Source organism: Emydura macquarii, unplaced genomic scaffold (genome assembly GCF_026122565.2).
Source record: "Emydura macquarii macquarii isolate MOO-44397 ecotype Brisbane River unplaced genomic scaffold, CSIRO-AGI_Emac_v2 contig_2184, whole genome shotgun sequence".
NCBI classification, from domain to species: Eukaryota; Metazoa; Chordata; order Testudines; family Chelidae; genus Emydura; species Emydura macquarii.
The window spans coordinates 1,945,027-2,017,115 of record NW_027132321.1 but is presented as its reverse complement, the minus strand read 5'-3'; the positions used below and the strand labels follow the sequence as shown (position 1 = coordinate 2,017,115).

General features: G+C 42.6%; 1 protein-coding gene across 4 annotated transcripts; it reads left to right on the top strand.

Annotated features, from left to right (window-relative positions):
• Positions 1-36,208: 36,208 nt before the first annotated feature.
• CTTNBP2NL (CTTNBP2 N-terminal like) lies at positions 36,209-69,914 on the top strand. 4 transcript variants are annotated; one of them, XM_067558802.1, is made up of 5 exons: positions 36,209-36,287; positions 45,392-45,499; positions 61,980-62,210; positions 64,621-64,728; positions 65,673-69,914. In XM_067558802.1, the coding sequence occupies exons 1-5, from the start codon at positions 36,234-36,236 to the stop codon at positions 67,110-67,112; spliced, it is 1,941 nt and encodes a 646-aa protein (XP_067414903.1). In that variant the 5' UTR covers positions 36,209-36,233; the 3' UTR covers positions 67,113-69,914. The 4 variants fall into 4 exon arrangements, with proteins under 4 accessions (XP_067414903.1, XP_067414904.1, XP_067414906.1 ...); XM_067558803.1 differs by lacking the exon at positions 36,209-36,287 and adding an exon at positions 36,970-37,036; XM_067558805.1 differs by lacking the exon at positions 36,209-36,287 and adding an exon at positions 37,242-37,327.
• The last annotated feature ends 2,175 nt before the right edge of the window (positions 69,915-72,089 follow it).

The window sequence follows — 72,089 nt, the reverse complement described above, 5'->3', positions numbered from 1 at the left end:
GCCCTCCCACTGCCCTGCGTCAGTGACTATCACACTGCCGACAATCCCACACGGCCATGCAGGGAAGTAGGCTGGAAACAGAGACACAGTGCAGCCATGTGAGCAGAACACTCTTTAACCCTTTCACTACACCTGCTGCTGCTCTTCTACTGACACGGGTGTGGGGTTAGAGCAGACAGCAGGTGAGTTCTCCCTGGGCATCGCTGGAACATTGGGCAGCAAGGAAAGAGTTAACAGTCGTTCCCAAAGTGGGGGCAAAGTTGCAGAGTGATTTTCATAATCAGCCAAATAGCACAACATCTCGTTGATTTGCCTTTTCAAACTCAACAAGGCTTGTGCTTTTAATTTTCCCTACTCTGATTAACATGTCAAAGCTTATGAGCAATTCACTCCCTCTGAATTTGGGTTTAGGTCCGTTTCCCACCCCCAACCCATCTCTGTAGAAACTTTCGCAGTTGTCAAAGCCTTGGCTGTTCCTGTACTGAAATGTACAAATCAAGAGCTGTCACAGCTCTGCTGACGAAAACCCCTAGAATAATTCCCTCCGCAAAATCAGCACAGATGCATTTCATTCTGCACAGAGCAAGTTCCTGTCTCTGCATTCTAAAAACACGGTTCTAAAATTCATTGTTGAGATTTCTTTCATCTTCTTTTAGTTAAATGAATGGAAATGGAAAATCCTTCAACTTATTTTCTAAGTCTCCCTGTAGTTATCACAGCTGGAGAAACAGGGCTACTGTAAAAGCACCTTCTTAGATTTCTCCTAAGACAACAATTGTTATTTTCATAAGCTGCAGGAGAAACTCCTCTACCTGCCACATTGCTGAGCTGTAGGGGAGAGGCCTATAATACAGACCAAGAGTATTCTGTAGTTATTATATTGGGGGCCCCAGGTGCATATAAAGGGGAGAATATATCTCTGACAGAGACCTAAAATGGATTTTGCTCCCATATACCCAATGAAATCACTGAGGTTCCATTGGTTTAAAGCTGGTGTGTGAGCTCAGTTTTGGACTAAATCAGATCTAAAATATTTCCAAGATAATGGGTCTTATTCACATGGATGAATTGTGGGGAAACAGAGAAGGGTTATAATTTATATTTTAGTAGCACCTAAAATCCCCAAACAAGATCACAGCCCTTTGTGCTACACACTGTAGAAACACATAACAAAAGGCAGCCCTGCTTCAAAGAGCTTCCAGTATAAGCAGACAAGGTAGACAAAGGGTGGGAGGGGAAACTGAGGCACAAAGAGGCAATGTGACTTGAGCAAGATCATACAGCCAGTGGCATATCCAGGAATAGAATTCCTAGTCTCTTAATCCCTGTCCTGGGCATGACCAACTGTACACAACTTATATAAGCACTCAGTTGCATGTCCGTCTGGCCGGCCATGGGCAAAGGATGAGAAAACAAACATGCGACAGATATTAGTCTCCTTGCGTAATGAACTGCTGGACGGTGCTCAGATCCTACAGTGATGAATGTGTTACAAGAACCAATAGACGAGAAAAGACAGTGGTAGCAGGGCATGTGCTGCCACGGAGCAACAAGCCCTGGTCTAAGGAGAAGCTCAGCAGCAGGCAGCTGTTGGGAATAAGCAGATCCAGCTAAGCGGCAGCCAATGCTTGTCTGTGATTTCCAGCTGGAGGAGATAAATGAGATCCTAACTCCATGAGGTGGGCAGGTCAGACAGACACTTCCCAGCAGCTGCTGGAGGAGGGGACACTGCAGTATCAGGCCAGGTTAGGATTGTGTCTTGTTACTTTTCCAAGTATTTTGCATTTTTGTGGAAGGAAAACAGAGTTGAGTGTGGCTGCCTGGCTTTTTCCCCCCAACTGGTGGCCAGGCCCGCCAGATGACAATCATGTCATTACTTCGTCCTGCCTTGAGTGTGGAGGACTGGACTAGTTGTCCTATTGTGGTCCTTCCACTCCTGTGATTCTGTGTATTCTGCCCTTCCATCGAAGGATCAAAAGCACTTTACAAACACTGTTCAATTACATCTCAAACCAGTGGGTTGGTATTGTTGTCCTCATTTAACAGGGGGTAAACTGAGGAAAGTGACTCCCCCAAGATCTTACACAGAGTCAGTACCACAGCGCTGGAGTCCTCACTCCCAGTTGCCTGCTGTAACCACCAGGCAACACTTCCTCCCTGCACGAAGCTTTGACGAGGTGTTCCATTCTCATCTCAAGTGGCCAATCCCTCCTGCTTTGCCGTGGCTCTGACCTTGCCTTTAGACAGAAACAATTCATCCTTTTTTCTTCATATGTTAGTCCTCCCTGTGCTAGAAAAGCAGATTACTGCACAAGCCCCCGTTTGTGCCCTTTGCAAAACAAAAGGAAAAACACAGCTGAGGAGAGGAGGAAAAAGCTTCAAATCTTCTTTGCGTTAATCTGAGGGAACAATTTGCTGAGTGATTCTTTAAGCCCTTATCAAATGACCTTGCTCTGAGACTGGAGAGGTGCTGTCAGCTTCTGCCGGCTGGCGGGTGCGGACGCGTCAGCCTCACTTTTCTCATTCGTGCTCTGCGAAGGCACAGGTGGTGTATCACACACAACTTGTCGGGCCACTGTACAGATTCCGCCTCTTCCTTCATAAACGCCTGCTTCCTTAGAGTCCGCCAAAGGCCCCCTTTGTCTTTACACAGCAAGATGAGGGACACTCTTCCTTTGCTAACTGTGAACTAGCAGGGCCCTGCCTATCGCCTGGTGGAGTCGTTGCCCGCCTATCCCAAATCACAGTGGCAGCGTTTTACGTCCGTCTTGCAGTCCCTTTGTGCTGTGGTTAAGATTTTTCGTGTTATGGGGTGTTCTGCAGGCTCCGAGAGCCCATTCTCTTACCTAGCCCCGTGCTCTGGCCAAAGAGATGCTTAGATATCTAAGTGAATCGTTTGGGTCTTATCCAAACCCAAACTCTACAAAAGTTGGATTCTTTTGTCGCTCTTGGATTCCTGCCTCTGCAGCCAAGCATAATCGGTACTCACTTTTAACAGCACTTACGCACTTCCCGTCTCTCCATCAAGCACAGCTTTTTCCGCAGAGCCTCTCCCTGATAATCTACTCAAGTGATATTAATTTTTAAACAACGAAAAAGGAACATCTAATGATTTGATGTATTTTTTGTCAGAGCTATATGGTCTGTCCCGTTTAGATCTAACCTCCCAGGGACAAGTGCCATGACTTCCTCTGCCTTGACTCAGTCCTGGACATGCGGCCGCTATGCAACGAATTATAATCAGAGGTAGAGCACTCCCAGGCATTCATAGATATGATTCTTCACCTGCAGTACAATTTCCAGTAGAGAAATGAGAGGCGCTCTCTCACATATTTTTACTGTGTTTATTTTTAATTAGAAATGAGCCAGAGCTGCGAAATTCAGCCCTTTGAATGAATTTTGCATGGCCTCCAAAACAGGGATGTTTGGATCTGTTATTAAGTATTCGTACAATTGCAGTAAGTAGGGGCCCTGATTACAGATCAGGGCACCATTGTGCTAGACACTGAGCATGCATATAATGAAAAGAGGGTCATTGTTCCCAAGAGCTTGCAATCTGACTGTAAAATGAATGACAACAGGTGGATATGTAAAACAGAGGGGGAGAACCTGAGGTAACAGGCAGGCAATTATAATTCATTAGCAGCGATCACAGCACACCAGCTGCCCAACCATTGTTGAGTGCTCTGCAGGCATCCCAGAATAGGTTGGATTTAAGGGGAGATTTGAAGGAGGATAATGTTATGACCTCATGGATTTTTACAGGAGCTAAGGTTTTGTTAAGCCACTAGAGAAATAAGGACCAGCTGCAAAATTCCAGTCTCAGTCTGGGCTATTTGGCTTTGGAGTTTTTACTATTGCTAAGCAAAATTAATTTTCATTTTGACAACTGGCTTAGTGGCAAATCTAAAGCAGCATTGGATTCATCCCTTCCCTTACCCTTTGCAATGCTTTCACAAACATGGAGCAAGCTGTCAGCCCCTAAAACACTGCTGGCTGTGTCAAGATCAAGGCAATAAGAAATTAAATATGCTCATTGGTACTAAAAATAGCAGTGCAGTTCCTCTTTGGGGATGCATGAAAAAGCCCCTTACACCAGAAAAACACTGAGCCTCTGCCAAGCAACAGATGCAAAACCCCGCTCCTGCATTGCCCTGGGAACTGATGGCTGTTATCTCTCCATGCTGGAGTTTCTATTTTTAGCAACGGATCAATGCAGCCTTTCCGGCCTGTGGAAGAAATGCAGGCTGTCCTGCCGAATGGTAGGTGTGAAGAAGCCTGTATTAAATATTAATTGACGTTAGACAAAGAGCCATTTCATCTTTGTCACTCGGGCAACACAAATGGAAAATCCATGAGGCCCCTTCAATTAGTTGATGCTGACAAGGTTCTAAATGATGGGGTAGCAAGTGGGGACGCACGCTGCGCATTACTGAAGTGTGAGCAATAAACCACAAGCGTCTTTGAGGCGTGTACCTCCTCCCCCTCAGATGAACAATAAACTTCAGGCTGAATGCTTTATCGATTCACATGCAATTGATTGGTAAATGGATTCGGTGACAGAAACAGATGGAGATGACAAATTCTACAGTACTGCTGTGCTCTTCCTTCACTGCCCTTCAACACAGGGTCTCAGTTCAAAGCATTTTACAAGTCAAGGGTAACTAAGCCTCACAATGCAACTTGCTTCCCCCCCTCCTCACGTGAGATAGGTTAGTACTGTAATCCCCATTCCTGAGACGGGGAAACTGAGGCACAGAGGGTTGAAGTGACTTGACCATGGGCTTCTAGTGAATCAGTAACAGGGCTAACAATAGTCTTGGCTTCCAGTCCTTCCACTCATATCACTTAACCGATACAGCTGTTCAATTAATTTTTTTTTATCCTTAAGAATAGCCAGTCATCCAGGGAAGGTGTCCCCTGCCCAATAACAGCAATATTTATTTCCCTTTCAGACATGGCTTTAAATTCCATTTATATCTATGTAGGAGATAATGGCACAGACAAACGGGCCACCCCTGCTTCTCTCCAGCAGTTGTAATGGCATGCCCCTGGGCGCACTGTAGACAGAGGGGATTGGACCTGAGCCCTCTGGCTCTAAACACACACTTTACTATCTGAATGAAAAGACCCAGCCAAGGCTGTAGGAGTCTCATCAACCTCAGCTGAGCCACCATTAGAGGGGGGCAGTGTGCCATACTGAGCGGGCTTGGATTGTGCAAACATCTCATCCCCAAACTCCTGGGAGCGTTGACAGTGTAGTCCTAGGATGCAGTGAGTGGACAGCACTGAAACCTCCCCCGGTTGCAGGGATCCTGAGATTGTATTCCCTAGATAACACGCATACACAGTGTTAGCATTTCCAGCAGGCAGGTTAATCCCCTAAACTTCAAATGTGGTTCATCTGGAGGTAAGTATATTTGATCACTCAGGGGGAAAAAATTAAATAGGAGCCCCATGCAAATAGGAAATTATGCAAATCACCTTATATATTAGACTGATAACGTTTTGTGGTTGCTATTTCAGCTTTCGTTGCCTGAATGCAAATTCTGAAGTGATCTAGTAAATGTGAGAGAGCTTGATATGCATGCTAATATCAGGCTGTTTCCCTTGATACTCCATGCTGTATGTTCTGGATATTTTCCTTCTACGCAAACAATTCCTGGGAGGAGTTGGGGGGGCAGGGAGAGTGGGTTTGCATTTCATGCTGAGGTTTCTCAGAATTGTCTTTTTCCCCCCTTCCTCCTTTTTAAGTGAGTTTTCAGTGCTGGAGAAAGGGGCCATGAAGGCAGGCCTGGAAGGTAACATCTTTGACCCACAGAATAGGAAGAGTAAAGCCAGCAAGCTTCCCATTCCCACTGCCCCTGGCCTGTGGACCTCTGCCCAGAGCTGGAGGGTCCCCCAGGGCCCATTTAGCACTTGTTGTCTCTGCTTAGACTCTCGGCAAGAGGGACACTGGTGATACTGATACTAGCCCTCTCCAGCCCGTGCTGAGACCCACCAGGTCATTGCACACAGGGCTCCACGTGAGGTGTAAGGCTGGGCATCTCCTTTCCAGTCATCGGAGATGATCAGTCTCCTGCTTTCTTCGGAGCAATGCTTTGAAAATCATCTGCTCAGTGTTAGCAATGTGAGGAGCCAGGGTGATTCCCACTTTGTGACACCTGTGCTGGAGCATATTCCAGCCTCCCCACCCACTCTTGCTGGTTTATGAAAAACCTCCATCGGCTACTATGTCTCCAGTTCCCAAGACAAAAATGTCTACCCGTTCAAGACACGTTCCCTGATTCTTTTCCCCTGCCCCAAGCTGGCAAGGCAATGGACTTTTGGGCTGGTGGTGTTCATCTGGAACAACTGAATAGTTTTGCAGGAAGCCTCAGATTTGCTCGAACCAGCTCTGTGGAAACTTGACCTCTGAACTCCAGCTCGCAGTGGTGGTTTTCCAGGCAATCCCTTAACATGGATGCTGCAGAATGGTCCAAGTAATTATATATGCGCACGAGCAAGCCCTAAGACTATAGACACTGAATTAGCAAAGACCCCCAGGTACCAGCGGATTCACCCAGAATTAATAGAGATGGCCACACAAGTGTCCTCTCCTCGTGCTAGGTGGGTCTCGGCACACGTGCGCACACGCGCACACACACACAAATAAGACAATCCCTGCCCCAATCACTATCCTCCCTATAAAATAAGAGACGCCAGATGGAGTCAGACAGATGGGAGCAGGGCAGAGTGCAAGGAAACAATGGGACTGTACTGGTCTCTGCACACCAGCAGTCCCTGTGCCAAAAGGCTTACAGTCTGGAAGGGAACTAGAGGAGACAAGCACATGGGAGAGGCAGCAGGGTCACTTGCATTTCCACTGGTTTGAATCTGAAGTAACTTCAGAGAGGTCAGCGGAATCAAAACGGTGTAACACCAGCGAGAGAGGAGAGTCAGGCATGGACTGAGCAAGTATCCACCCGCCAAACTGAGATGTGGGGTGAAATATCTCCTTCTCCGGCCATCAGTCTCGTACGATACTAAGCCACATAATGCTTCAGGGTTATAGTCCCCATTGAATAGAGGAGAAAAGAGAGGTGAAGTGATCTGCCCAACACTACAAGCAAACCAATGGCAGAAGCAGAAATAGAACCCAGGCGTCCTGAGGTTCAGCCCCACTAGGCCGCACTGCCAGTCATGAGACCTCACTCCTGGCTGCCAACACTAATGTCAGAGCAGAAATGTTGACAGGTCTCGGGCATTTTTAAGGCGACGTCAATAACAAAGGGCAGAGGTTCCAAGCTGGGCGATATTATCGAAGGTCTCTCAGGTATATGAAAACATCCTGCCTGTTCTGGAGAGCAGGGGGTAGCCCAGCAGTCTGTGCTGGGCAGCAGGTGCTCGCTACAGGAGTCAGGAAGAAATGCATCAGTCCCCAAGCCTGCGGTGCAGCACTGCCCAATTGGCTAAGCAGCCCTCCCCCCTCACGTTTTCCCCTGAAACATCCAGCACTGCTGGATACTGGACTTGAAAGACCAATGGTGAGATCACTTTGTAGCCATTTCCGCTTGGCTGGCTCAGCTGGCTGACTAAACTAATTTGCATGTGCACTCCTGTGAGAATAGGGCTTGATTAAATGCACAACAGGGTAAACCAAGTGGTGTGTGCTGCTCTCTGTGCACACAAGTGGGAGGAATCAGTGTGTGTGCGCGTATGCATGCAGGCACGCCGGGCGGCTGAGAGAGAAGCAGCCAGCAGCTCGTCCCTTATTAGCACATAATTTCTAGAACTGGAAACCAGCTGATACAGGGTTGCTGACCATAAAATGGTTACAGGCTGCAATTTTCAAACATAAGTGCTAAGCTGCTATCCTCTGGACTCTGTGTGTTTCTAGCTAAGCTCACCGCTGGGGGAGGCACAGTCTCTGACTACATCGGCAGGAGGCCTGAAGGGAACACAACCGATTTATGACAAGCAGGACAAGAAATAACACTAAAAAGAAGTGGTATTAGTTACCATCTCTGCAGCATGGCATGGCGCCGTACAGCCCAGTCAGTCTATGCTCAGGGAACATGCAGGCTGTGAGGTCCCTGAAAAGGTGTAAGGAAGGCCTTGTGGCAGAGGCACTCAGCTGGGACTCAGGATCTGGACTGAGTTCCTGGCACCGCTACAGATTGATTGCCTGTTTGATCTTGGGCAAATCACTTCATCTCTCTGTGCCTCGGTTCCCCATCTGTGACATGAGGATCATAATCCTTGCTTTGCCTGTTCAGAGTATAAGCTCTTTCCGTGCCTGGACTTGTCTCGAACGATGTGCATGTCCTACGGAGCCCTCGTCGTTGTTCAGGCCTTTAGATGACAGCTTAATTCAAATAATGATGGGGTGCTGCCCGGCCCCTCCAAACTGGGCCTCTGAGTCCAGCAAAAGCGTGTGATGGCTAAGAACCTGGGGAGAAGGGGAAGGAAATGGGAGCACAGCTGTTATGATAACATTGTGCGGCTGCTTGATGCAGGGAGAAATAGCTATGTGGTCAGATTATTTATATACATGGGGAATGATAGAATAAACTGCTGCTGGAATCCCTCCCTCAGAACCAGAGCTGTGACGATTAAAGGTTTCCAAAACTCAATAATTAGAGACAAATTTGCTCTAGGCCGTCCCTGCAGACTAGGAGAAAAAATCAGATGAGCAGCCCTGACCTCGCTTCCCCACATTCATGTCTCTAACCAATCCTTAAATGCCTCTCATCCTTGCCTCTCGCCTGCACCGCCAGACGTTGGGCTGACAGAGGTCTCTGAAAAGGAGGAGCAGATTACAATAGGGTTTTCTTTAATAGCTTATTGATGCACACAGCAAAATCTTTCAGTGCCGGCGGGGAGCAGCAGTAACAATCACCTTAAAACTGTTGATTCTGAATGAGAGTCTCCCTCCAAACGGCAAGTCTGGACTGCAGATGAGGAGGGGCTAGTGGATTGCTCCACTGTGTTGCTCATGGGGTTAAAATCTGAACAGCGTGCAGCCCTGAGAAGGAGGGCTCATCTGGAGTAGACAAGGTGATCTCACCTCATTCCTTCCAGTACCCCAATGGCACAGCATTCACACTATGACAGGCAAGCTTCACAGGGCGCGTCCATTGATCAATTGCCTATAACAGATGAGGAGCTATTATCAGCAGAACCGATCAGGAATTTTTTGATGGAACACTTGTTGGTTGGAAAATGTCAGCTCATTGGAAAGGTTTCTTGGGTCCAGAATGGAATGTGTGTGATCTCTCTCTCACTCACACACCTACCCATAGCCCCCTGGATAGTGCACTCACGAGGACTGTAGGAGCTACTGGTTTAAGTCCATGCTCTGATTTAGTCAGAGATCTCTCTCTCTCTCTTTCACATGTTTTTTTTTTTCCCAAAACATTTTGAAAGGTCCCAATTTCTTTCCCCTGAGGAACAAAAACCAAATTTAAAATTTCAACATTTTTTTGCAAAAGGGAATTCTTGTTTTCCAGCCAGCCCTAGTTACAGATACGGCTAGTGTGTGTTAGGTGGTTATAAACAATCGAGTGACCTGTTAGTTAATCAATCATTTATAGAGTCTATTTATTAAAACATCCATTAATCATGCATTAACCCTTTTAAAATGATGCATAAATTGAACCGTAATACAAAGTGTGGTTGTTATTACTCTCTCTGACTTATTGCATGGCCTGTAACCTTCAAAGTGTTCCCTTCGCATTTTTCTCCCTCTTCTCTTCATTCCCTTTTCACCAGCTCAGGCCATCACAGGAGCAGGGCCTAGCCCTCTGATGACATTTGCTCCTCGCTGTCAGAGCTGTATTAGTGCTGGCTTGTATCTGTCATGTTTCAGAGGGAAATCAGAATTTTCTCGCAAGCCCTTGAGTTGAGACATTCACTAGGGGCGAGAATGGGGAGAGGCACTACTCTGTTAATGTGTGAGCCAGGCAGATCAATAACTCCAAACAGGCTTATAAAATTATAGGCTTGTTTTAACCCCTGAGCAGCTAAAGTGTTGGGAATCTAATTACTTTCCTTTGCGGATGCATGTAGAAATTCTCTGTGCATTCACTTTATTTTCACATACCGTGCTGTGAAACACTCTGGAAATTTCCGGGAGAAATGAAGTACCCCCGTTCTGTCTGTTTCACAAGAGCTCAGATATTGGGACTGTAGGTGCGGTTTTGCGAGCAGACTGCTCTGAGACAAGAAGATAAGATCAGGTGAAATACTCTGCTTTAAAGACGCTGTAATACTTTTCATTAGAGTTTGGATTCTGTAACATGCTGAGACTGTGGATAATTCAGTAAAAGGTTGTAATGCTTTGTTTGGCACTGCTCCCCCTGTGGGATAGGGGCTGAGGATCTGCCTTTAGCTGCACTCTGTAGTGGTCAGAGCAAGGGAGGAGGAGTCTGGATTCCTGGGGTCTGCTACTGGCTTGCTATGTGACCTTGGGCAAGTTACTTCACCACTCTGTCCTTCAGTTTCTTCACCTATAAAGCAGATGAATAACACTTATCATGCCGTGAGAACTAATTGTTCTATAGAAGATCAGGTTCTCAGAGTGTTGGTGCAATAAGAGTGCAATATAGTATTATTATACTATATAAAACCTGCCTAGCTACTTCTGCCATCACATGATAGTTCCAAAGGAACTGCTTTGCTGGGTATTGCACAGAAAAGTGCCTCTCCATAAAGGCAGCAGCCTGCTCCAAGCTGAGGGGCAGATTCTGCTACATTAAGGAAATGATATCGACAGACAGTATTTTCAACTATGCTGTGGAAGTACTGGTGCTCTCACGTCATCTTTACGTATAAATAACGTTTAAGGATGTATTTTTAATGCCGTTCTTCAATCGTCTTATGAATTGGATTAGCAAAGATCAAATCACTTGCCCTGATTATTCTGGTCTGCGCTGTACAACTTTCAGACAGTTCTTCATACACTGAAAGGAGAGAGCTTGATTACAGGACGTACTGTAAATGTTCCTGCGTACCACACAAGGTACAGCAATACACTGGCTTCTCTGCAGAGGGGCAGGGAATTTGCTTTAAAGAGAAATGAAGATGAAAGGTACTACACAACTGTCAAGTGTGATTTATTATTAACTTTCTGCAGATGTCTTTGAGAGGGGGATAGGAGAAGGATGCACGCTTTGAGGTGGAGTAGGAAGCTCTGACATACGTGCATGAGCACCTCTTCCCATTGGTGAACAGTGACTTCCCCAAACCATCAGGGGTATTGCTATTGCTCTTCCTTTCCACCCAGCTATGCTTTAGCTCCAAGCTAGGAGACAAGTCAGCTTTTGTCCAGCTCCTCCCTGGTGTTTGGCAGCAAATGTTGATGCCTTTTTAATTTGCTTTGAGACGGTTCTGTGGGAAGGCAGGAGGCTGACCCAGCAGCATGCTGGCCCTGCCTATGCTGCAGCTACACACCTCCCTCTGCTGGAATCTTCCTCAGCCCAGATCCTCGGATGGGCTCCATGCACTCTGGGCAGTGCCGCTGTGCGCACACTCACGCACTGCAGTGCAAACCCAGCTGAGCGCTCTGCTTGCAGCTGCCTGCAGTGGAAGCACATTGGGTGGGAGTGTTCACAGGGCACGCTGTGCAGCCTTCGGCCCGGAAAGCCAGCCTCGCAGCGGAGATGCTCTGCCCAGGGGGTAGTCTTCCGTCCCAGTCCGGCATGGGGATCTGCCAGTGCAGTCCGTCCAAGTGAACCCGTTTCCTCTGGTTTTCCCTGCCGTGAGAGTTTGCTGAGTCACAAGGTTAAAATGAAATGCTCTGCCAGGAGTTAAGCGTGATGCCCTTCTTGAGTCCAGTTCTCAGTTATACGATGGCCCCTTTCTGCCACGATGGCAGTGTCCAAGAAAGATCCTTGCAGCAGCCCCCTAAGGCTGCCCTCATGCAGCAGGCAACCATGGGGGGCGTACGGCTGGCAGACAGCCTCCGGAGCAGCCTGGCTCTCAGTCCCCGGCACAGGGTGTGGCTCTAGGACATGTCAGGTTACCTGGTACTCTGCACTATGGCTATTCTCTGCTTCCCAGACCGTACGGGGAGCACAGAGGATATTAGAGCAGTCCTGAAGCTGCTGCATGGCTGCAGGATAAAGGATAACAGCCACAGCCACCTCTGTCCCAAGCACAAGAACGGCGTAGCAGGGAATCAGGCCCCACACTCCTCCCGCTACCCCCCAGCATCAGAGCACGTTACTGAGTATTGGATTCCTTTAACTTAAATTGGGACACTCCGTTTCCCATCCTTGATTTGGAGCCAGTTCTTCCAGCAGAGGCTCTTGCAAGGCAGACTGGTGCTCATGTGTGACACAAGGTCAGTCATTAGGTGCTTTTTCGGGTGTGGCCAGGTAAAGAAAATCATTGTCGCTCGATTCTTCTCCCATAGTATGCAGGCCTGTGGCAGACATCAGCTACAGAGGCTGTCTGGAGAGCTCGTGTATTTGCTCCAGCAGAGCGCAGCAGCTTCATTTCAGGGAAAGTGATGGGACTCGCTCCAGCATATAAACTGGACTGAGGGACGCAGCAGCGTCTTGAAAATCAAATGCAAACAACTGAATAGGAAAAGCCAGTTGTTTAGTTTAATAAAACCAACTCTGAACATAGTGTTTCACAGCTCCTAGGGTTCCACTTCAATGCAAACAAGAGACTGTTTCCTGAGATTGAGCGAGCATCACACAATGTTACCCACATGCTACAAACATAAAGTACTCTTTGTAATACAAGTTTTTCACACCTCTATTGCTTGTATCTCATTGCCAGCCCACTGAGCTATCCCATTTCCTTATTTCTCAGTGCTGGAGGTTTATCTGTCTCCCAGTGCTTCATCCATCATTTCTGTTGCACAGTCACCTTCCTTTCTTTTACAGTGCTAGAGGATGCACTATTTTTAACCCTAGCCATCCCAAATAAAAACCATTGTCTGTGACATTACCTCAGGGAGTGTGTGTGTGGGGGGGTCATGTAAACATGGGGCTGGACACAGTAAGTGGGGGGGGCTTCAGGGGTACAGACCAGAACACTTCCATAACCATAGAGCACACTGTAGACATACAAGAGTGTAATCTACATAAAGTGATGTGTTATCCTCAAGAATCACCACAGCTATTCAGCACTGGAAAGCTGAGATTGTCAGCTTCCCAAGGGCACCTAGCATAGGTTTCTAGCCAGGAAGGTTCAAGAGACATTAGAGCATAAAATGCTCACTGATCTCAAGTACTGGGGGGTGGGATGGGGAAACCGGGCCATATATTAGCATCCTAGGGTAGTGCACCTCTGAAGTGTGAGATGAGAAAGATCATCCAGTCCATCCCTTATGAGCTCATGCAGAACTGTTTCCTACAGCACACAATGAATTTGGATAACCGCCAGAAAGACAACTTACTTCGGAACCCATGGGCTCACCAAAGCTGCCCCCCACCCCCCAGTTCCACGGTTCTGCAGAGAGGGGAAGTGACCTACCCTGGGAAATTGTGTATGTTGCTACTGTCATGTGCTTTACGTCTTTAGAGAAGAGACTAGCCATATGACAATGAGCTGCAAATTTTGTCACCAACAAATGAATGGTACCAGAGTTCATTTGGAAATGTGGGAGCACTGCTACCCGGGGTTATTAATGTCACTGAAACATAAGATTAACATTGTGTTTAGCAGTCGAATGTCCTCATATCTGGAGGAGAAGACCAGTGAAGCATTCAGGCTACTGGCCGCTGTGCTGGCAGGAAAGATAAATGACTTCAGTATTTTGCATTGCAATGGTAGCTGTCCCGTTATGTTCATGGCATATGCAGTGAGAGGTTAGATAAAAACATGACTATTCTTGCTGGAAGGTTGCAAAGTAACATTACTTTATTTCTGAGATTTCCGAACACACAAGAACCCAAAATCAGAGAGAGACAAAGCAGGCTGCTCCCTAAAACAGAGAGGCACAAGTCACACACACTTCCCTTACTATAGGCTGGCAGTCTACAGACTGACTACTGCACCCAGATGTTTCACTACAGAGACTCAGGAATTCTCCTTTCACCCTCCTTCTCAAAGTAGTAACTTGCGATTCCAACAGTCCAGAAAACACTGCCGTGAACAATTTTTATGTCTGTGTGGGGTGGGGTGTAGGTATATATCTCTTCTTTAATAGACCTCCAGTCCTTTACAAGGTGCGCGAGCATCCCCGTCTCTGTTTTACAGATGGGGAACTTACAGGCTCAGAAGGGAAGTTTTGCCCAAGGTCACACAGTGAATCAGTGATAAAGCAAGGAATAGAACCTACAAGTAGCAAGCCACAGTCTATACTTTTAAAACAAGAAAACTGTCCCCCAATTTGCATGGCTTTTTTTTTTTTTTAACTTCTCAAAGATGCAGATCTCTTCCTTGAGAGAGAAGCCGTTAAAGGTGACCAGCAACCTATTTTTTCCCCTTTTTTGATATCTGAAAATTCTGTGATGGAAGTCAACAACGCAGAACTGTTCTGTTGTGGAACAATGCAGAACTGACCAGCCTCTTGGAATTTTTCATACCTTGACAATGTTTATTAGTAAGAAAACAGGTGATGTTTCATAGGAGCCATTGCAGAGCCTGAATGGATGACAGTGCCTGAGAAATGGAAAGTTTAGCATCTTAGGGAAAGTCTGCATATTCGCCATAGTCCATCATTCACCTAAGTTTTGTTACATTGATTTTAACCTCGGTGGTGTTGCTTAAACCCTGAAAATATTATACAGAAAGAAGTTACAGCAGAGGAGAGTGTGACTAATTTGAAGCATTCTCCCAGAATTCATTATAAGAGCTTACTTTCCTTGTATAATGACAATATGATTAATGAGCAATGAATTTCAATAGCCTAATGTTCCAGTCTGATGGACTCCCTGTGCCTTCAGATCCCAGTTGGTTCTAGGATGGGTCAAGTGTACAGATGTTCCACACAGTTAAACAAAAGGGTTTTGAATATTAACCTTGAATTTAGTCACAGATTAATTTTTTTCCCCCACTGGAAAGGAAACAGTTGTCCCAGCCAAAAGCGAAAGGGGGAACAAACTTCAGCAAGTTAGCAGAGGTGGAAAACCCCTTGTGGCCAGCTGTGTGAGCACCAGCAGGGTGTAGATGGTGTGTTAGCACCCTGTTCAGTGGGGCACAGACAGAGAAAGAAACACCCAGCTGGCCAGGAAAGGAATGGTTAGATTGGCAGTGGCAGCTCACGGGGAAAGCAACAAGATGTCTCCAGTTCTCCTCTTCACTGGTGATTCCTGTGCAAGGCGAGGGGGTGGAAAGAAGCCCAGCTCAGTGCCAATAATAGCATTACCATGTACCAATGCAAATGAATGGATTATTATTCATTTGTACTGCAGTAGAACCTCCCAGCTCCACTAAAACCAGCACCCCCTTGTGCCGTGCATCTCCAGCGGGCTGCGTTCATCATCCCCAGTGCTGTTTTGCATTAGACTGAGAGAGAATGATAAAGAAGCACATTGCGACATGAAGGTGCATTACAGGACATGCATTTCACTGCCCTCCTCACTCTGCTTTAAAGTTCAGCTATGTGCCGAAGTGCTGCACGCAGAGCCCAGCAGATAGATGAAGGGATGACCGTATAGTAAGTCCTTGGTTCGAAATATCATACAGCTGTAATTTGTGGTGTGTGCTTACTTTGCTAGCAGTTTGGGATCATAGACATGGCTTGTTTAAGCTATGCCTAGGTGTGATGGGGTTGCCCAGGGTCTCTGGCACGTTATTAACTAGTTCATTGGTGCTTTAGGCCACGATCCTGCACGAATGTCTGTGCAGGGCAGAGCCTGGCACTCACCGGGAGCCCTAGTAAAGTTCACTGCAGAATCAGGGCCTCTGATCAGCCCATACGTTGTTTTCTTCCGTTATACCGTAGCAATGGATTTGCATAGTCTGCCTGCTTCATTGGATCAGCTTCACACCACACAACACTTTTCAATTCCTAACGGTTGCATCCTTGATAACCAAACTGCATGTTTCAGTGTGGCCTTCCTTGGCATATTCTATTATCTGAAGGTGCATTCTTGGCTAAGCAACTTCCGTTTTCTCCCCCCCAGATTCAGCTCTTTATTTTGCTGATTCCTCTGGCCATTGCATTCCACCAGCTGAGCTGCACATTTCAGTAATTTAGTTTTCTGAACACTTCCTTGCAATGAGATGCCTGCTTCAGCACCTGAATGTTCATGTGCTTTGCTAAGCATCTGGCACACTTCATCCAAGGTTGCGGCTCACCCCAGAGCTCTCCTTTTACTTGGCTCTCTTCTGACTCAGCCGTTGCAACGTGCCTGGAGCCAGACCCATGAAAGGAGTAAAGGGGAGGCCTGTTTGGTTTCCCGAATGTTGATGAGCATTGCAGAAAGGCAAGGCTGTGTATTGAGGAATTGCAAGGCACCCACTGGACTTTCCCTAACAAAATGCTGTTCTCTGATTTAGTGATGGGACAATCCCGACACCCTGATTCAATTGCACCTGACTTTTGTGATCCAAAATCCAAACCCAGACCTGAGTTTTGCTCTTCTGTAAACTAGCCTGAATTTGGTGTCCTTTGGAGTATGCTGCATAAGCTATTACTTTGACAGGTTTTAAGAGACGGGTGAGAGTATCTTCCAGGAGATGAAGAGAACTACTGTAGCTGGTTTACTAGCTGGCCGAGTTGAGTTAATTAGTTCCTGCTGAATGTCTGTTTTGTAATACTGCTGGGTATATTATGTTGTAGTAAGATTAATAAAGTGTCAGGGAGCTTACAGCTCTTGTAGAGGCATCTTTTATTTACTAGTATTGAAATGAATAGCCCTACTCTTCATAGTGGGTGGAGACCAACCCTCAGATCCCAGAGCAGGGGGAGGTTGCATTTTGCGTCTCTTCTTTTATTTAAACCCCCCCAGGCACAGAAGCCGGACAGGGCAATGTATCAGTGCTAACCGGCTTTGAGGAGGCTGCTCTCGAAAGCAGCTTGTCTCAAGAGCTCTGTCTCCAGCCTCAGGGGGGCATCAAGGGCACTCGGACGTCCACTAACCTCCCTCCCCAAAGCAAAGGCTGAGGATTTGCTGCACGATGATAGCCAGACACTAGTCAGTGGCAACTCTTGTTGCTGTGGCTGTGGGACCTGGCAGTGTCCTGGGGCTCTCTAGGAGAGGGCTGCCCAAAGAGCTGCATGTAGATGAGGACCCCACCCCAGCCCCACTCTCAATCCTGCAGAGATGCTAGCCTAGCTACATAATGAGACAAAAAGCAAGAGAAGTTCCCCGTCCCTTAGAGCTCGTGCACTAATCTGCAAAGCATAACTCAGTCAGTAGCAATCAGCGAAAAGTCTGGAGGGTTCTTTGAACCATTGATCATGGGAAGAGGCATTTATTTGATTGGAATATTTATAAGGAAGAAAAGGTTAATAAATGTTCACACCAGAACAAAGGAGGCTTTTTCTCTGTGTCACAAGCTGGGGCCTTTGCTGCTAATGCTACTGCTCAGTATGAAATGCAGGCCCACAACTCTCTGCACTGTGGTTATTTTCTCATCATATGAGGGCTTGGGGTGGGGGTGGGGGGGCAGTTGATTAAAGGAGAAAAAAATCGGTAATTGTAATGTCCTGTTGTCAAATCTGGTCAGTCTAGAAATCGATCCAATAAAAATGGAAAACAGGGTGGGATTAAAAAAAAGAAAGAAAGAAAGAAAGAAAAGAGTTTGCTTGAAGACTTTAATTAAATGCCACAGGAGGTTTTCAGAATATGCAGGAGCTCTCTCTACTGTGGTGAAGAGATAAAAGTGCCTTGGTAAAGAGTGATGCCCTGGAAATGGTTTACAATTCCCAGGACGGTTGGGAGATGCTCTTGAAAAACCATCCTGCTGAGATGTGTATGGGGTACGGGATTAGATCTGTGTGGGATTCTTGTATTATCTGTTGTTGTTATAGGAATAATGACACATTATGTAATGAGGACAAAACCGCTCCCTCCTTCCCCCCCACAACCCTTCATACTTTGACCCAAAGTCACTGGATGGTCCCAAGCTGATGGAGTCTTCCAGGCAAGCAAGTGTAATGTACCCGCAGGGCATCTTGTAAAACAAACCTACAGTCTATTTTGTAACTAAAAAAATAAAGGCAAAACTCTTGGAGAGACAGAAGTTTCCCTTGATTTTGGACATCACAGAATTTCTGTCTATTGAAGGTATTTATATGGCTCCATTTACAGTAAATTGTGAGCACTTCACAACCTTTTATAGCATTTGTCCTCACAACAACACCCCTGAGAAACAGGGCAGGGCTGTTTATCTCCATTTTATAGAGAGTGAACAGAAACACAGGGACTTGGGATACGTCTACACTGCACGCTGAGCCCGGACCTGTGGGATCTGGACTTGTGGACTCGGTGTCTCCAAGCCCATGCTTGAGCCATCCACGCTGCATTGTAAACCTGGCTCTCACAGCCGTGCTAAAGAGTCCATACTGCACTGTTAGTCTTTAAAGTGCCGCAGAACTCTCGTTGTTCTTGCTGTATACAGACTAACACGGCTGCCCCTCTGGAAAACATACTGCACTATCCAGACCTTCTGACTCGGGTCTGCAGCTTGAGCTGCATCCATAGTACAAAACGACAGGGCCTGGCCCCGAGTCACAGTGGGGCTCAGGCTCTGCCTCCCACCCCAAGGAGGGTTCCTAGGACCCAGGTCCGGAGGACTTGCCAACCCACGTCAGACTGATTTGTGTGTGAACAGAAGGGGGCTTGGGCTCAAACCTGAGTCAGAGCCCGGGCTCAGTGTGCAGAATGGACATAGCTTCCAAGTGACGTGCTAAGGTCACACAGGGCGTCTGGCCGAGCAGGGGATTGAGCCTCTATCATCTGAATCCCAGACTGGGCCACTGCTCCTGTCTCTAAGATCAAGAACTCGAATCTCCATTAGAGAACTAGACCTTGAAGCCTGTGTGATGCCTGCATGCTTGACTATTGTTGATGCTCTTCTTGGGCCGGGGTAAGGAGGTTGGCCTGGCTTCAGAGGGGGCACAAAAGCGACCTTGGGCGCAGTCCAACTCCTACTGGAGTTAAAGGAAAAGGTTTCCATTGGCATCAGTGATAGTTGGATCAGGCCCATTAAGCCCCCAGTGTTAAGCTAAGAGACCTAACAGCTGACGACAAGGAAAAACACAGCCCAAGGGTGGTTTTTTAAGATTACAGGCCTGCTGGGGTATACAGGGTTCAGACAGTGCGGAATGGTGAAGCAAATTGGACAGCAATGGCATTGAATGAGATTTGGCTGGGGAACTCACTAAAATGCAGCATTTTGGGTTACAAGGAGGGGTTAGGGTTCACAGCTCTTTAACAAACAAAGGTCTTGTGAAAGACCCCGGATTGATCGCCCTGGAAACAGAAGTCTTCTGTTCATCCCCAGCAAGCTTCCCCTCCGTTCCTGCACCAGTGTACTTCAGTCCTGACTTGAAAGTACCTCTCTAGGGGTAAGAGGGCAAATTCACCTCCAGGGCTCATTGAGACCCTGGCCCGCCAAAGAGCAAGGGTGCATGGTGGTGTGAAGACCGGCTCACTAGGAACTGGACTAAGACCACTGAGCCCTGGTGATTGTGCACACATCACTGGACAGTTGTGGGATAGCATTGCTTTTCAGTCCCTACTGAAATGGCAAGAAAGAAAGGGAGGGCCCAGTGATAACTGAGCACCAGGAGGATGGCAGTGATGTCAATGTGATGAAGGAGGGACGATGAGAAGTGCAGGTTGTGCCATGTTTAGCTGAAGGAAGCAATGGATGTTGATGAGGGAGTCATCAGTGCAAAGACATGTAAGCCAGGACAAAGGGGGGAAGAGATGTGAGGGCCAGCAGCATGCGCCTCCTGGGAAACTCTGGCTGACATGGGTCATAGGCATGTTTCATGCGCTGTAGGTTTAAATATCTAAAACAAAAAAGAAAAACAAAAAAGCCACAAAGAGAAACTATAGATGACCAGGGCAAAGAAACCAATATTGATATTCTGGGACTGCAGTCAGTTATGTAAAGGGTATTTGACTGAGTACACAGGGAAATAAGAAAGAGAAACTTTTTTTCCAGGTTACTAGGCAAAATAATGAAATACCCATTTCAGTAACCTTCAGGTACGGCATCTGTCCTCCAGGTATTTACTCAAGCTAATAAAATCCTTTATTTTAGGTAATGAGATGGCAATCACTGTTCAAGGAAATGGGACCCACTTGGTTTTGACTCATTCAGACAAAAACAGCAAGCTGGATGAGCAGGAATTCAATGTATTTCAAGCAGAAAATCAAAATGATCAATCCCACTGCATGTGTGCATATAATAATATATGCTGTGTATAATTAACTACCTTAAACTGCAAATCTCAAACTGCCAGTTTTAATCAAGATGTAGAAATCACCTAGCAAAACACAGATAACTTTGAGACTAGTTATTTAATTTAATTTTTTAGGGACCAAAATCACTATAATTTTACCTGTAAAGCACTCGCTAGTAGGGTGCTTGGGACTCTGAGCCTGTGTAATTCTAAACCATGGCATGACTCTTTCCCTCCCTTAAATCCCTTCTGTTTTACCTCTCGTTCCAAGTCCTCACAATGAAATTCATCTGTGTGTCAAGGGTCAGCCTATCGGCCAGGCACCACTAAGTGAGATGTACATGGTGTGTAACTCTTATGCGGGCTATCTGTACAAGGATAAATTACACCCAGTGAGTTCAGTCCTGCTACCGTTGAAGTAAATGGTTGGAGAAACAGAACAGGTTCAGGTGTATGAGATTAGTGTTTTGTTTTTCTATAGTATCTCTTGAGTAATTCAATGAATTTTCCTGATCTTGTTCCCATTGAAATCTGAGTTTTGCCATTGGAGGAGGATTGGGTCCTCCTCACAATCCTGTGGGATAGGCATAAAAATATTAAATTTCAAAGATAAACTGAGAGGGGAGAGAGGTTGAGAGACTTACCCGAGGACACGCAGTGATCTGTGACAGAGCGCAGAATGGAATCCAGGAGTCCTGACTCCCAGTCCCCTATTCTAACCACTGCCTCTCTTGATCTCTTTTCCTAACTGCAATGTCCTTCAAAGAAACAGAGGGGCAGTGCATTTGTTCCTGTCAACAGGCTGGGTCCCCATCCCGACTAAACATAGCAACACACGCTGGGTTAATGTCCAGAATCCATCCCCCTTCCTTTATTCTGAACTGAGAAATAACAAATGTAAAACCATAGCCGGAGCTCACTCGAGTTGACTGCTTGTAGGATTTATCCATCAAGACCTCCTGTTGCATTGAGCTTCTCTCTCCACATTTTATCGGCTAGGTTGGAATTTAGGAGACCCACTCAATCCGGCTGCTGAGGTCAATCAGCAGAATAGTCCTGCATCGCTGGGCAGGGTCCCAGAAGCTGTCAATTATCTGCTGCTGGCTGCGTATATACTGAGTCCGGCTCTGTCCTGGATAATGACCCCAATGAGTTCAAATGCAACTTGGCCATCCCTTTGTAACTCTTGGCATGAGCTTTGCTTTTAACTATCTTGGGTAATTTTGTATCATCTGCAATTTTTGCTGCCAGACTGATTATCCCCTTTTGCATACCATTTATGAATATGTTGAACAGTACTGGGTCCCAGTGCAGATCCTTAGGGGACCTGACTATTTACCTCTCTCCAAGAGGAGGAGAGGTCCTCTTACTGTTTGTTTGTTTTTTCTATTATGTATATGCATATAGTTTGAGCCTCTGTTATGGAGTTTTTAAAAGGTGTCCATGCAATTTACAGGCATTTCACTCTTGTGACTGTTCCTTTTAATTTCTGTTTCACTAGCCTCCTCATTTTTGTGTAGTTTCCCTTTTTGAAGTTAAATCTGCAGTGGTGGGTTTCCTTGGCATTTTCTCCCCTTACAAGGATGTTTACGTTTAATTACATTATGGTCACTATAACCAAGAGGTTCAGCTAAACTCACCTCTTGGACTAGATCCTGTGCACACTTAGGACTAAGTCAAGAATTGTTTCTTCCCTTGTGGGGTCTAGAACTAGCTGCTCCAAGAAGCTGTCATTAATGGCATCTAGAATATTTGTTGAATAATCTCTTCCTCGGTTCCCTCACTGCAGAATGGTGGGTTTCCTTTTGCTCAGTGTAACCTGTTTTTAAAGTATGTGTTAGCTCACCTTCAGGCTAGTTCACATGCCAGATTATGGCCTACTACTACTGCTGGCTAATGGAATTTCTCCTTTAGCTCAAGTGGTTGAAGTCTCTGCTTTGGTGCAAGTTCAAACCTTGCTAGCAACCTGTGGTATGGGTGATTATGTTAGAATCATATTCCCCTTGGAGTTTATCTCATTGTGCCATCCCTCTTACGAAAGTAACAGTCACAGCTATAAGAATTCAGAGACATCTTCAGTTGTACACCAGTTTCTGTAACAAAAACAAGTGGTGATTGGTGAGTTCCAAGAAAGCATTTGTCTTGCTGATATTCGTAATAGCAACAATCGATGTCAGGTGGGAAGGTCCTAGCAGGAGGGCAGAGGTGTAGGCAGCCCAGCGTTGGGGGAAGCTTTCAGAGAGAGAAGGACTAATTTATTTACTGTTTTTGCCCATTGCTGCCAGCTGGGCTATAGTACAATTCCCATGTTTCCTTCTTCTCTACTTAGAGAAATAAATAGAAAACATTTTCAGCAAGCCCACCTTATGAACAGTAGAAAAATGATTTGTTCTCCAGATTCCTTGCCTCCCTGAGTTTTCATGCTTTTCTCTCACTCTTTTTTCTCATCTTCCAACTGTGGAGGAAAGGAAATCAATCAGGGTCCCAGAGCCTTGGCAAGTGATTGCCCAGCAGTGAAATCAATTTCCATCTGTATTGAGCGTAGCGTAATTCAATGGGTCTGAGGCCATAGGCTGTTATTAGATGGGGGTCCTTTCCAAGAATATTACTGTTCTCTAACACTCTTTGTGCCCCCAATCTGGTTTAAAGCATGTCATATTGTTGTAATAAGAGACCAGTATGATGAATAAAGTGGCAAACAAACTCCATGACTTATCAAAGCATTCAATCACAATCTGAAATTTGTCCACCAAACTAAAAGCTTACAGAGTACTTTGTGGATTAAATAACCTGAAAGGACTAGGGAAAGGAAAGAGGCAAAGTGACATTTCTTCTTTCTGCCTGTAATTAATATGGCATTTGTAGCAAGAAGGGGTCTGGCAAGACCAGGGTCTGTCTCTATGCATGTTTTCCAGCAGGCACTCAGCCAGGAAGGGTTGATATGGGAAAGAATTCAATTCCAAATGCTTACAAGTAAAGAAAATGCAATCCAATACTGCAGACACATCCATTCCCTTGCCTGTACCTCAAGACCTTCACATTTTCTCTTCTCCCTCTCTGCTTTGAATAAAACAGTCCTCAATCTGCTTTTTATATCTTCTTAACACAACAGCTCCCAGTCATGGATGTCAGTCGCCAGGCCTTTGTTGTTAATGCATAACTTGAATTAATTGCAGGCTGTTATGTTTTTGTCTGTATCTGCACAATGTTTATTTAGACATTAATTCTGAGATAGATGCTTTTTTTAAAGTGGAGATAAATTCCAAAGAAAAATTATAGTCCGAGCACGGAAACAGAGACGTGTGTGCAATAAGCTCAGCTATCTCATCTCCTGCCTTTCTGCAGGTATAGACAGAAATATTATGGGTCCCAGATGTATGCCCATGACTGCATCTATCCCATTATTATTACGATAGCATCTAGAAGCCTCAGTTAAGATCAGAGCTGTGTTGTGCTGGATATTGCACAAACAGGTAGCAATAGACAGCCTCCGTCTGAAAGCGCTTGCAGACTAAATAGTCAGAATTAGAGCTTGGTGAAAGATTTCTTTGTTTCATTAGCAAATTGAAAACTTGGAAGAAAAAAATCTGTTTTGAATTGAACAAAATATTTCATTTTGACAAAATAAAATTAAAGGAAATTTATAAACAAAATGTCATGTCAAACTGAAAAATTGAAATGTTTGGAAAATGTCAAAACTGTTCCCGTTGTTTTAGGGTTTTTTTAAAGTTTTTTTCTCCCTAAATTAAAAAGTTGCTGAAACTTACATGTATTTGCAAAACTTCACTGTTGAGAAATCTGCATTTTTCACCCAAAAAAAGAAGTTTTATGCCAAAACTTTGACCCAGTTCTAATGAAGATAGATGAAGGAAGGAAGGAAGGAAGGATTGTATTCCCCATGGTACAAATGGGGAACTGAGTCCACAGAGATGTAGGGTACATTTTCAAGAGAGTTCAGATTCACCAGAATAAATGGTCAGGTTTTCACAAGTGCTCAGTATCCAACAACTTCATCACATTTACAGTTCAAAGAGCTCAGCATCCAGGGTGCTTTGCTCTTTGGAAAGACTGGCCATACGTGACGTGCTTAAGCTTACACAGGGGAGTCTGTGCTGGAGTGATGGATTGAATCCCTATCACCTGAGTGCCAGTCCAGTGCCTTAACTACAAGGCTGTTCTTTCTCTAAAGCTCTTAGAATCTGAGCCAGCTCTGTAATTTATCTATGAATCCTGAAGTGCCACAAAACAGGGGTTTGATATTTCATTCTTTGGCCTCTTCGCTATCAGTCAGTAAGAGCTTGCTACCTCCAGCATGCTGTCATGGATGCTGCACTGCTGAAGGACTTGGGGTTGCCAGTTTTGGTTGGACAAATTCCTGGAGATTTCATCACGTGGCATACTCTTTAATTGAAGGTTAATCTTTAATTCCTGAAGACCCCAGGACAATCCTGGAGGGTTGGTAACCCTAGGAGAAGCTGTCTTGCATGTAATACTACGGTTCTTGCCACTGGCGGCATCTGTAAGAATAAGGTGGTGGTAAACTCTAATGTCCTGGCCAAATTCCAATTTAGATAATCATGTTGTTTACTTGTGAAACTGAGGGAGGAATTAATTGGATGTGGTATTTTTCTTTACTTCCTGGTCCTAAATTCTTGATATGCTCTTTTAAATGGCTTCTATGTTTCACCCCAGATACAGCTGTATTTGAATGATAGGTGAAATAATTCTTCTATAAAGAGAGTGATCCCCTAGGGTTTGCAATATTGGACTGAATCCTCAGCTGGTCTACACTGTCACTAAAGTTAATGAAACTATGTTGATTGACACCATATGAGGACCTAGCCCATTATATGAATGTAAAATAATATGTGCTGTGCAAACTTGAGTATATGAGCAATTATTGAACACATATTGGAAACAGCTTCTTTAGCTTCCAGAATCAAACTCATTATTGTAATGCGCTGAGGGATATTTAAGTATGAAGAACAACATAGTCTGGGACATGTAAGTATCCAGATACGGGAAGCAAATTCTGTTTTCTTTTTGTTTCTCATATATGCACTTTAGTTTATACTTTTATTTATCAGAGGTATCAACTTAGTTCTCTATGAGAGCTTTTATTTTTTTCATATGGAAATATTAGTTATGAGATCCAAGCCACATTATGTATATGTCAAAAACAGTCCTATGGTAATAACAGAAAGAATCAATTTCCCAGATGAGAAATGCTCCAATTTTGTGTCATATAAATTACAAATAAAGCATTTTCTATATTACTTCAGAAAATGATGGCTGTTAAATCTTATACAATATAACAAAAGCCCCACTGAAGTGCTGAGAAGCCAATTCAAATATAGCTAGGCTGGAAGAGAGTAAAAGAGGAAGCCTTAGCAATTGGAGTTGAAAATTGCCTGATTAGAAAATAGTTTCTAAGAGCATCCTTGGAATTGTACCATTTTAGCTGCTGTAATACAGCACAGTCCAAGATTATCAAATAATATTGTGTACCGTGCATCCACAGAGCTCAACAAACACGTGGCAAATGTGAGCGTTGTCATCCCTCCACAGATGGGGAAATACAGTTTAAGGGACTCACGTTACTGACAGGTCAAGTGACTTGCTAATGGCCCCAGGTCTCCTAAATTCGAATCCCCTGTTGCAACCCCTAGACCACTGCAGCAGACATTAGGAGAAGCAAGAGGAAGCGGGAGTTGGAAATCACATGTGGCCACCTATGTGCATTATACACTATGAGGCAGGTTTTTGATTAATGACATTTGTGTTGAAGAAAAGTGCCTGTACCCTGGAGGCAGAATTCCTCTATCCACACAGACATAGGGTGGGCGGCAGCAATTTATCTTCCCTCAGCCCGTGTGCTTCAACCCTGTCCTGGAGCAGAATTCACTCCTTTTGTTGTTTCCAACCTTGGCCTAGCTGCTGAGGTAACCTGCTCATGCTAATTAAGGACATCTGTCCATTAGCAACTGGGCTGAGACCTTGTTGTCCTCCTCTCTGTGACAAACCGCACCAACTAATTCACTGTGGGTGCAGAACGGCCATTAGAATCAAGCCAATGATCGCGAATGAAAGGCTCCACATCCCATTTACCCTTCCCACTGAGCTATCCAGTGCCCATCCATAGACTTTTTAATGCAATGTATGAAGGAAGAAGTCACACTGATAATTTTGGTGCTGCAGTGTTCACAGGAGGGGATTTTATTGAAGAGAGAGTGCAGAAAGGATTTTCCCTATTTGTGCACACGGTTTAGAAAACAAAATGAAGGCTGTGTGTGCTTATATCTTCTATATTTTTGTATAATGCTTCATGCCTGTTTCCCTCAGTTGTAAATGGACTCGTCTCCAGAAGCAGCCAAATAAAAAAGGGGTGTATGGCTCTTATTGTTTAAAAACAAACAATCCCAAACATTAACATCACGGTTGAATTTTTCAAAGCAAAGTGAGGTTATAACTGCTGCCTTTAAAAAGCCCTGCAGATTTTAGTAGGCTGTTTTACATGGTTCCACAGGTTGAAGGGAAAGAAAAAATACAGAAGCACCTAAAAAAATGTTTTCACTGTGGCAAAATTTCTGGTGTGAGACTGAAGATCCTGTGCTAATGCAGAGAGCCTTCTGACGCACACACCCACATGCCAGAAGAAACAGCACACGGCTGTAAGGATGAGACAGATCTGGATATCTTCCCAGCTAGTTTCTTGTTCAGTGGTGTCACAGCTATGACAAATCAGCTCCTTTCTAATGGTTTGTATTCATGTTTTATTCCCTTTTGTTTGTGACATCTTCTTAGAAGCGGCTTTTTCTACCTGTTTTGTCCTCTTCTCTTGGCACCTGATGTATTTTGTTGTTAATTTTTTCAATGCAACAAAAGCCTAAACCATTTGTCACCGTTTCAGGACATAATGCAATCTGACCCCCTCTTCTGGTCTCATCTCAGTGCACTGCTTCCACGTCCCATGCCTCAAGCCTTCATATCTTGTGATCCTCCCACTCTGTGTACCAGCTGGACTTACCCAACAAGTCCAACCAGAGTTGGTACTTGTGGTTCTTCCCTCTGGGAGCTGTGACCAGTGGTGAATGCAGTGACCCAAAACAGCTTTCTTTTAAAAAATAAATAAATAAATCTTAACAGTAGGAACAAGGCAAGGCATAAGAGAAGAGTTTTTAAAAGCAATAAGCAGTCTGCATGCATGTCTATCTTATCTAAAGCCATAGATAGGCCCATCTTACTTCCCAGACCTCCAGCCTCTGGTGTCTGGGAGTTGGTCTGTTTCCCAACAGTCTAAACCTCCCATTTAAATCCAGCCCAAATCCTTTGTAGTTTCCGCTGTCTCTAGATCCTGGTTAAACTGGTTGGGCAACTCATCAGGGTGTCCAAGCTGAAATTCAAAGCAAAGGACTCGGCACTTTCTTTTATCCCTTGATGCTGGTCCAGAGATGTGAATATCAGAAGCAATCTCCCTCTGCCCAGCTGGCTGCATTTCCTGACCAATCTGCTGGTGGATTAGTACAACAGACACTTCCCTGTCAAGATACGGTATGCATAAATTATTACAGGCAGCTCCAAAGCAATCATATCATCCTGTCTTCTGACATCACCGGTGAGACCAGCAGAAATGTGCACAGTTCAGTTATTGCAGCGAAGTATATTAATAGAGAGATGGATATGCTTCAAAAATTTTAGAGGCAGGCTTAGGATACTTCTCTGAAATATGTAAATTCCTTAATTAAAAGATATTCCTTTGCACCCCAAGTCATTCTTCCTCTTAGAAGAAACAACGAGAGTTCTGTGGCACTTTAAAGACTAACAAATTTAATATTTGTAGACATATGCTTTTGAGAGATTTCAGCTCTCTTCTTCAGATGCAGAAGAAGATGAAGATGCAGATGAAGAAGAGAGCTGAAATCTCTCAAAAGCTTATGTCTACAAATATTAAATTTGTTAGTCTTTAAAGTGCCACAGAACTCTCGTTGTTTTTGCTGTATACAGACTAACACGGCTACTCCTCTGGAACTATTCCTCTTAGAAGGTTACATTGTAAAATAATAGATGTCTGCATCTAGTGGTTAGAGCTGGGATGTCAGCGAGTCAGGCTGCCTGGATTCTGTTCCTGGTTCTGCCAATGACTCTATGACTTTGAGCAAGTCTCTTAAACACTCTGCATCATTTTAAGCATCTGTAAAATGGAGATGATATTTATCTTCCTAATTGAAAGCACCATGCATTCCCAGGATGAAAAGGACCTTGGAAGTACACAGAATGAATTATCAAAACACAGCACTTCAAGAAAATTGTCTATCCTGACCAATAAGTCTCACTCCAAAACATAACAGTAAACATAACAAGCAGCATCGGAGTCAATCCTGTCTCCTAATATGAACAGTCCAGCATGAGCCCAATTCATCTGAGCCCCAAAAGGAATGCACTTATTTTTTCAATCAGTGTGTCTAGGTTGTTGAACAGTTCACACAGCAACAAAATGAAGGTTACAATGAAATTTGTGAAAATGCCAAAAAAAATCAATTTTTCAAACAAAATAGTGTCAATCTTAACAAGTAAGATCTGAAGTAGTCACACACTGACTCTATTATATTTGATACCCAAAATCAGTGTTCCAATAATATCCACTATTTAGGATCTTTATCTTTTGTAGGGTGTATTTGTAGTATTGATACAGACAGACAGATATAAAGAATAGAATCCCCATGACGTACCCATGTCTGTACTGAGTCATCACACGATCATCTTGCTATAATCCTTGTCCTTCCTTGCCCCTTTTCCTCCCGATTGTTTATCACCTTCACTCATTGGGTCACACCTAAAATCTAAATTGCATGCTCTCTGGGGCAGAGGCCACATCCTTTTAGGTCATCTGTGAAATGCCCAGGACCCAGCTGGGTGATTATACATGCTAAGTAATAATAGTATGGCCAGTGCATCCCCTGGACTGCCCTGGATGGGGGATACTGGAAATCTTCCCTCTCTGGAAATCTCTCTGCAAACTGTACCCCTTCTGAACTGCAGGTTCCTTTCCCTGAGACTGTGGAGAAGAGAGGAGCTGGATGATTTTCTCTCCTTCCTGGAATACTATCCGTTCATGTGGTGTGCATAGCTGCCTTCACAATGGCGCTCATCATTTCACCTGGAAATTATTAATGTCATACTCCCAAGCTTGTGTTACACAGCTCATGTGGGAACTTGTCCTTGAAGAGGTACCTCCAGTGTCACCAGCACAGTTCCATGTTTAGGGATTTCTGCACATTAACAGCCAAACGCAGTAAATCTGTAGCAAAATTGGCCTCGCTGGTAAGACCCATACAAACACAGTTCAGGCTCTGGTTGCTTGGCTGTAATACCGGACGTGTGTACACAGAGGACTCCGCTAGAAAACGTTTTTCTTTCATGAGCATTAGTTTCCTAGGTTTATAGAGTGAAATTATACGGTTATCCCTCTCTGAAGCCACTTAGGACACTTCAGAGTTTAGCCTGCTCTCGATGTTTGCTTTTCAGCTTACTGGCTTCCCCAAACCTTCTTTTCAAGTTCCAGAACAGAGAAGCCTTTGGTGCCAGATGTTGTGTGACATCATTCATGCTGATATGACCTTTTAAGAGCCGAATACATGGCTAGTCCATTATCAGCTCCGCACAAGGCTGTCTGCACAAAAATTGCTTTTCTCATTTTGTTTCTGAGACTGGGATTGGACGGTCAGGAGAAAGTGTTTGCAGCATCAGGAAAAAACAAGTGACTAGCAGTAGTCTCCACCCAGAAAACATCTGCCAGTTTTTGAAAAGCAAAGCAATTCCTCCACGTCAGTTCCAGGTTCAGATATGATCCAGTAAAAGAGCAGGCCGCATTGTGGTAGGCAGCATGCAGATAGGTAACAAGGAATACAATCTGACATTCCCCTGGAATTCCTCTTTGCTTCTCTCACATCTAAACAGGGGGGCCTCAATATGATGTCACCTAGGCACCAGCGCAAGAGTTCACAGCAGCACCATGGAAGATGCATCCTCCCTAATGCTAGCACAGAGCCCAGTAACCCCTTCCTCATCACTAGGAACCCAGGTTGGGATCTGAACTCCAGCCATCATACAGCAGCTCCTGATGCTACTGCACATAAGCGCCTCTGTTGGCCCAAATTGATGGTGTGTAATTAGCACAGGAGAAACAACACACAGTGCATAGTTGCAAAGGGATAGTATTTTATCTGGACACAAAGAACAGGGAGGCTAGCCTGGAAGCAAGCTAATAATCAAATGCTTTGCATCTCTATGGTGCTTTTCATCTGAGGTTCTCACTTCACCCCACTCCACTGCCTGGAGAAATAAGTACCTCTGATTGTGCCCGTTCTGCAGCTAGAGAAACAGACAGAGAGAGGTTAGGTGATTTGCCCTAACTCAACAACAAGGGAGTGACAGAGGTGAGATTAGCACTCAGGAACTGTGGTTCAGTCCCTGCTCCCATTACTAGAGCACATTCCCTCTTAACATACAGCACTCAGACTAAACCCATAATAAATCATGTTACCTCCTGCAGATACAATGCACATGAAAATCCTCTCCTCCATAAATGCCCTTCAGCTAGTCTGAGTTTCAACAGCCATTGTTCCTGTGCACGTTTTTGTGAAGCAAAGTTTTAAGGACAATGAGAATGGCAACACACAGCCTCCGCTCCCTCCAGAGAGTGCTAATAACATGACCAGAAAAGACAGGGCGGGAACTTGGCTTCTGTTTTATTTGAAGCTGACTAGTGCCCTTGAACTCTGTAACAAGGGTGGATGGATGGATGCTAGCCATGCAGCAAGTACTCTTCACACTGCCACCCATCACCATCATAACAAACCATTTTATGGAGGTTATAACCTGGTCCGGGAAAAATGATCTAATATGAAAGATGACAGTGTGGCAGGACATTGCTCAATAAACCACATCGTATCAAACCCAGGTTATAGTCCAAAGGTTCACTTTCCTTCTGATGTGGAGTTGGCTAGAACAGGTGATATAGCAATCAGGATCACACAGCTACACCAATTAAATAAGTATAAACCTGTAGGATTAAAAAGCATGGACATGTACAGGACACTCCCTGCTTATCTCATGCCCTCTAGTGGCTTGTAACTTATTGGAAAAATCTGTTTATCCTCCCTCCTTTTAAAGTTTTAGTTTTCTTTTTGCTAGTGACTTTCTGGTGAAAGCTGTTGGATTGACAGCCCAGGAAAATCAATGTCTCTGTTTACCCACCTGTCTTTCAGAGACATCTGGGCATAACAGTGGAAGCTTCCCCACACTGCATTGTTAGCAGGGATGTTTCTGTATGCATGGATGGTAGCGTGAATAGGGTGCAATACAAGCTTTCTGACACGGGATGGAGCTGCATTCACACAAACAGGGCCACGGCCTCAGAAGTCACTCATCGTTTTGTAAATTGATGAAATACAAACAGCAAGTCATTACCAAACTTAGAAGCTGGCCCATCAATTAACCAAAATTAGCTTCACAATGAGTTTTGAAACAGGCACCCACTTCTAGCCACGTTCCCTTCTAGGGATGTTGGCTTCATTTTCTAAAAGCCTTGGAAAAGCGTCTCTCTTTAAGGCCACTAATTCCTTAACGCCACCTGGAGATGCTCACCTTGGGGACCTCCGCATTGGCTTTGAGTTAACCTCAGTAATTCACACTCAGCGTGCTGGGCTAACATTAACCATTTAAAGAGAGACCTGCTCTATTCTCCAGCCATCCTTCTTGCTGGTGCTAGGTTTTTCAGCTGAGATGTAGCGTCACTAACAGATGACCTCTCCTTTGTCAGGCTCTGTCCTGCACTTACAGGAAGTGGTGGTCCGACAGTCAGTCCTTTCTAGCTCTAACTTCCTGAATTTATGCTGCTCCAACACCGAGTTTCTTCCTCTTTCCCCTTTTTGTCTCTCTGCAGGGAATGGCAGACTACCCTCCCCCCACTACCACATTCTGCTTGCACCTCATTGATTTCTCCTCTGCAAATCCTCCCTCATAACCCACCTGTTCTCCCGTGCCTGTTCCTTCTTCTAACCATCTTGTGATAGGAAGTTGGCACTCACTCCGCGTTCCCAATGGACTCAGTCTTTATTTCCAACTCTAGCACCCTTCCACCTACTCTATCACGGGCACAGCCGATGTGGAAGGTCGTGTGGTTTAGTGATTCAAGACAGAACTGTGAGGCAGGAAACTTGAGGCCAGATTCTCAGCTACTGTAAATGTAGCAGTGATCTTAGTGCATCAGCTGCCTAACCATTACAATAATCTAAGAACTGGATGAAATGTTTTTCAACAAATCATTTATTTGCCAAAAAATGCAGTTGCAGGTCAACTGAAACTATCTGTGAATGCAGGTCACTGAACCAAAAAAATCAATTATTCACTCAGCTCTAAATAGTAGGAATACTACTTCCTAGGAGAGGTCAGGAGGCTTAGTCAATATGTGGTTCTGAAGAGCTCTGAGATCACTGGCTGGAAGGCACTATAGAAGTGTGAAGTGTTACTGATACCTTTTACGGGACAGTAGATCCTGAGCAGTATTCTGCAACACTTGTGCATTAACAACTCTGTTCAGAAATAAACACATTGTACTTCATGAGTTATAAGAGAGGAGTCTAGAATGGCTGAGGATATATGTTACTGCTAACCCTGTCATTGTACAATTGAGCACTTCTCTGTCACTTTTATCACTGAAGACTGATGGTTTTATTGTCATTCTGAGCTGTCGTTTTCACTACCCTTCCCTGTACTTTGTATCTTCTATTTTAAGATGCTGCTACTGTTTCTTAGGAAATGCCACAACAGAATTTACGTTCATAGGCACCCACACTCCCCATGTTCTAATGTAGTCAGTGGTAACAGTAAGGATGGCCATTAAGATTTATTCTTTGGCTTCCAGTGTCTAGTGAATTACCAGTTCTTCAACACATCTTACTGGGGAGATCAGAGACCATGTGGCACTCTCTACAGAAATGTTTGGTTCTAATTCAGATTACTGTGTGGGAATATACAGTACTCCATTCCTCAGATAAAAAACAGTTAAACAATCAACTAATAAATCAAGGAGATCACCACTCTCGCTAGGGAGACAACAGGGTGGATGTGTTAAAATGGCAATCCTGCTGTACTCCGGGGTTGTTCTTCATGTGATCAGGGGCATGAAAATTCAAACATGCTTTGTCTCCTATTATCCACCTGCAAAAGGGGGACAGCAATACCTTCTTCATTCAGAGGTGGTGTGTGGCTTAATTAGTGTTTGTAAAGGATATTGAGATCTCCAAATGGAAGGCATTCAGAATCATGAGAATTTAAAAACTAACCTATCAAGATACAACAGTATATCCAATAACACCCCTTTCCAAATAAAATCTCAGTGCACCGATATAATTAAATACTATATAAGTATGATTTGATGTGACCAAAGAAAATGAGACAAACTTAATCCTGGGCTTTTATGTCAGCTTCTTTGTAAAACTACAGAGTCGTCCTTTTCAGATACCCCATCACAGGATGACATGATTAGTGATAACTGGATCTTTGCTGGGAGTCTGAGCAAAAGCGCCAATGACTAAATGGGCAGCAGAAACTGACCTCCCATCTCACCTCTACAGGTGGGCCTTCTGCATCAAGCTTGAGATTAATTGTGTGAAGGAAGTTCATGCTGAGAAAAAGAATGGTCTGTGATTAAAGTGCTGGACTTGGGACCCAGGAAATTCCCAGCTTGTCAACCTTGGCCAAGAAAATTCATTTCTCTATGCCTCAGCTCCGCATCTGTAAAATGGAGATAATGTTCCTTTCTCCCACAGGCTGTAAGGCAGGGCAGGGACTCTGTTTTATTCTATCAATGTACAGCACCTAGCATAATAGTGCCCTGATCGCATCTGGAGTTTAAGCACTACTGTAATATAAATAAGAATACAGGTGTTTAAGAAAGTTGTTTACCTAATGGGTTAATCACAAGAAGGATCAGTCACTGATTTACTTCATTTGTTCACTGCAAAGGAATTGCTGCTTAGTAGGATTTAGAAATTGCTTTGTTTTAACCAAAAGCTTTGTCTCTCTTGTTCTAATTTTGAGCTCTGGGATAGGGATGATCTTTGTGTCTTGTACAGTGCCCAAAGGGTAAATAATATTAATAAACACAACTAGAAAACCAGCCCCAGCTACAAAGCAGCTCATGGAGTGTGTGATTTCATCAGAACAAGTTTCTTATCAAATGCTAAAACCATTCTGGAGTACTTCTAAAAGAACAACAACAACAAACTCCATGTGAGCTCTTTCTCCTGGGAATCAATTAATTTGATAGAAAAAAAGAAACTCCAATGAGTGGTTTGCTCCAGGATCCGAGGTGATAGATCTTACTAAATTCTCATCTCATTTAGCTTTCAATTTGTCAGGTGGTCTTTGTATTAGAACTAGGATTTATCAAAAATACAGATTTTTATTCTGCAGCCAACACCCGCTTTGCATTGCTTTCTTCTTAGTGAGGTAGTATTTGCATATCAAATGTTTAAAAAAAAAACAGGAAAGATGCTGCTTAGAATGAAGGCAATTTTTGTGTTGTCACTGTCATTAATTTTCTTCATTTCAGAAATAGTTACATTATCTGTTTAAGCAGCAAAGGAACATTTTATCTTTCCGGTAATAACAATACATTGCATTAATAAATAACATTTAATTAAAAGATTTGTGAAATGCTTTAAAGATTAAAAGGCTTGGGACTTGAATTATTTCTTTTAATTTTTCCTGGTGTCTTATTTAGGATCTCAAAGCACTTTTCAAATATTAATTAAGCCTTACACCACACTCTGCAGTAGGTATTATTACTCTATTAAAAGCACTATATGAGCATGAAGTAGCATCATTATTATTATTTTACTGATGAGAAAACTGAGGCATAGAAATTTTGACTTGCCCAGCATCACAAAGTGAACCCATGGAAGAGGTATGATTTGAACCAAGGTGTTCGAAGATCAGTCCATGGTGGGCTACACAGTAACAATTCAGTCATCTTATATTTGTATTATGGTCGTACCAAGACGACACCATGATTAATAGACAAGCTGTAGCAGCATTATATATAAGCCTCCCTGGTTTGATATATATCTCAAAGCAAGGAGCCTACTCCAAAGAAATCAGAAGATGACTAGGGCTGGCTTGCTCAAGTATGGCCTCAAGAAAGTGTGGGAAAAAAATTTGACCTTTCAAAATGTACGCAGGTATGACAGGTGAAAAGCATAATTTTTTCCATAATGATTGAGGGATGTGAGAATTGTGGTAAATTAATGACTGCTGCTAAGAAGAAAACTGAAGCTTTTGAAATGTGGTGCTGGCACCGACTCATCTCCTGGATGGAAAAAAAAAAAGAAATGCCTACATTAGAATTATTTGAGGGAAGCAGACCCAGCTGTCAGAAGCTAACAGCTGCAAACTTATATACTTTGGTCATAATAGGTGTAGAGCTGGAAATAAAGGGGAGAAAGTTCTTATAGAAGGAATGATAGAGGATCATCCTAGCAGGACACCCACAAGGAGATGGAGGGATGGTATAGAACAGCTCAGTGGGGGACAACGGTGGAGCCCGCGTTAGTGATGGACCATAACAGCTTCCGAAAATGGTATTGTTACCAATATACAGCTATGACTAAATGGATTCACTCAGTACAGCTGAGACCCACCAGTGACCGAGCCCCGATTTTGCCATGGGGCACCCTGCACGAAGCCAGGCTGCGACTGGTTCTAAAAAGCTTACATGCCAAAGGGGGGCTCCGAATGCAAACTGGGGTGACGGGTTAGGGCCATGGCACAAGCGGCAAAACCTTGGGGAGGCTGACTCTAGTTTTGTGTCCACACAGGCCCGTTGCCGGGACAGACAGACAGACAGCCCCATCCTGTGGGAGCCATGGGCCGGCGGGAAGGCCCCAGGAGTCAAGTGCATTACTGGTCCCTGGCGAAGGTACGTGCCCCCCCCCCGACACAGGCCGGCTCTCCCGGCCTTCATTGGCCTGGCAGCCGCGGGGGGAGGGGGGGGCGCTGCTGGCATTACACACGGTGCGGGGAGAGCAGTACCGGGATGGGGGGGGCTCTGCCCTAGCCTGAGCCGGGGGCAGGGCCAAGCGCCCCTCCCCCCACTGCCGCCTGGGCCGGGGGCCGTGAGGAGCTGCCCGCCCCGTTCCCTGCCCCGGCCGGTGGCGGGGGGGTGGGGGAGGGGCGGATGATCCCAGGGCTCCCCCCGTTCCCTGCGGCAGGGGGAGGGGCGCTGCCAGCTCGTCGCCGTTCCCGCCGCACCCCGGCCCTGGGGCGAGGCGGGGCGGCTCCGGGGCCAGCGTCCGGCCCCACCCCCGCGGCAAGCAGGCACGCTACCTTCACACCCGTCCCCGACTCCGCCCCCCGGAAGTGACGTGTCAATCACAGCCGCGCTCCCGGCCCTCCCCGGCCGCGAACAAAAGGGATTTTCAGCCCCGCGCCCCGCCCTGATTGGCTGGCGGCGCCCCCGGCGGCCGGCTGGCCGCTCCGCCCCGCCCTTTCTCTCGCTGATTGGCTGGCGGGCGGGGTCGGTGGGGACGGCGATTGGCCAGCGCCTTTGTCCGTCGGAGAGCTGGGGGCCGGGCCGAAGGGGAGGCGGGGGAGGCGCCTGGATGGGGAGCGCGGCCGGGCGCGGGCGGTAGCGGCGGCGGCGGCGGAGCCGGACGGGGCCCGAGTCAGGTCAGTGCCGTTGGCGGGCGCCGCTTCTCCTTGTCCCCTCCCACCCCGCGGGCCCTCACTCCCCGCCCGCCCGGGGGGCCCTGCGGGGGCGGGCTGCCTCCCTTCCCGCCCCGCCCCGCCCCGCCCCCAGCGGGACCTGGGCACGCTCGGCCGGCGGGGGGTAACGTCGCCTCGCGGCTGGGCTGGCGGTGGGTGCGGAGCAGCTCCCAGCTCATCGCGGCGGCGGCGGCTTGTTGCGCCGCCCGCGGAATCACGCCCTGCTCTGGGCCGGGCCGGCCGCGCCCGGTGGCGGTACGTGCGCGTTGGCGGGGCCGGGGCCGTGGCCGGTGAGCGGCGTGAGGCGAGTCCCTGGGTGCTCGGTGTAGTGGGGGGCAGACGCGCCGTTCTCGCCGGGCCGCGGGCAGCGAGTGTGCTAGTCCTGGCTCTCCTCGGTAACCGGGACCAGGCGCCTCCTGACGTGGACTGCATTAGGGGCGATGCCTTCGGTTTTACCGCCAGACTCTTTTCTCCCCGCTCGCTTCGGAAGGGTGACACTGGCAGCAGGCTGCCTCGATGCGAAGAGACTCCAGAAGTTCGCGCAGACAGACGGACAGACAGCCCTGTGGAAATCATTTACTGCCAGATGTGTGTAATGCAAGCGTACACTTGTGGTGGTGTTGTTGTACTTCGTTGTGTCGCTCTTTCGGCTGCTCATGACTGGTCCTGCAAAAACAATCCTAGCTGGTGTTATGGTTTCTGGAGCTTGTTCACTCAGCTTTCCTATTTTTGAAATGGGAACACAGATTGGAGGAAAGGACTGTCCACACGTATCTGAAGGGTGTAAACACCAAGGAGGCGGGGAGGAGGGGGAGGACAGTATTTATTCAAGAGGGATGCAATTAAAAAAGGGATTTTTCAGATGGAAGTGGGTGCTTCCTCCCTCCTCCCCCCCAAGTTCATGACAATGAGATGGACATGGAGTGGAGCTCCAGAGGAAGAGGTGATGCTGTTGGTTTGGCCCATCTTAAACTAGACTAGACAGAACACTAGAAAATTATCTCTGATCAAAGCTGCATATAGTCTTTGAAATGCTGGGTGTTAGAACACAGAGCATGCAATGATGTTGTAGCCGTATTGGTCTCGGATATTAGAGAAGGTGGGTGAGGTTGAGTAAAAGATATATTACCTCACCCACCTTGTTTCTAGTAGTCCAGAGTAAATGTTCTTGACATTGTTAGCAGGAATGGAGCAGAAGTTAAAGTGAAAATCAAAAATGATTGCGTAGTGGTATTCTATGGAGAAAAATGGGAAGGAAACTAGTAAGAGAGCAAACGAAGGCAGCGGCTTCTTATCTTGGAAGACTAAAGATGCTGAACTGCACTATATTGCAGGAAAGAAACAGAATATTTAACATAGAAGTGTAAGCCAGACAGCTGTTGGCAGAGCAAAGATAGGGACAAACTGGTACCATTTTCTGGACCCAGATAGGCACTTATCTTTCTGAATAGAGATGCTAAAATGGCCATCACAAATCCCTCGCTCCGCAATAAAGCCATTAACAGGTGGCTTATCAGGACTTTAAAACTGTGAAATTGACTGTTCTTTCTCCATGTAAAACAAAACAAAAACACCATCTATCTTAAAGCTGTTATTGTCCAAGCTTCTTCTGAAGAATCTGTCTTTATTATATAGAAATTTAATGGTCTCTGGTAAGAAAATTTAAGGTTTTTGCCATTGTTCTTATCTACAATTTGCACTCTGAAGCAAAAGTTAAAAAGTTGATAACTTGCATGTGTTTAAAAAAAACTTCATATTTTTGTGGGTTCTCATGGCAAGTCTGTGTGTTTCTGAAACATGAATTTTGGGAGATAAACAGGCACCAGGCCACCTATTCTTATGAATCATATTTGGAGAGTGTGGATTTTGACAATCTGGTGAGCTTTCTTAAAGTGTAGATCAGACATTTTTGATAGTTCCTTTTTAGGTGCCTCCTAGTCACCCAATCTGGTCTGTGTGCACGATATTCATGAAACAGTGTTTGACTTCTCTGAGAACAGACTCTGATTCAGAGGCCCTAGATGTCATGAATTTTATGTCCATGGTCTGTAACTGCTGGATTGCTGGCTGAGTTTCTAGCTGACACCCTGGCTGGCTGTTTCACAGACCAGCATTGGAATTAGCTCTGAAGATCCCATCTTTTCTAAGTGGAGTAAAGCAGCATGGAGAGTGGCTGTCAAGGAATTGCTGACAGAATAAACTAAGGAACAGAAGTGTATCTAATTAGGGCTCAGGAATTTATCAGACACATACTAGCCTTAGAATAAGCCTAATAGTGAGAGGTTGGCACAAAAGGCAAGGTTGGGGAGGTACCAGCATGGACCAAGCTGTGGGGTAATACCTCCATAAGAAACCAAGAACTTCTATTAATGAGGAAGAGGAAGATACTGCTTTAGGATCCTAGCTGCTGCAAGGAAGTGAGGAAAAAAATCTCTTCCACTCTACTCTTTACTGATCTGTATTTATGCATGGTTTTCTTTTGTGAGGAATACAGGGCCTACTTCTCCTGCCTTGTCTAGCAGGTCTTATGTTGAATTTCACATCTGGTTCAATTTTCCCAAGCAGTAGCCTGAAATTTACATGAATCTTGAGCTTCTCTGCTGCTATTCAGAACCCTTTGGGCTTCAGTGAAAATGACCCTGGTCTTATTAACTACCTGCTGTTACTCAGCAAGGCTTCTAGCAGCAACAGAGTCACTGGAGCTATCTGTGCACAGGCTAAGGGAGACAGAACTGCATTTGCCAACCTTTGAAATGTAAACCACATGTATCTTTGAAAACGTAAGAACCCAATGCTATAAGGTGCTGAATGCATCTGAATTCAGTTGGTGTTGAAGATACTTAGAACTTAACAGTGTCAGGCTGTGTGTGTGTGTTTGTGTAGTGGCAAGCGGACACATAGATTTTTCAATCTCTTTGTCTAAACATTCATTTTTAGAAGAAAGCTCTGTAACCTGAGATGATTGAATTGTCTCATCAGTCCATTCCTAAACACAAACATGCTTCTGCTGTGCATTTTTAAAAAGTTTCGGTATTAACTTGCTACCAGCCAGAAAAAAAAAATACAAAGCAAAGCATCTTAATTTGAAGGTGGCTTATTTGAATGTTTGTATTTGACTTAAAGCTATGTATTATTTGACTTTTGGTTGTTAGTCCTCTTCCAGAATTTTGTCTGCAGACCATTAGCACAGGACAGAGATTAAGGGATTGTGGAAATGGATAGGTGATTTGCTTTTTCTTAAATGAAGTAAAGAGATTTGCCAACCGGAGATGTAGCAGGAGGATTTTATATACAGGGGTTTCAAGTGTGATATTTGTAGTCTGTAGTTCTAGAAAAAAGAAGCATATTGTCCAGGGATGAATTTTTAGGGATGAATTTTAGTCATCATTATTTAAACAATATTTTAAGAATCGCTTGGTGTGGGGAACTTGTTAGTTTTGGAGAGGATTACTTTGTTTTGCTTTTGATTTAAATCCCCTACCTTTTCCCCTCAAATGCTACACATTTTAACCTAAATCTCTGTTATGGTTTTGGTTTGCTGCCTAATACATTTGAGGAAAGACAAGAAGTTACAGAGAGTGGTATGCCTGTTTTAAATAGTATAACTGAAAGCACAGATGAAACATTCTATGTATGTACAAGAGCATATTTTTATTTAGCTGATTTCCAAACTATCCTTTTAGGTTCTTATATGGTGTCTATCACTCTGGTATCTGACTGCCTGTAGAGTTGTGAAAATATCAGCCCTTTTTCAGCTATGAGGAGTTAAAATGAAGCTTATTCAAATCTGTAGACACAGAAGCATTGTTGAACAACCAGCATATTTGTAGCCATAGAGTATGAAAGGACAGGAAGTATCCCCAGTCATTAGAGGGAAATGCCCACTTCTGTTCTGTGTAAGATGTTGCAAGGAAAAAGCTCAAGACACATGAGTCAAATCCTTTAAGTCTATCTGACTGATCTCCATTTCGAATTCTACTGTGCCTGCTTTTTAAGAGTGGTGTGATTAGGTTCTTTTCTGATCAGAACACTGGCCTCTTGGAAGTCGTGGAGTATTTCATCAAGCTCCATTGGAGTCAGTGGGCCAGATTCTTCTGTTATGCTGCGGAACTCTGTTAACTAACTTCAGATTTACACACATGACTACAAACAAAATGTAGCCTAGCGCCTTCATAATAATCTCTGCTGGTATTATGCATGATTAAATATACTGAAATACTCTTATTATTTGGTAGTCTAACCCATCCTTTCCTCCAACAGTGCATGCCCAGAATAATTTGGTCTAATTTACAACCAGTTTGAAATACATCTGTAAGATTGTTTAAATATTTATATTTAAAATTTGTTTTAATATTTATTTTATGTGAATTTCATGTTAAATTCTGGAAAGTAGGTTACTTTAATGGGAACACTGACAGGCTTAGAAAAAATGTGCCATAAGAAATGTTGCTTTCAAGTATAAAAATTATGTTTCTGCTGAAAAAAGATAGCACAGCTAAAAGGAAATTTCCCTTTAGATAAGCAATAAGCAAATCTGTTTGTCTAAGCTCTGAACTTTTGATTAGTGTCTTAAAAATGCAGCAGACCTCAGACTCAATAAAAATGTTTATTCTATCGGACTAAATACTGTAGTTTTTGAGGTTTGAGCTCTGCATATTCACATAGGTTAACATACTGCACTTGAGGTGAACTGTAATGTCCTAATTGTTGTTCCTAAATATTGATTTTTAAAATTCTTGTAAAAAGGAGTTCCTTATTTAGGAATATAGAGGTAATGTGTCAGTTCTCACCAGTTCATACATGTAAACCTACTTGGCAAAATGGGAGTGTGTTTGTGTTAAGGGGGGAAATTGTGCAGGGATAGAGAGGGAACAGTCCTCTGAACAGTATGGGGGGGGGGGGGAATTAGGGAACTTAACAATATACAGTAAAACATATGCCTAGAGTGACCCCTGGGTAGGATTCAGCCAGACAAAGGAATTTATTGGTGTAATAGCCTCTCCCGCTTATTTTTTGATCCAGAGACATGTGGTGTTCTTGTGAAATTGGGCACTAAAATAATTTGGGTTGACTTTTAGTTATTTCTCCTTCCCTCTACTAGCATTCCTAGAGCAGATAGGGCTAGAAGGGTTCCATTGCTAAATGTGGATGGGTTCAGCAATCTGGGGTCTGCCAGGAATATTAAGTGATGCATTTACACAGTGTCTAAAAACCATAGTAGTACAAGTGCTGTTTTTTCAAAATACTGTTTTAATTATGTCTGTCTTGTGAAATTTTCATTAAGACATACGGCAGTGTTGGGTGAACTGTGCTCAGAGTACAATTATCGCTTACTTGTATGTGACTTGTTGCTGTTAGCTGTAGTTGTATGTGTCCAGCATCTCAAAGTAGCTTGAGCTTCATGATGTTGAAAATAACAGTGTAAGCCACTATACATACTGACTAGTTTATGTAGCTTGTACTTTCGGTTTCTGTAAATAGTCTTACAGGAGTGTTATGAAGTGCTTATTTAGAATAATGTCTTTGGGGACAGGGATTGTGTTCTTTAGCATTTTGTAAGTGTATAGTGTTATAGAAATAGGATATGTTTAGATCAAAGCATTACTGAATCTGATTATCTGTACACTTAGTACTTTTTTCCTGCAAAGATGACCCAGTATAGAAAGGATTTTTGTCTGTGAGCAGTATTGGAAATGGCCTTCAGGGGAAGTATTCACATGAAATGAAAAGTGTTCTTTAGTTTCTTTATTCATTTTCTTGTTTGTATTTGCTTGATCTTCAAGAGCAAAGCCTGCTTTAAATCCAGTCATCTTCCCTTTGCAAGTGTAGGGTTAAATGTGGACTTCAACATTTTAATCACTTACCAACTTTGAAAATATTGGAATATTTTGAGTTTGTGTTTTAACATCAGTGAAGTATCTGTAAGCAAATAAGCCTGGGCAGTTCACCAACTTGCATGAACAAAGAGGGAAGGTGGAATTTTGTTGTTGAGACTTTTCCAGGCACTTATTTGGCAGTTTCAAGACTTCTCCTTTAGCTGTGATTTTTTTTTTTTAGCAACAGGTCATGCTCCTTTTTATTTTTTATTGCACATAAAACATGAGTTTCAGTGAGTCAAACAAAAGTGGGTTTGTTAATCCAGAGCTGTAAAGTTCATACTGATTTGTTTACTCATAACTAAATTAAGAGCTGGTCTCTAACTCAGTGTAAAAATGGCACTCTATACCTTGTTGGAATTGCCTAGAAGTATTCACAGCTTTAAAGTAGGGTAGCAAGTTGTCAGGAGGGAATTCCCTTCCTGTAGAAGGGAATTTAAACTTTCTACTGCATCATGCTAGTGCTACTTGGAGAGCCACTAACTTCCTCCTCTGTCTTGTAGGCACCAACTTATGACTGGCTGGTCTTGTTGGAAATCATGAAACCAGACATTTATGGGTTTACCAAACTGTTTATTACACAGTCACACTTCTTTCCCTTAGACAGTAAATTCATTTATCTGCAGTACTGAACATAAGCTATGCTGGCAGTGCTTTAATGGCTAGTTACATTGCATTTTAACACAACCACTGTACCATAAACAGCCATAGCTGTGCTTTCATTTAAGAAGAATCTCCAGACATGCCAGCGTAAGTCCACCCAGAAAAGCCATATAAAAAGCTGTACTGGTCTGCTGAAACTTTGCTGCTTTAGTGCTTCATACTGAACTTTGAGTGAAAGAGGAATATTATTTCATAGATGGGGAATGCCTTCTGATTAATGCTGACAGGAGGAATAGAACATTACTTTAAATTCCTCTTGAAGTGCATAGAGAACACTTAAGCTTGTTGTTCTTCTGGGTGAGCAAGACAGTTTTTCTTTCCCAAAAGTTGGAAAACTGCATCTGCTTAAACAATCTTCCATTGTTGTTTGCAATGTTGTTGTAGCTGTGTTGGTTCCAGGATACTAGAGAGACATGGTGGGCGAGGAAATCTCTTTTATTGGACCAACTTCTCTTGGTGAAAGGGACAAGCTTTCGAGCTACCAAGGGCTCTTCTTCTGGTCAGAAGAGCTAGGTATAGCTTGAAAGTTTGTCTATTTCACCAACAGAAGTTCCTCCCATAAAAGAGATTACCTCATCCATCTTGTGCCTGCTTAAACAAGACTGAACATGGCTTTATTTGCTTAGCTCTACACAAGACAATTATGCAAATTACCTGCAAAGTAGCAGTGACGTTAGAGTGGTAGATTTCACTGAATTCCATTTTACTACATATATTTGTCTAAAGAAAAGTTAAAAAATTAATCATACAGTGGGTTAATCCATCATTTACTAGCACAGTTGAGCACCATATCACAAACTGGACTCTGTTCATGCATCCCATGATGTCTTTGACTTTTAGTGAGTGTTAAAAATAGCAAAAAATTGGGATGAATTTGACTGATTTTGCTACGGTTGTTGCCTTGCAATGAGGATATGTGAAAGAATGTTTTGTAATTTTAGGACTTTTCACAGCCTATGCATGTTAGATGCAGAGTATTTTAGGCTTCCACCATAGAGACATGGACTTCTTAAAACATATGAAGCAACTGCTGTTGCTCTTAATTAAAATCCAGTATCCATAAGTATTGGATCTGTGTTCTAATGTGCACAACTTAAAACCATATTTCACAAACTTATGTGGTCTGAAGATATTCTGTAGAGAGAAGAGTAACCAGACTTCTGTATGTTTCTGTGGCATTAACCATGTTTGTAGAGTGATTAGAGTCTTTAGGAATGGCTGAAAAGGTATAATGTAGCTTTGAAATGCTAACTTAATTATTTACCTTGGTAGATGGACCAATTTGCACTGTAAAGGTATTGTTCTTAAGCAGCCATTATTAACCTATAAGTTGTGTACCTGAATTATGGGTCCAGGATTAAGTCCTCAGTGGGACATTTATAGCTGTATGGTTCAGATGCATAATGCACAATAGCATGTTTTTTAAAAATTCACATTTTCTCCCGCCTGTTAATTTTGGCTGCTGCTCAGTGAATATTGCACTGCTACATTAGCACTTACTTTCTGCCCAGACCATCTGGGTATGCATATGTTTTTGAACCCCTGGGAAAAGGTGAAAAATCAATCTTCTGCAACTAGTTATGGAGGTCAGAAAGAAAATGCTGGGATGTGTGTGTTTTCTCCTTTGTTTGACAGTACCGCTTGCAATTTGAAAAACTAGGTCTGAAGTTCCCAAGTTCATTGAAGGTTGTGCATTCCTGGGTCTTAGAATATCACACTTGGTTTTGTTCACAGAAACATCTAGTGAACTAATTTTTTTCTGATTACTTTTGTTTTTCAGTTATTCAGGATGAATCTGGAAAAGCTCAGCAAACCAGAACTACTGACACTATTTAGTATTCTTGAAGGAGAACTAGAAGCAAGAGATCTTGTCATAGAAGCTTTAAAGGTATGTTGTAAGTACTATATTTGAGTAAAAAATGCTCCCAGTGTCTGTAGGTCCTGCCAAGAGCCTATATCCCAAAGTGGAGTTCAGCAGCAATGATTTAATACTGTTTAAAAGTTCAGATTGGTTATCAGCAGTGTTAGTCACATTATCAAAAGTTGGTTGCAAAAGCAAGCAGTTCATTGTTTAAGTGCAGAGAGCATTTTAAATGTCAGTACTTCCTTTTTGATATCAAAACTGCTCTTGGTTCTTTATCAGGAAGAATTAAAAAGGTTAGTCTTAAACTTCTTAATTAAATATTTCATGGGGTGTTCCTATTTCTTCAGTAAGAAGACTCTTCAGAGTAGCAGAGAAGATCCACCCTCAAAATCTCTGTCAGGGATGACTGTTCTGTTGCTTCCTAAGACGCAGATGTCAGTTCCATGCTAAGAATAATACAGCACCAATGGGATAGTAAGGCTCCATCTATACTTCGGGCTAGGGTTGTGATTCCTTTACTTGTGTACACACTCGCACTAGTTCTCATTAAGCTAACGGGCATATAAACAGCAGTTTATCCATGGTAGCACTGCTAGTAGAAGCAGAGGCACAGCTGCTGCTAGCATTGCTGCCACAGCTACACTGCTATTTATGCACTAGTTCTCTTTCAGAGCTCTAGTGTAGACATAGCCTAAGTGTTACGAGTAACGTGCACCAGATGCCCTAGCATCAAGTATGTAAGTTTGTTATAATATCTGTTGGAAAAGCATTCTTATGTCTGCTTCCACGGTGTTTTGTGGTACCCTCCTTTCATGTAGTATGTATTTTTCAGCTGCTAGAAAAGAAAGAGAGCACCAGCCTTCGCTGCCTTTGTGGCTGATGCATGGTGCTCTGTTTTGTTGGAGATGGACAGTGTGGTTGAAAAACATGTAGCTGATATTGGGGCCTGAGTGCCTGCTGACTAGCTGAAACTCAACCCTGATAAGATGGAATTAATGCTCCTGGAGAGAGGCAAGCAACCAGCTGAAACTGCAAAACTGCATCTGCCCCTTCAGTGGAGTAATTACCTCATCACTTGTTGTTCTGTCACCAGCTGAAGTCCAGATATCTCTCTAGTGGCATCTGGAGGGCGTATAGCAGTAGTAGTGTTTTCTCCATCTGCATTTGGCTAGAAAATTGCATCCCTTTCTTTCAGATGCAGGACTTTGTCATCCTTATCTATGCCTCTATCTCTTTGCAGTTCATCTGCTGCAATGCACTCCACAGGCGTTGAGGAAGCCATACCTTAGGACTACTCAAACTTCAGCTGGCCCTTATAGGGATCCCATTATGTCTGTTCCGCACTATTCCATGATTTGCACTGGTTTCCAGTTATATCTCTGGGCAGTGGTTGAAAGCTCTGATTTCGATCTGTAAACCCCTATATCATTTATCCTATGTATCTCAGATTGCTTCTCTCTGTGTTTTATCAGGGCAGCTACAATTATCCAAGGCATTCAGATTTAAATGAGAGAGTGCAGAGAACAGGGTGTTCTCAATGAGGTGTTCTTAGCTCTGGCGCTGACTCCTCTGTTTTATCAGACAACCTTTGCCTATTATTCTTTAGGGAATGCTTTAAAATGCATCTATTCACTAAGGTGTATTTTGAGATTGAATATTAAATGGGAGGGTGGGGCTGTGGGAGTAATGAAGCAAAAGTGTTGTGGGGAAAAAATAGAGATTTTGTGAGGGTTGACCATTGGTAACTTGCATACAGTACTATAGAGTTTATAGCTAGGTTCATAATTCCTGTCCTAGGCTATGCTAAAATTCCAATTAGTCACTTTGCATGGTCTGTACTTTGTGTGTATATTATAGATAGCACAAGTGGTTCATCTCTTTTTGGCTCGGTTGCAAAGATTAACCACATCTATCTCAAATCTAAAGATGGGATAGATAGTCATGTGACAGCTGTCTGAACACAGTTTTATTGCCGTATGCTGTTTTCTATTGACTTGTATGTATAAAAATGTATTCTGGATTGCCTTTCCACATGCTGTGTGTTCTATGAAACTGCGAAAATCTATGCAATAATTCTGCAGGTGATGTTGACTCTTGATTTTGTGATATGTACCTACGGTACCTAAGTACCGTTATTCAGTCTGGATAGTGTTGTACTCACATGATAGTTCTCCTGCATCACACATTAGGAGGAGGTTTACAGTGGATGCCAATGGAACAGTCCTGCAGCCCTAGCATGGACTCTGCATTTTCGGTGGCAAATAAAATCAGGTTTCATGTGTAGTACCTGGAAAGCTCTAACTTCAGTTCCTCCTCATTTGATTCATTCTAAAACATCCAAAACTAAGTGACAAAGCCAACTAATGGTAGTTCTGTCTGCTTTTAAAGGTTATCAATATGCTAGAAAGAAAGAGCCTTATGAATGGTTAGTTTTACAGTCAATTCTTCCCTGTGATGTGCATTTTTACTGTCTTCTGGTTCTACTGTTAACAGATGTTTAGGTAGTTATTGCACATGTTTTCATAAAAGATTGCTTTTGTTGCACTAGTCTAGTTTTATTTACTGCAAGCAGCTTTTGGCATCTGTAAAGCTCTTCCCCCAAATAGGGAGAACACCCAGAGAAGCCACAGCTATAATTAAGAAAGCATTTTGATAAGAGAGTGCCAGATGCTATCAAGTATAAGTGTTTTGTTTAGTCTGCACATGTTGTGTTTAGGTAAAGGTTATCTTTCCAGGCTTCAGCACTGGGCAGCATGAATGAAGTGAAAAGAAGCAGTGCATTGTTGCAGTCCCACTCTGTGTTACTTTAGAGGACTGGAAATTGGATTTAAATTTCTATACCAATTAAAACAACAAAAGAAAGCTGCCTATTATACTCCATTCAACAGATCCTTTGATTTGAAGGGAAACCTGGCTTGGTTCAAGTTTTAGGATCTGCTTTGGATGTCAGGCAGTTATCTCATTAGTTCTGCATAATCTGATCTTGCGATCAGTGATAATTATTCTGTGCTGACCTATCAAAAATGTTGAGACTGAATGGTTTTTGTCTTCATTCTTTTTTCTCCTTTTATTCTCCTCCTCAGTTGTGCAGGTGTAAATTTCTGGGATTGTTCAGAGGAGTTTTTTCATGTAGAAAAATATTACTCACTCTTTGTGAGGGCACTGCCACTTCATCAACCCTTCTTATTTCCTTGGATTTAATTTTTCATAAAGATATTGTGACCCAAAGCAGTTACCAAGTGTGGAAAATTCTCCTTAAACTCCAAGTGTTGGGCAAGCACTTTTTCAAGGCATCTGGATACAGATATTTGAAGAGGGGAAAACACCAAGGAAGGACAGCAGTAGTTGTTTAGGGTAGTGCAATAGATTTATCTAAGAAAGGGGAAAATTCAGGCTTCCCTCCCCCCACAATGCAGTGAAAATGGTACATTTCTGCTCAGCTTTGAGCCCTGCACATCTGTGGTGGTGGTTTGGTCAGGAGGATAGTGCTCTGTGGAAAGATCTCTTCAGAAACACACACAGCAAACAATATGTTGAGGTGAAAGGATAAAATAAGTAATGCATAGTGTGAAATCTCATGGCTCCAGTGGCTAAAAAATTGAGTTAACATTAGCTCTTTGCCTTTTGAGATACAGTGAGAAAAGCCTTCATTATTAGATGAAATGTGCTTTATCTCTTCAATAATTTTTGAAGTTAGAGAAACTGGAACATTAGAAAGGAGGAAATGGAACTAGCAGGTTATTGAAGTAAAGACTAAAATGTGACTATGTTCAATATTTAAGGTTACTTCAAGTTAGGTTGTCATTACATGTAATGTTTTAATTTCAGATATCTCAAAACTGGAATGGTACATTGCATGCCTTCTTAGCAGTATTGACTTAACCAACCTTCTTTCTGATGCCCCACTAGCCTGAATCCAAGTGAGAGCATACAATGTTTTTTCAGCACAGAATATTTTTGTATCTTAAGGCCTCTATTGAACTTTCTTTTTGTATCCAGACAGTGTCTTGGCTTTTCAGGACACCTGTTATCCTCTCACAAACTTTGTTTTGCCAGCACATTTAGTTTGTCCTTTAATGTAGATCTGCATTCCTGAAATTATTTGGATAGGGCGTAAGAGAGAGGTTGACCCAAAGTAAGATGGCTTCAATGTATGCACATTCAAATAATGGCATAAGCAACAATAACGAAAATGGAGATTTAACCAGCAGGAAGTATTTGACTAATTTATACAGTGTAAAACCAACCAAACCAAGAATCCTAGTAAAATAATTTGACAATTACATTTGAATAATTAACAAATTAGATGAAATTAGGATCTGCTCATGGCGATCACCTAATGTAAAGTGGCTAAAGTCATCACATTAATGACTTTGCCAGCTCTAGTAAAGGATAAATTGCAGTGTGATTCACGGCCCCCCACCCCTCAAACAGTATAGCAAAAACTGGAGGCAGTGGGCAAAGAGAAATAAAAGCTTGGATGCAAAATTAGCTCTCTGTGTTTGTTTCCAGAGTACTACCCATAGGGAAAGGAAAAATCCCTCTCTTCTCCACCTACCTTGCTAATTAGAGCAGGTGGTAGAGTACTGTAGGTCTCCCAGTGTTTTGTACCTCGATCCCAGAAGTTAGTATAGTCATTGCTGGTGTTATGTTGCCAACATATAGTTTACTTTAGGTACCTTTATGAACATATTACGAATGTTAGAGGACAAAATCACAAAGCTACTCAGTCTAGAAGTTGGACAGAGTTTGAGCAGCAGAAAATTTACAGCGAAAACTAGCCCAAGCCTCTGGAATCTACAGCTCTTTCTTCTTATATTTACTGATTTTAACTATGATAACTATTCTAAAACATTTTGTTAAATAAAATAGGCCACGTTTTTTAGCATACGTAATAGCACTGTGCAAATTGCATACCAATCTGTATGCTCATATTTTGACAAGTAGGAAATATTACAAGAAAAAAACGAGGAACATTCTAAGATCAGTATCCAACAGGTATGGACTGAAGTCCTGGTAAGAGAAGTTTAGTTAACTGAAATGCATATAGTATAAATAAGAATAATAGCATTTTCTTGGAACAAAAGTCAAAACTTTAAGAGCTGAAACAAGCATCCATTGATTGCATCCTTTGACAAATCATCTGACCGGTAGTTTTGAGGCTGTTGTTCTCTCTTGTTCAGTGTGTTTCCCCACCACTACCATAAGATGTCTTTCCAAACTTTCTAAAACAATTTTTTAATGCTAGCTTTGTAGTGGTGCTGCTGAAGTAAGCTGGAAGCAGGCAGGAACCTGTTTTGCTCTTGGTTTTGACTTTATATTACTGGTCGTGTTACAGTTTTAAATATTCAACTCTTCTAAAGATTGCAGCAAAACAAGCTGAAAGGAAGGTGGATCTGGCCTACGAAGTGACAGCGGGATCTTGGACCTTCATTTGCTGTATGAATCTGTCAAAAAAAACACATGTGCGACAAACCATAAGATCAGAAATCAGGGTTGTTTTAATATTTAGGTAAGGTATAACTTAATAAACAGTGGTATTTTTCTACAATATTTACATTATGTAAATAGATGGTAAAAGTCCTGAAGCTTACTCAAATCGTGTGCTGGTTATTCAGCAAGATGAGACCGATTACATTCTGCTGGGATCCCTGCGGGGGATGTACAAGTTCTATATCTGAGTCAGTAAAATTTTGAAATCTCAGGATTTATATGGCATAATAAATATTTATTTATATTGCAGCAAGGAATACAGATCATAGGAGGTTTATGTGCCTTCTGTTAAAATGTCACTGCAGTCCTCCAAGGGATAACAAAATTGATGTATCCAGGCAGACTAATTAAAAATAATAATAAAAAGCTGTCTTTTCATAGTGAAAGAGTACACATACACCTGTACAAATTGCAGCTAATAAAATAGCCTTCCTTCTCTGTCAGACCCATTTTCGTTTCTTTGTACTGGCTCCCTTTTCTCACCATGTTAGATTCAAGCTTCTTGCCCTCATCTTCAAGTTCCCACTTACCTTTGTCCCTCTGTGCTTCCTCCAGAAATGTCTTTGCACTTTCTTCCACCTTGCTTTCTACATGTGAGGAGCCTCACTGAACTATCCCAAGAGGCTACCACCCTCCCTTACTAAGGATCCCCTTCTACTAGAACCAATGCAAGAAATCCGTCAGCACTAAATGGAATGCTGATGAGGATGAATTGATCCTATTTTAAGTATGTTCAAATGAGTTAGAATAGTTGAATTGTGCATGCTAGTTAGGTGAGCTAGCTTCATTACCATCACCTTGTCCTGCTTTCCCCATCTGCTCCTTCCCTCCTATTATTTCTTTCTTTCACTTATTGCATCTCGTCCCAGATTAGACTGTAATTTCTTTGTGATATGGACTCTATTTTCCTCTGAGTATGTGTAGCACCATGGGATCATGATCCTGACTTAATATAAATAATACAACAATTTGAAGATGATTCCAGTTCAGAACATATCAGTCATAAATGGCTGAGCTAACAAATTATTTTGATCCAAAATATTTTATCAGAGGGCTTCAGTAAGACATCCACCACCCCTCCCACTTGTGGAGGCACCTGTCCGCAGTTTCAGAGCTGCCCCCTTTGTCTGAAAACAGCCTCTTTTATTCACCCTACAAACCTCTCATCAAAAGTTCTTCTCCAAGTTAACCAGTTCATCTCACCTTCTTCAGACCTTAATTCCATTTCCTGCGCTCTCTCCTCCCTCTTGTAACTGATTATATTTAAAGCACACGACAAGGAAGTGACTCTTTTGGGGATGAGAAATGTTAGGAGTACTTTACCCAATTTAACGTTAAGGGCCCGATTCTGTGGTCCTTACTTGTATAAGACTGACATGTAGAAAGGACTGCATGATTGGGCCCCAAATTATCCTTCTGAGATCCAACAAATCATGAGAGGAATCCATTTAAAAAACTAAATCCATCATTCTTGACGTATTTATAGAGTGCTTTGTTCCCTTTCGCTTTTTTTGAGAACAGAATTATCCATTCATTAAAACTGAAGTTTGTTTGCTTTTAGATCAGAAAACAGGAAGCAGCTTTCAGGCTTGTTCTTGCTGCAGGGCTGAAGCTCTTTTATAGTAGAGTAGAACCTGACTAATTTGCATTAATGACTGGAAGACCGTGAATTACTGAATTGTGCAAGTGAACAAATAGATGAACAAACACTGAAGTGAAGATAATGCATTCCAAAACAAACTGTTCATTTGTCAGTTAAGTTACATTTCCTAGTTTACTGTTCAGTACCCAACAGTATTTATATCTCATAAAAATGAAACTTCAGTAACATAAGGCCCTGCTACAGCAGCTACTAAATCTTTAAGAGATGGGACAAGACTGCTGATTTTTTTCTTTTTTATGGAGATTATCAAGTGCTTGAATTTAGCAGTCTTCTGCTGTACTCTGTCCCCTTGAATTACAATATCTGATAGAGGTTTTTTTCTTGTTTATAAATTAGGAAAAGTTCACTTTCACCAATGTTTCAATTAAGAAGTTGAACTGCTGACCAGTAAATGATCAAAAGTGCTGCTACCCATCTGTCCAGTAACTGGGCGAATTCTGAGCAACAAATACTATTGGAGAACTGTTTTCTCCCCTCTATCTTATTACTTGAGTATATTTTTTGCGTGACAGTCTCAGCTTCACTTTCTGTTTTCTTTAATATAGGGATGGTCAAAGTGCAGCTTGTGGGCCCAGTTCAGCCCATGGGGGCCCTCGTCTTCAGTATAGGTACTCCATATTAATCAACTGGAAGGCCAGGATCATGTTGGGATTTGTTGCATCTAGGCGACACTTCAATTTTGCACACAAAAAACTGTAGTCTGTTCCATTTGATGTAAATTAGGACCATCCCTTGAACAAAGCCTGGGCTACTTTATCTCACTGGCTTTTTCATTTAATATCGGTAATGCTATTATGTTGGTTCAATGGAGATCTAATTTAATGACTAGCCAAATACAACAGGAGATAGAAGCTTTGTTGTTGTGAGTCTCTTAAAATATCTACCATAACCACTTCCTTTTTGGTCAAAATCATGTTCAACGTTCAAATCTGGAGGATAGGGAGTTGATTATTGATGGTATTTCTTCCTACTAGCTTAATGCAAGAGTCGGTAATCTCCACCCCTGATTACTGAGCTTATCTTGGTTTTCTAACATCTGTCTCTGGGGAAAGAAGTAATAAGGAAGTTCAAGACTGCAGGGGAAGCTATATAAAGAATATGTCGTTCTCTGTAATCTAAAGGAGGAACTTCAGGACAGATTAAACTACTGGGGAATTGTGGGTCCAAATAAATACAGTTAAATTAAATTAAACAGTTTACAAAAGTTATGCCTGTTTTCCCTAATAAGACAATAACTAAAATCTAAATATACACATTCCCCTTTCTCTGTCCAAACAGTAATAAAAAGTAAAGATTATGTTGGAAAATTCCCACTAATTTATGCCTTGTGGTTCAGTAAAGCAACTTGAGGATGGTTGAGTGGCCATGATGCAATGTTCTGTCTGTGTGATCTCCAGTAAAAAAAAAAAAAAAAAAAAAGCATTAAGAAAGAAACTGGGAGGATAGTGTGTGGGAAATATTCAGCCCAGAGTAGCCTGGAAATCCCCAGAGAAAACAGTGGCTTTTTCCTAGCAGAGTGGAGCCATCAGTTTGCTTATCTGTACACTAAACGTATCTCAATTGTTCCAAATATTGCTTCTGCTCCATAAAACCAGAATTATCCTTTTTCAAAATAGACTAGCAGTGATCAGTTACCCTAATTCAAATTTAGCAAAGCCAGCCAGTTACTGTAGCACTCCAATGCATGTGGCTCAATCAACATCTTCATTAACAGAATCTGAAATACTATTTTTGAGTGGCTGTTGGCCTCCCTAGTCATTTTTTCCAGTTAGCTAAATTTTGTTTTTCTCCTTCAGAGCATCCACTACTTCAAACATTTTCTCCTCTTCTGCCTGGGAATCTTGTCTTTCCCCTAAGAATAGCTGCATAGCCTGGACAGCCCCTAAGTCAGTGTTTCTTAACCTGGAGTTTTAGAGGGGTCGCAAGTGCAGAGCTGGTATTGGGAGTGGCAAGAAAGGTAATTGCCTGGAGCCACAGGGGCGCCATGAAACTAAGTTACAATTCTCAGCCCCGTGGGGGTGGGACTCAGGCTTCAGGGGTACAGTAGTTTGGAAAGGTTAAGAACCACTGCCCTAAGTTATTTTTTGAGTTTGCATATTTATATTAAATACATATGCAAACCCCAGTAACAACTTACACACTAAAAGGGGACAGTCATTGTTGAGAAGTGAGTATATTACATTCATTTGTCCAGATTAATGGCTGTCCTTGAACTTAAAAGACCCCAGATGCGCTCAGTGGCATAAGCCACCAGATAACTCTCAGCTTTTTTTGTCATTTAATGCACATAGCCTGCATCATAATTTCATTTTAGTGGGACTAAGTTGAACATTTGTCAGTGCAAGACTTCTGTTCAGCCACACCTCTAGCTGGCCAGTGGTGAACTGTGCCGCAAATTATAAGAAGCAGTTGTTATAATAATCTTTCTATAGACTTTGTATTTGCTAGTGCATGGTGCTGAAGCAATTAACATGTTTTGTAAATTCATAAATGTATAGTTCTTGAGCGTGGGTGGGTGTTGTATCTTTAGGGGAATGGTATATTTAGTTACGGTTTTTATGTAGTCTAGACTTATTTGATTAAATATTCATACCTAGCTGATTTGTACTTGTATGAGAATACTTAGATTTGAGAGAACTATTGAAAGATAGCTTAGTTTCATTGGTTGGTCATTCCAGTTCAGGAAAAACATTAACTGCTGATAAAGTAACAAAGAAGAACTTTTTGTTCTTTCCCAGACAGGAAATAAACCACCCCTACTTGATTTATACAACACAATGATGCTTGGAAGCAGGAAAAAAATGTTGTTTTGTTGATAGTTTCAGTCCTAACAAAAATCATATATAAAGACCGCACCGCACTGTGTGTGTATCTTGGTTTTGTTTTGCTGGGTTTTGTTTTTATTTGTTTCTACAGAAGTGGACTGGGTGTTAAGTTGTACTAACGGGGAGGGAGGGACCCTTCTTAATTCTTTATAGAGTCTGATCAGAACTTTCTGTAAAGCTTATCTTTGAGAGCGATGAGCTAGGAGTAAATTTTTTCAGAAGTCCTTATAATACTAGGAGTGTTAATACCAGTTTAAGCTGGAATTTATTTGAGTTTTTGTTGTGATAGTGTGTAACCACTACAGGGTTAGATTCAATTTTTAAAAAACAGCTTGCCCATCAACACAACTGGGCCAGCTGGATATACAGATATTTTTTAATTTATTGAAAGGCTTTCCAGTCCTTGGATTGCTTAAATGTTCCCACACAATTATAGTTGTTTGGTTTACTCATGTTTTGTATTACTTCAGAAACAATTGAGGATTTTTTTTCCCCTCTATCTATTAAAAAAATCAATCCACTAGTTTTTCCTGTGATTCATTTAAACCACTGACAGCTCATTTATCCAAGACAGCCATCACATTTCCTGGGCTGATCTTTTTCCTTCCTCTCTTATGTAAGGCAACAAGTTTCTAAATTCTGATCAAACATATTTGGAGGGGGTGCGTGCGTGCGTGTGTTGGGAGGGGGTTGGGAGAGGGAGGAGCAGATGCTGTTGATTGCAGCTCCAAGATAGTATTCCAGGATATCTGTCCACAACACTTACTGAAATAGGTGTGTGTGTTTTCTTTTGCAGGGAGATTGGGTATTTGTGTCTCCCCTCCCAACCGGTCCCCATCAGTGTAACTTAACACACTGTCCACTTCTGTGGAAGCAGAGTTTACTTCTGTTCCATGATAGTCAGGAGCCTTGTGATTAGAAGGGTAGGGGTATAGACAAGACTGTAAAATGAATACCCAACCATTCTCACTATCAGGTAACCCGAGTGACACTGCATTCTGTCTTTGTTAGACAAAGCTTGTGACGTGGAAGCCTCAATATATTTTCTCTATAAAGTATCTCTAATTCCTTTAAGAAATTTGCTGCTCTAATAAAAGGATGTTGTCAGGAGAGAAAATGCATTAGTAGCATTTTGGGAGGAGACTTTCAAAGGACAAAAGGGAGTTAGGCACCCAGCTCCCATTTGTGTCTCTGAAACAGTCCCCCTTAAATTATTAAAACTGAAGTAACTTTAAAACTCCAGCTTTGTGCCATTCTTGCTATTTGCCTTTTTCCATTTGTCTGTTTTATGTCAACTAGCCCGTTTCATGTTTGTTTCTAGAGAGTATCACTATTGTTCTCATGCATGGGTCCAAAACGCTAATGTTGGCGTTTCCAGCTGTGCAGGGGGATGTTTACGTTTTAAATTGCATTTATTGGAATGTTATGCAAATGTTATCCATACTGAGTTTTGAAAGTCCCCTCTCTTTGTTTTTAACCACACCTAACTTTTCTACCTAAAATATGTCCTGAAAACGATTGTTCTGTGCCTCTTACAAGTCATGTCTGTCTTCTCTTTAATAAGTGAAAAGCCTGAAACAATAGATTGTTAGGGTGACATTGTTTCGCTCTGCATTCAGTGTGGATATCTTGTTTTTCCTATCCTTGAACAGCTGCATGTCATTTAACAGGATCAACAAAGAGTCATGGCTGTGTGGAACCAATGTTTAAACTCTTTATTAATTCTGAAAAGGCTACTGTATTTAATTTGGTATGGCTTACTTATGTGTTTATGTTCATAAAGATACCCAGATGTGTGCATGCTTATGTATAAAACTATAATACACACTAATGACACACAGAAGGCAGTTGTTAGGGCCACATGTCTCAAGTGGCAAAGCCATATGTTATGCATGCTCTCCCTGGATCTGGGAAAACTGTAACAATCTTTTTTTATGTAGTGACTTTTTTCTCTGTGGATTCCACAGTGCTTTGCAAATGATGTACAGAACAGCGCCAGTGAAATTCAACCACTTCTGGGATGGTAGGTAGGCAGTAACCAACCAGCACTCAACATGCTGCAGAGTCCTCTGAAAAGGGAATATTTTAGCCCAGGGCACTAGGGCAAACTCCTACTCTTAAAGTTGCCTGTATGATCTTTTAAGAACAGACAAGATATTTTTGTTTTTGTTTAAAGGTCCTGCCTAAAAGCCCTATACCCGGAAAAATGCATGATACTCTACTTACCTTGGAAGGATGAAGGGCTGAGTTACCCCTGAGACAGGATTAATATCTATGGCTCTAGGGAGTCTATTGCAGTGTTTCTCAACCTTTCTGATACCAGAGACCACCTTGCTGCCTTCCTAAACTGTATCAGGTAGATCTCAGGGGCTGGCACAAAGGCATCTCCTCTGGATGGTATGTTTGCTACACTGAACACCAGGTCTGTCTTAAGATGGAAACATTTTGGGTGAGATTTTCAATGCTCAGCATTGGTATGTTTTCCATTAAAGTCAATGGTGAAATTCCCATGGACTTCAATTGGAGCAAAGTTAGGCCAATGAGTGCTTTTGAAAATCTCAGCCCTGTGCATTCTTCCCCTCTCCACCACCATACACACCTTTTCTTTTATGTCTGCAGTTGTTCACTGTTCTGCAATTGAAGCCATGTGCCTTTGATTCTAATTCTTAGCAGAAGAGGAAGGTGACTTTTTAAAACTTTTTCCTTGTATGTTACTTATTTTCTTTTGAACTTTTTTAGTAAATGTTCAAAGCAGTGCGGAGAGCCAACATCGTATACAAGAGCCCAACAAACTCCTTCTGTAGTGCAGTGATGGGTTCCAAATTTTGTTTTTATAGGATACCAAGTGTGCTGGGTTTTTTAATTCTTGTGTGTGTCATTGAAAGAAATGAGTGATGGATGATTAAACTATTAAACACACCTCCTACTCAATGGTTGTCATTAGACCTCAAGTACCCAGCTTTTATCCACCTACCCCATTGTTCTCTATGCTCTTGTATATGTATATGATGCCTCCTATATGTTACCTATTTGCTGTATCATTTCTACCTACTGCATCTGAGGAAGTGAACTGAGGCTCATGAAAGCTTATGCTTGCTGAAATTAAATTTCTCAGTCTTTAAAGTGCCACAGAACTCTCGTTGTTTTTGCTGTATGCAGACTAACACAGCTACCCCTCTGGAACTAAACTATTTGTGATGCTTTGTTTCATTTCGTCTGTACCTGGGTGAGAATTTTAAGGACTCTTGTTTGCTGACAAGTTATAGATTTATAGGTCATTGTTGGAGTGAAATCTGTAATTGCCTAGCATGAATGTCTTTATGATATTATAGCCAAGAAATCCAGGAGGACACACAAAATTGCTCTTCCAGTGAGACATCACTAAATTATTACATCTCTTAGTCAGGGAGGACTGAATATTTACTGTCTTTCTTTTAAGAGGTTATGGGATACAAGAGTCATGAGACTTGCTGGCTTTATTAATCTCAGTAGTTGGTGGATGGATACCGTAGTGTGCTGAATATATTGTGTAGGGGCTCTGATGCTAATTAGTGGTGTTTAGCTAATGTGCTTGTTCCAGTACAGCACAGACAACAGCTGTGAAAGATCTTTGTGGTTTCTTTGTAGGAGGTTGAGGTTTAAACAGAAGTTGAGTTCAGAGCACTGTGCTGTGTTGCTAGTCAGTCCCATTGAACAGGCTCTTCTAGTCCTTTGTTGTGGTTGTGCTTGTGAGGACATTCACTGAGTTAAAATCCTTCTTTTTAGATTTAAGAACCAGTGAAAAATCTAATCAAGTTAGACATCAGGTTACTTGTAATGACCTCATAAGTTCCATTAAGAGACTCTAGAAGACCTGTTGGACCTTTGTTTTTATCAGTGCTTAAGATCAGATGCTTTTAAGCCATAAACAGTAATGTAATGATGCTTATTAACTCCTTTTATGAGGTAATTTTTGTGTGTAAAGAAGTTGTCATATTTGGGATTAATCTTCCTACACACTTCAGTCCTCAGATGAATGAATGAATCTTCAGTAGATCAGCTCCAAATGCTGTCTGTGACATTAAACTCTTGTAATCTGGTGCTTGAACTTTACAAGTTAAGCAAATGCATGGCCTTCCTTTGTCTTCAGATGCAAAAACTGTTCATAAAAGGCCTTTTTGTTTACATTTGCTCCACTGAGCTCTGTGTTTCTTGGAATAATGATTCTTTAGTAGCTCTGTCCCAGAGTGAGCAAATGGTGTTGATTATGGGTCAAAATGTGATGTAATTAGTGAAATGGAATTTCCTTTATGCAGAAAGCTTTTGTTTTCTCTGAATCTGTGCTTGGAACTGCTTCACTTTTCCCCATACATATAACAAATTGTAGGGAGAGAATAGCATGGACATTTGTTAAAACTCAGGCTATGATACCCTTTTTCACTGGGAAAGGATGCAAAAGCAAAGGTAAGGGTTGGGAGTATCAGTATAGTACATGATGTTATAAATGAGCACATCTGCCTTTGCCAGTGGTTACATTCAGGAGGTGGTAAAGCAGTAATATCTTTTCAGCACATCTAGTACTTGGCATATGAGGACGTTGGAGTGCTTTATGAATGCTGGTGAAATCTCGCACCTCTACCCCTGAGAGGCAGAGAGTTTGGTGTTTTTCAAAGTCTGCAGTTGTCCCACATTTTATAAATTGGTTTTTTTTGTTTGGAGTGGAGGGTGTCACCAGTTGAACACACTTCTACTTAGATAAACTTAGGAAACAAACCCTATTTCGTACATGTGGAGAAGCTGAGACACAGTGAGGTGTGAAGAGGCTTCTTCAAAGTTGCACAGCATTTCAGTGGCAGAGCTAGGAGTGGAACCTAGGAGTCCAGAATTTCTGATCCCCTGTTACAGCCACTAAGCCACATTCATGTAGGGATGGATGCAGTTCAGTGAATTTGACAAAATAAGCAACTTTGATCGTGACTTGGTTTCAGTGACCAAGCTTTGTGGGGTCATTATGGAGAGAGGCGGTCCTTGGCTCTTCAGTTGGACAGAATCCTTTTATTGTTCATCATCTTGTTTCTTTGGTATTTTAATTACAGTTCAAAGACATGGGCATTTGGAGCTGGATTTCCTTTTCTTGCATGTGGCTTCCTGTTGGGAAAAGCAAAAATGGAAATCAGTAGCTTCAACTGAACTGATTCTAGCAGAAAGGAAAATAGAGGGACAAATTTCATGCTCTCGGGTCTGCACTTGGCAAGCCACATATAAGTGAGCCAATGTGCGACAGTTTTGTATTTAATTTGTACTTTCAGTCCCTGCACCGCTGTCTCCCCCTACCACTTTGCCATGTAGCTTGTGAAACTAACTTTTCTTCCTACATCTTGCAGTGGAGGGCAGATTTGATCTTTTAAAATGATGTACTGTGCATGATGATTGGTAAAATAAACGTATTCAGAAATCTGTGGTTCATGTAAAAACCATACAGTGTGTACACAAAAAAAAACCCCAAAACCCAGAAAACCTAAAACACTGCGCACCCCCATCCTGCTCTGTATTAACTTCAAGCTGTACTCTGATGGATGGCATATACTGGTCCTCAGTCACATGTTAGAGAAGTGCAAGTGCTGCTCCTTTTATATACAATTCCTATTAAAGGATTGATGGCTCCTTATTGAGTTAGAAGATAATTGGTTGGAGGACTGGCTGGTCCTGGATTAGTTATAGGACACTGGAGCCTCTCTTCTTTGCTGCAGATTTAAATCCAACGTAAGTTCTAAAACAAGTTAAAACTTTCAAGTTATTGACAAGTTTTTGTCATTTGTTTTTTGACCAGAAGGAGCTCAATTTTTTATATTGTGCTGTGCTTTGGGCTTGGTTGAAATTTTTGGATAGTCAAATTCTGATGCACTTTCAAGAAATCACTAAAAATAATTTTAAAAACTTGTGAAATTTTACTGTTTTGGGGGAAGATTTTTTTGACCTCGGTCTACCAGATTCATAAGGATGGAAAGTTATGTAAGCATTGACTGTGTGTGCTGTGGCCATTGGATAGCTTTTTGTGGGCTGTGAAATAAGTTGTTTGGACTATGTCCAGGTCTCAAAGGACTAGTGCATTCACCACAAAAACCATGACTTTTATGGACCCCCTTGTTATCAGCATCAGCAGAGATGGCGAGGACTAAATGGGCCGTGGAGGCTGCGCTAATTGCCTATTGAGATGTCAGCGTGCTGTCACTGTGAAGAAGCTTTCTGTACTGCTTGCCCAGCTGCTAGTCTGTCTGTCCTATGGATTAGTAGAACTCTTTAGTCTCTGGGACTGTTAACCCAGCACCTTTCATCAGGAAAAGATTTGCAATGCTAGATATTTTTATCCCTCCAGCAGATAACTAAGTCTGTATCACATCTTTCTGCCAAGCAGCAGGGACTTATACATCTCAGAGATGAAACACGATGGGGTATTTAGTCTATCCAGAAATGATTTGTCAGTTTCTATCTAATTCTTCAGTTACCACCTTTTAATAAATTGAAATACATATTTATGTTTCAGGCCCAGCATGGAAACACTTTCATTGAAGAACGCTATGGAAAGTACAATATCAGTGACCCATTAATGGCTCTGCAGAGAGATTTTGAGATGCTGAAGGTTGGAAATCATGGCGAAAAGCAACCCGTTTGCTCCAATCCTTTGTCTATCCTAAAAGTAGTGATGAAACATTGCAAGAATATGCAGGAAAGAATGCTGTCTCAACTAGCTGCTGCAGAAAGCAGGCACAGAAAGGTAGGTTTTAATTTCTATAGAACTCACTAAAAATAATGTATGTTTAGTAATCTGTTGTTGGCTTTAGTGTGGTAAAGAGTGACAGTTACATGCAAAAGGAGTTCCTTTAGTTGCTAAAGAGTCCTATTTTGTAGCTTTAAAAACACTTTAATTAGTCAATATTGTGCAGATAGTGAAGCTTGTATTGAAAATTCAAAGATACATGTACTGCTGTTTTATTAATGGGAGATCTGTGGAAAATATAGGGAGGAAATAGATTACTCAAAATGGGGAATATAGTATGAACTAAACTTTAAAAAAACTTTCTCATTTCCCGTGTCATCATACAGAAAGCTCTGCCAGTTCTAAGCAGCACTGAGTTCTTAGTTCAGTGCTATTTGCTCTGTTCCTGTGGGTTAATTGAATGATCTATACTTGCTTATTTAAAAAAGAAGTAGAATTGGTTGATAGATACTAGTGCAATGCAGCTTCCCCTTATAGACTTTTATAATACACATATATATATATATATATTTTCCTCCAAAAATATTGTTTGACCAGGGCTTTTTTTCATGCCTCTTAAGTATTTTCAATATCGCTTTAGCCATTGCCCAAATTGGCATGAGTGCATAGTAAAGACACACTCAGTAAAAGCCCTGGCCACGTTCTGTTTGGAGGCCCCACCTCTCCAGGGCTGTGCTTTTCTGACACAACTGCGTCTCTTGCAGCGGAAAGCTGCACATGGGTATGAAGACAAATAAGAGCTTCCACTGACTCAACTCATTGGAATCTCACCACTCTTTAGTTTATTTGCCCTTCAGTATAGTTAGTTGCAGAGTTCAGCTTTTGGAAGGGTGTTGACGAGGTGTGTTTGTTTGTTTTTGTTCCTTTCCAAACAAAGTCAAACCAATATTTACTACCAGAGTAGACACTGCAAACAGTAAAATAAGGCAGGCCAAAACAAAATTAGCAGATATGAATTTCTGGCAACAATTGGCAATTATTCAAAAATAGCTCCTTCTCAGTGAGGTCACTGCTTGCTGTGGCGTGATTTGGCAAACCTTGGTCATAGCACTCTTGCAGACCTGTTCCTTTTAGAAGTTGAGGGGGTGGGGGGAAAGGGCCCATTGTGTCTAGTTAATGATGGTGGCCTGTACATTTGCACTCCTGTATGTTGTATTGACTTTGAGACAGTGAGCTGGATTATATTCTGCCTTTTACATTACTACCACCACCACTGTCAGGCGCAGTTCTGTTTGTGGAATATTTACTACATCTGTGTAAGAGGAAGAAAGCCGCGTGACTTTTAGATTCCAGACAGGGTATATAGGGATGACATTTACTTTGTAAACAGATCCAAGATTACTTCCAGTTTAACATGTAAGTCATTGAAAGGATAAATAGGAAACACGACTTCACTTTTTCAGCCATATATTTGGCTATAATCACTTTTTTAAAACCAAATTAGCCATTTCCCTAAGGCTTACTACTGTGTTTGTGCAAGATGTCTAGAAACTGAGTTTGTAAGAAGAATTGAGTAAATGCTGAGTTCTTGGTGAATGTATGTAGGAGAACTGGAATTTTGGTCATGACGTGCTGCAGAGTTGCCATGTCCCACTGGGAAGTTTGTATGTTGGCTTTGTTGCTAAGTTAATGGAATCTCAGTTTTTCTTGTAATTCAATGTAGAATTCCAAGGAGCTTCTTGACTGGTCCTTATAGCAGGCAGTTTTGTTTCAAGTGTTTATTTTGCTCTCAAAAGAACAAATTAGAGTTCTTTAAAATAAACTTGTTTTGTCAAATCAGACTAAAATATTTCTGCTGCACGCTTCAAATCTCTCCCAAGATACAGCAAAGAGAGAAAATATCTTAATGCAAATTGCCATTGAACCAATATCGAAAAATATATGGATATATAATGGTTAGTAAACTGAATCATGAAGACTGACATTCTCTGAGGCTGGTTTTTGTATTAATGATCTTCTCAGGAAATCCCATCTCAGGCATCAGTCAGCCAGTAACCGAAAAAACTGATATTCTGTGAGGAAAATACTTCCTTTCAAACTTTTTAAAGCTCCACTATAAGCTGGAGGCAAACATACAAGTTATCTATTGAAGGCTAAAATAAGACCACAGGGAGAGTGAGTTTCTAACCTATATTCTTACACACAGCACTTTCTGGTTTGCAGATCTGTGCAAGGCAGTGGTTCTGACATTGTTCAAGATATGCTTGCTCCCACGTACAACTTTGGGTTGGGTCTTTGTGTCTATGTAGTTGAATTTTGATACTTTGTGTCACTCTTTGGTCTAAATTAGGCCCTACTAATGGTTGGAGGTCTCGTTTAGTATCTGGACTCTCATCTTTCGAGCGCTCATGTAAATGCTTTTCTGTACAAAGATGACTGAAGTGTCTGGTTTTTTTGCACTTGGAAGGTGATCCTGGATCTCGAGGAAGAAAGGCAGCGGCATGCCCAAGATGCTGCTGAAGGAGATGACGTCACCTACATGTTGGAGAAGGAGCGGGAGCGGCTGACTCAGCAGGTGCGCCTTGGGAGTTGATAATTGGCTGCACCACCCCACGCCCCACCCCCTGAGAGCTGTGTGCTCTCAGAAAACAGATATACTAAGTCTGGTGATGAAGCACTACATCTGTCTAATTGTACCTCTATATTAAATAAATATTAAGGGTATGACTCCGCACATTTCCTGGCTTTTGTCAACCAGACGTAAAATACCAGTTTTGGCCTGCCCGGTTTTGCATGTGTGAAATGGGTTAAGATGTTCACATGCCAAGAGAGCTTGTTTCAGCTTTAAAACTGAAGAGCTCAGAAAGCAGGCTGCACTTAAAGGCAGAACAATCTGTGTTCCACCCTGTGACTCTCTGATACTTTGCAGTACTGGTGCAGAACTCCCAAACTAGTAGGGGGAAGAATTGCTATACTTGTTGAGAGAGGACAGCAATGCAGATTCGTGTTCTTGCTTTATCCGTAACTCAAGAGCAATAGAAAGCTGTCGTTTTAGACTTTAGACCTCCATTAACATTTCTAAATGGCATTATAAAGCAGACTGAAGGGAAAAAAGGAATAAGTAGGAGGGAACTTTAAAGGAAGCTTCCATATGGTAGACGGTTGGTGCATATTACGCTAAAGGTAAACAACTGAAAATTTCTCATCAGTGACTATATAAGTGGTATACTAACGCTAAAGGTACATACATGCCAAAAACTGATGTCAGCTGTTTGCCATGCAGGAGTTGGTGACCTCACAGACACCTAAACTAGAACAGGAAACCATGCTGCTTTGTGTTTGGTGCTAGTGAGGCCATCTGTTGCTGGAATATTTAGGAGTGTGAGCTCCAGTAGATGAGAAAATGTCTTCAGATCTGCAGCTCTACCCCATTAATTCTTTGGAGTGTTGAAAGTTGTCTCATTTGTGTATGAGAGGTTTTTTAATTCCCTCTGAGAACCCTTCTCTTTTCATTTCCAGTTGGAATTTGAAAGGACCCAAGTGAAGAAATTTGAAAAAGAGCAAAAGAAGCTGTCAAGCCAGTTGGAGGAAGAGAGGGCACGCCACAAGCAGGTGTCCTCCATGCTTGTGCTGGAATGCAAGAAAGCCACAACCAAGGTAGTGGAAGAGGGACAGAAGGCAGGGGAGCTGAGCTTGAAACTGGAGAAAGAAAGGAGCAAAGTGAGCAAGTTGGAGGAGGAGCTGGCCTCCAAGAGGAAGCGGGGCTTGCAGATGGAGGCACAGGTGGAAAAGCAGCTCTCTGAGTTCGATATTGAAAGAGAACAGCTGAGAGCCAAGCTGAACAGAGAAGAGAACCGGACAAAGGCACTCAAGGAAGAGGTGGAGAACCTGAAAAAATCCCTGAAAGAACTGGAGATCCCTTGCCAGGGCAGCAGCCCTGCTGAGCACTCACAGCAAAACCCCTTAATGATGTCCAGAGGTGTAGCAACAGAGAGCCTCCTGGCAAGGTCTGTGTCTTGCCAGACAGAAAGTTTCCAGGCAGACAGAACCGACCTGGGCAGCCCTGCCATTCCTACCCATCCCTATGCCAAAGCAAATGGGCACTGTGACACAGATATGCAAACAAGCGGTGAGCTAGTGCAGACAAACATAGCAGAGAACCAGGCACCGCTGAGAGAGAAGCCTGCTGGGCCAGTCCCAGAAAGTGCAGTTGAGAATGGAAGTTCCCCTGTAAGAACAGAATCTCCTGTGTATATGATCCCACAGCTTCCTTCCAGTGGGACCTCTCTCTCTCCCAGCAGCACAGCTGCCTCATCTCTGACATCCTCTCCATGCTCGTCCCCAGTTCTGACTAAACGTTTGGTAGGAGCTTCAGCAAGCAGCCCTGGTTACCAGTCGTCCTACCAGGTGGGGATCAACCAACGTTTCCATGCTGCCCGACACAAATTTCAGTCCCAAGCTGATCAGGAGCATCAGTCAAGTGGCCTACAGAGCCCACCGTCCAGGGATTTGTCTCCTACCCTTGGCGACACCTCTGCTGCCAAACAATTAGCCCGCAATACCGTCACTCAGGTTCTTTCCAGATTCACCAGTCATCAGGGACCTATAAAGCCAGTCTCTCCCAATAGTTCGCCCTTTGGCACAGACTATCGGAATCTAGCAAATGCTGTGAGCCCAAAAAGTGAATCCAGCCCAGGCAAAGTTTCTAGCCCACTGAGCCCATTGTCTCCTGGAATTAAATCACCAACAATCCCTAGAGCAGAAAGAGGGAATCCTCCACCTATTCCTCCAAAGAAACCTGGCCTGGCTCAGTCCCCGGCCACTCCTACCCCACTAACCAAAACCCCTTCCCAGGCATCCTCTCTTGGTGCCGCCATGGACATGGCAACTAACTGCTCTAACAATGCTGTAGTAGCAAATGGCAAAGACATTGAGATATTGTTGCCAACTAATAGCTAGTCTTTAGAAAGTGTGAATGTAGCATTCCATGACTTAGCATCCTGGAGCTAAGAGACACTGTTTTATCCACTCCACTTTATTTATTTGGATAGTAGCAGAATGTATCTGTATAATGCATTTAGTGTATTTTCTTTTTTAAAATAGGTAGGAAATTATTTTTAGGTTGATGTATAAACCTTCCCTGTAGAGCTGTACAGTTGTCTCTAAAGGTATCTCATGTCAGCAGTTGGATGAAAAAAGGAGAGAAGAAAATTTTGTGCTGGGCGTTAACTAGTGAACTGCAATGGGACTGAAGCATTAATTGTAAATTATGCAGAAATAACTTGTGCAGACTTATTCCAGATGAAAATTGTATAAAAAGTGCCTGAACTAAGCCTGTGATATGAATGTGGTTCTCTGTACAAAACAAAAAAGGGACCATCTAAATGCAGAAATAACAGCTCTTCTATGAATCATGAATGTTTAAATCAACACTGTTTTAATCCTTTTTAATTGTTCTTAAATCAAGTTTGTAAACAATGTGCTACAGAATGAAAATCTTTCAAAGGTGACCACCAAAGGTGAGTGGCCCCAGTTTTGCCCTGTCATATTAGGATGTAGCTCTTGTTGACCTCAAGGAGGAGATGCACATGAGCATGTTAGGGTAGAATTTGGTCCTAGTGTTGAGCTCTCTGCAGCCCAAACCCTTGTCTTTGCCACTGGAGTTGTCCAAAAACAGTGGCAGTGTTAAACAATCAGGTTCCTAATTTTCTTGCGGTTCATTAATTTTCTACATAGCTGTCTCACTGTAGATTAAATGGCTAAAGATTCATTCCTGGTGCTTCACCTTTGATTTTAAAATTCTTCAAAGTGTGTGTGTGTGTGTGTGTGTGTGTGTGTGTGTGTGTGTGTGTGTGTGTGTGTGTGTGTGTGTGTGTGTGAGAGACACTTTGGAGATAAGGATCTTGCTATTACTTGAAAAGAGAAATCAGTAGTCATTCTGACAGTAAGATGGGATCTTTACTATAATCAAAAGCAATAACTTAAGTTGCTCCCTTTGTAACAATACTGTATGTCAGACTGACCGATTTTACTGATTAGTTTGCTATAAGATCCTGCTGCCTGCATTGGCTGCAGCTGTGGAACCAAATCATTACTTTTTCATGTATAGATATGCATATATGTATAGATAGATAGATGCATTCATGTACATGTTATACACATAATGCATATATAAATCTTAGTCTAGTTATGTTATTGAGGTTCTCAGTAATTCATAAAGAAAAGGTGGAAAATACATTTTTAAGATTCTAAAACAGAGCAGATTTTTAATTAAAGAACAATGATCTGCCTGACTTTTGGAGGCAGACATTAAGTTGTTCAGTAGCTTGGACAGTGGGTGCTGAAGCAATTTGCAACAGATTCAGTAATTTTTAGCTGTGTTGTAAAGTAAACAGTGAGTTTGCAGACGTCACCACAAAGCTGTGTTGCATATGCTACTCACATTCAAATAGGACAGTACAGTCTAGAGTGTTAAGATATTGCAGTAATGGACACTAAATGTAACATGATCAATAGAACCAAGATCAGTGGTACAGTCTTGGCAAATGAGTGTATATCCCAAATGCCAGATGACATGGACTGTGAGACACTGATCCTAAACTTGGAAATCAGTTTTGCTGCTTCATGTCCGGCCATTTTTAACTGCTCTGTCTACAGCAGCATGGGCCTGCATCTGAAGAAGAATTTCTCACATTTGGATGCTTGCTCCTCTGTTTTAGTTATTCAGCACTCAGCTAAACAAAGCACTTGATACTTTATTGTAGGAAAGATTCCTGCAGTGGTTGGGAGGATGCACTACTGTACATGATCTGATAGGTCTCGTCCAGCTTTGAGTCTTAATTTATAGGAACCTCAGAGTTCTTGAACTGCTTTAGTAGATCATATCCTAGCTAACCCTTTTCTACCCCCACCCCCTCCAAACCCCTATGACAGGTCTTTGGTATTATACAATGGAGATGGTTAGATATGTTTTTATGGACTTCTAAATAATAAATTTATGCACCGTTGTTCCTGTTTAATTGTAATGGTCTACACACCAAGAGTAGGAAAAATAGTAGCACCCTATAGTTAAATAGGTAGAGACTCTTGGGAAAGCACATTTAAAATTTGATCTGACCACAGCAAACTTTTTCCTGATAAGAGTAACAGCTGAAAATTGATGAGTGAATGGATTTTAGCGAGAGTATCATTTTAACCCAAAATTGAGTGTGTTCTATCAACTGTTCTAACCTGTTTCCTTGCTTTTACACTAATCTTAAGTGGTATTATACCATTTCTTTATGATATGACTCTATACAGAGAGATATACTATAGTGAAGTTTATTTCTTAGGAAATGCACTGAATACTGTATTTCTTCTGCAATGTAATATGGGGAGGGGAAATGCAAGAGAAAATGTGTATTTTTGCTAGTAGCCTATCTTCTGAGATAAACTAAGCACAAATATTAAAATGGATTCAGCTAATCTAATAAGAAATTTAGGGTTAGTATTTAAATTTTGTATGTAGATTCTGTGTGTGGAAGCAACTAAAACTTTCTTCTATGATTCACATCTTAGTTATAAGCAGGCATTGCTGCAGAGCTGTGTCAGTGGCTGATGGGGTTATAATGAAGTGCAGAATGTATACACTAGTATTCATTAACATTTGTAAATTTGTAAAGCCAAATGTACCAAGCAGAAGTCTTTAATCATTTTTATAGCTGACAGCATTAAACGTGTTAAACGTTCATACTATCAATAAAGTATTTTATTTTTAAGATCTGACTGTTGTGCAAGAAAATGTTTTTAAAAAATGGTTCTATGCGCTAATGGCCTGCTGAGTATCTGTAAATGCCACTTGCAATCAAGCTGTCTGTTATATCCTTAATGCTTGTTTTTGCATGTTACACAGCCACAAAAGGAAGATGGTCTGGAGACTCCTGCTTATGCAGCAGGGACACCTAGAAGATTGTGGCTCCCCAAATTAAAGGTATCTTGTTGCCTAAAGTACAAATGACAGTGATTTTAGGTCTCTTGAAGACACCTAGCATGTCATCTTTGCTTCTGTTAGGGCGGCTTGAGCTATGTGGGATTCATGTCTGTTCAAATCTGTGAACAAATGGCCAGCATATTGCATATTTCTATACTTACTGCTTGCCTTAAATGAAAGTTAGTGTGAACTATGTTAATTAATTAGACATGGGTAGGAAACACATGGGTTTTTTAGATTGTTTTGATTGAACAGTTAAGCCTGGGGAAGATCATCCATCACTAAATCATAAGTCCTACTTCTGCAGGCTTTGGATGCTTTGGAGTGCATTTCAGTTTTACATGAAATTGCAAGTGCCTTTTGAAATGGCAGTTTTAAATACAGCAATATTCAAGAGGCTGGAGAGATGTTGGTCATTATTTAATAATGGGTTTTCACATCATTATATACATTTACTCTTGACTTGGAGGGCAACTTGTTTTGGGGATTGGGTTTAAAATCAAGAGCAGGAATTAAGAGTGTAGTCAGCTGTTCAGTGTTGCTTAAACTAGCACAGTTTATGCAAAGGTGGACGGATGCTGTAACCTGCACAACACAACACCCCTTCCTCCGTGCAGAAACATTCATCTCTGTGCCGGCCAGGAATTGAACCCAGGAGTCTCCCACATGGGAAGCGAGAATTGTACCACTGAACCCCACACCCTCCTCTACAGTCTTCATTCCTATCAGCGTTTGTTTTTTAAGCTGGTTTATCAAAATCCATATGCTGTCGTCATTTACCCAGTGATTAAACTATTCATGCTGTTGGTTCACAGCCATCTGTACCAGGACTGAAGTTTAGGATTCTGACATTTTAAAGATTCATAGTTATGTATGTCCTCTTGCGACCGCATCTTCTGGGTGGGTTATTTATTGTTTTATTATATTAGCATCTAGGGACCCAGCTGTACTAGGCACTATACACGCACACAGCTAAAGACAGTGCCCATCCCAAACAGCTTACAATCTATATAGACAATATGGTGGGCCAGAGACTGGAAGTGACAGAGCTGGGACTAGAACCCAGTCTCTCGACTCCCAGCCCAATGCCCTATCCACTGGACAATGCTGTCTCAACAGAGGCGAAATACTGCTGCTCTGCCTTAGCTCCAACACTGCTCTTATAAAGCATTACCCTCACGTAAGATGGAAAGTAGTTCAGGATCCAGTGCTTGTGAGCTGGAATCTCCAGTTACTAATGTCTCGTGTGCAAGATGGCCATGGTAGCATTTTCACCATTGCCCAGCTGGCACCAGATCTGCTCATTCAACTTGCCTTGACCCCGCTAGTTCTGCAGCCTGTGGCCAGAGAGTACTTGCGAATGGTTCAAGTGACTGGACAGCAGGGTGATGTCTGGTATAAACACAGCTGGCAAGCAGCAGGAATTCTGCAGGCAGCCCCCTTTCCACTGTAGTGAGTCAGTGTATTACATTAGCATGCCCTCTGCACCTGGAGGTGTTGTCCTTCAGGTACAATGTAAAAGTAAACCCACACCACCTGTGCCTTTTGATAGTCCTCTAGCATTTTAGATTGATCTGAACCTGTTTCTAGGGCACCTCCCAACCGAAGTGCTGCAGCATTAGTGCTCCTGTGTCTTGCAACATGGAGAGGGTGTTAACCCAGTGTCCTGGTGAGGTTCCAAATGAAGTATTCGCATTCTGCTGACCTAGATTCCCTCTGCAGCGTCCGCTGGGTGAATGGTGCTTTGGTGTGTTGTTCAGAAGGGGACTGTATTTCAGTGCACCAGCGGCTGTTCAACTGTTTCTGTGAAGCGCTTTGCTGTCCTTAGGAGTGAAAGCAGCCATTCCAAGTCATGTTTTAATTGAAATTTACAGTTCACAGGTGCTAAGGAGATGTGCTTCTTGCTATGCAAGTAATTTGGGTGCTGTACTGAGCAAACTGGGAGAGATTTCTCCATCGGAGCTGCA

Coding starts and splice junctions, on each gene's coding strand:
- CTTNBP2NL (XM_067558801.1), top strand. CDS start 37,589: ATGCGAAGAGACTCCAGAAGTTCGCGCAGACAGACGGACAGACAGCCC. Junction 37,661..45,391: donor GAAATCATTTACTGCCAGAT/GTGTGTAATGCA, acceptor TTTGTTTTTCAG/TTATTCAGGATGAATCTGGA. Junction 45,500..61,979: donor TTGTCATAGAAGCTTTAAAG/GTATGTTGTAAG, acceptor TTTATGTTTCAG/GCCCAGCATGGAAACACTTT.